Source organism: Lupinus angustifolius, chromosome LG03 (genome assembly GCF_001865875.1).
Source record: "Lupinus angustifolius cultivar Tanjil chromosome LG03, LupAngTanjil_v1.0, whole genome shotgun sequence".
NCBI lineage: Eukaryota > Viridiplantae > Streptophyta > Magnoliopsida > Fabales > Fabaceae > Lupinus > Lupinus angustifolius.
The window spans coordinates 1,961,288-2,032,243 of NC_032011.1; the positions used below are offsets into that span (position 1 = coordinate 1,961,288).

Here is a 70,956-nt window from a genome sequence, read left to right on the forward strand (position 1 = left end):
AATAGCTATCCGGATGTGTTGGCCTGTCGGGCCAAGTCCATATTGCTACCCCTATGTAAAAGTGAGTTTTTAGCTTGATAAATAAGTTAGACAAATTTACTTATAATAGGATATAGCTTAAAAACCTTAGAGTCTGTTTAATGAGTAAGACTTTTTTCCATTACTAGAAAGGGGAATGATGACAAAAACAAAGAAAATGTCATACATAATTATACTTGTATCCTTTTGTTTATTATAATAAGATAAATTTATTCTTAAAACTAAAGGAAATTTTTTACTCACTTCTCTATTAATGAAAATGAGTCTAACCTCTATTTAATTGTCAAGATAAGATAACAACTAGATATTTTAGGATAGAAAGCAGCATAAGAGCATGTTAGGATGTGGGGTAAGCTCTTATCCTATCCATTGTCACCAAATAACAAAAAGTATTATGATAGGATAATTAAAATTGATTACCTATCATAGCTTATCAAACTCTGAATCATAATCTGGAAATGACAAATTATTCTATCATTTCTTTTTTATTTTATCCGTCAAATAACTTTTTACTAAACACATTTTATAAAGGGTTGAAATCATTCAGAAAATAATGTGTTCCAGGGTATATAAATGTCTGGTTACAATGGAAGAGGTAGAAAATGAGATAAAAGATAAAAAAAACAAAATTTGATAAAAATAAGGGTTAAATATTTAATGGGAAATTCAAGACCGAAAGACTTGATTTACCTTTATAACTCTAGATACTCTCAATATATCACTTAATTAAAAAAATTCTAAAAATAAAAATTGATAATTTTATATTACTTAGAAAAAATTGATTAGGTATATATCTATATATATGAGGACATAGTCATTTTGATACACATTACCCATATTCTATACATGCCCTAAGCCACAATGTATGCAATAGTTCATGAATTGCATAATGGACCTAATCATACCTAAAAACATCCTAATGACTAATCCCTTCAAAAGCCCCATGGGCTAAAGCCTGCACTGAATTAATTTACTTTTAAACATTTTTAATGTGTCTCCTAAGATATATGTTAATGATATCTAAAATAGTAAATTTTCATGTAAAAAATTTAAAAAAATATATCTCAATGTACTAATTAAACCATTTCCTCATGTAAAGCTACTTTTCTAAGTATTATTGGCATAAGGCACATATTAAATGAATTATAATAAGAGTTTAAAATCTATCCATAGTTATATTGTCAACATATTATTCATCATTAATTTATATTATTTTTGTTAGAGAGCAAATGGTAGTTAACAAATTAATGATTGATAATTTGCTGATAATGTAAAAAACACTTACAATGTTAGTATACATATTAAATCCTTATAATAATGTGTTTAGTTCATATTATTAAATTATCTGAACAATTTGATTGTTGTACCATTAAAATGTCAAAAATTAAACTTAAAAGAAGTTATGCTTCCCTTAACCCAAAAAATAGTTCTAGGATTATGATTATACTTTTCCCATTCACAGAATTATGCTTATTTTAACATCCACTATATTTTTTAACACAATTAATCTCATATACTCTAACTCATCTTTCAAAAAGCTCAAACAACCAGTGGGAACATGCCACCAATTGGGTAAGCCACAATGTATGCAATAGCTCAAAGAATGAACAACATGGTCCCAATGGGTTTTAGAGGCAGAAGATAGGAAGGGACCACCATGGAAACTAGAAATAAAATGTTGCCTCATGATGAATGAATGATTGTGATTGTGGATATGTCTTTTATTTACCTTTTATGCTATACCTAGAATCCTTATATCCATGCACCAAGAATGAATAATCATGGTGTATATTCACTTGAAACAAAATAAAAAAAGTATATAGAGTATTTAATATGTTATGTTGTTAACAATGATAAAAAAATATTTATAAGATAGGTAATGAATATTATTTCATATTTTTATTAATGATAAATAGTTAAAATTCAGAATAAAAATTATAATGTACATTAGCTTGTTATTTTGTACATCATATTATTTATGTGTTAATAGTTATTTTAATCAACTAGGAGAAGGAATGAATGTGAAAGATAATTGTTTATCTTGATTAAAGAGGAAGAAAAGAGAAAATATTTTTTATATTTCTTCTTGTTTCTTTGGACATAAGGAAATTTTAATTAATATTAATTTTCATGCTTCCTCAAAACTATTAAAAAACTTAACTTAAAAATATTAAAAAACTCAACCATACCTTTTTTCCTAAAAAAACATACAATGATATTATTTTTTGTATAAGAACTCGTAACAAATGTCACTATTAGAAATCGAATATTTGATATTTTGTTTTTCTCTGAATTTAATATGATTTTATATTACTAGAACAATATCTTTTGGTATTAATTTTTTTATTTACAATACTTATATTTTTTAAACTTTTGAAAAGGAATGATGCAAAAATAATGAAGCTATGTGTTGTGGGAAACGTGAGAGAAGTTGATAGAGAAGAAGCAAGAAGGAAAAAGGTGTGACCTTTATACACATGCTCATTCACCATCTATCCTTTTCACTTTTTTTAACCCCCAACAACAATTAGCCACGCTTACTTTATACATTACCTACCATTTTTTTTGCCACAATTTCTCACATTTTAAAAAAAAATATCTTTATTATCTATCCTCCATTGATTTTCAACTTCAAACTCATTTATTGTCATAGGATTTGTGGTTTAGCCACATCTCCAAATTCCTTTTCTCCTAATAATTGAGATTGGGTTGTCACACACTTATTGCAAATAGGAATTCCATTACATTACACTCTTGCTATTTTGAACAAGTAGCATAGGTTCATGACATTTTTGGCATCTGGGTCTTATCCAAGTTCAAATTTTTCGTAATGGGTTGTATCTATTCTAAGGTTTGCATAGGTGATACTTGTAGAGATTCTAGCATCAATGGTGATGCTATTACTAGACATGCTGCACTTTCTGAATCATCTTCTGATGTTCAGCAAGGTGAAATCAGGGACCAATTGAATCGATTGAGCTTAACTAGAGACCCTGAAGCTGGAATTAGAAGACTAGCTAGGGTTTCAGCACAGTTTCTTCCACCAGATGGGTCAAGAACTGTTAAGGTAGCTTCAAATGGGTATGAATTAAGGTATTCGTATTTGTCGCAGCGAGGTTATTACCCTGATGATTTGGATAAGGCTAATCAGGACAGTTTCTGCGTCCACACGCCGTTTGGAACGAGTCCTGATGACCATTTCTTTGGAGTTTTCGATGGTCATGGTGAATTTGGAGCGCAGTGTTCGCAGTTTGTGAAGCGTAAGCTGTGTGAGAATTTACTCAGGAATAGTAAGTTTCATGTGGATGCTGTAGAGGCTTGTCATGCGGCATTCTTGGCTACTAATTCACAGTTGCATGCTGATATTTTGGATGATAGCATGAGTGGCACGACTGCGATCACGGTGTTGGTTAGGGGAAGGACAATATATGTGGCGAATTCAGGTGATTCGAGGGCAGTGATTGGAGAGAGGAGAGGGAAGGATTTAGTGGCAGTTGATTTGTCGAGTGATCAGACGCCTTTTAGGCCTGATGAGCTTGAGAGGGTGAAGTTTTGTGGAGCTCGGGTTCTTACTTTGGATCAGATTGAAGGGCTTAAGAATCCTGATATTCAGTGCTGGGGCACCGAAGAAGCTGATGATGGTGACCCTCCTAGGCTATGGGTGCCCAATGGAATGTACCCTGGTACTGCTTTTACACGGAGCCTAGGTGATTCTATTGCCGAGTCTATTGGTGTCGTTGCTAATCCTGAGATTCTTGTATTTGAGCTCACAAGAGATCACCCTTTCTTTGTGCTCGCTAGTGATGGGGTGTTTGAGTTTCTGTCTAGCCAAAACGTGGTCGAAATGGTATAGTTTCTTTTTGCTATTCCTTTTCTCTTTACTTTTTAAATCAGCTTTGCTATGTTGCAAGAGAAAAATGTGCTTGTCTTTTACTCTTTCTATTGTTGAAAACTTGACATTTGCTTTTGGTTTTGCTCTAAATATATTGCTGGAACGTTATTATCACATTTCAATAGCAATCATGAGCTGGCATAATTGATATTAGCTACGGTTTTCTCGTATTAGGAATTAGAAATTCCCTATTATAATTCGGAAGAGCACTTATACAAGAAGTGGTTTTTTGTAACTGCGTCCTTCTAATCTCTAAATCAGTTTTGAAAAGAATGTCTAAGTACTTCCTTTTCCCGCCTCTCTTTCCTGTTTTTCTAGAATAGAATTAGGGCTCATTTTAGCTAGAGAGTACCCTAAGATTACTGAATAACTATCACAAAACCCAAATACTGAATAACATTACTATTTCTATTCTTGATATTTGCTTTTGGCTAAAAACTCACTCACGAGCATAAACCCTCAAGGAAGCTAAGGGAAAAAGATTGTGTCATAAAAGATGTGGAGAAAAAAGTTTGCTTCTAAACGTTCTGCAATATTCTCTAGCGAATACAGTAATTTGAGCATTAACAACACAATGCTTTATATTATCCCTTTTACTCTGAAAATCTTTAATGAGTTAAGCTGTTTATGGCCGAGTATTATTAGGAATAGTCACTCTTTGGTGATATTTACCAAAATGGATGATGGGAAACTTTTGATATTTTACTAGATGAGAGGGGTAATTAGGTCATCTCATCACTAAATCTGCTTCTTTGTTTTAAGCAGGATCGGCGTTTGCACAAAAGTGTGCATTCTATCCAAAGGTATTTTAGTTCACCATTGAATGGCTGAAATTGATCTTGGGTAATAAGTGAAACATGTGATAATTAATTAGTAAATTGTGTGATGCTTTTGGTAATTCAGTGCTATATTAGGTTATTTTTATCTGGTACCTCTTCCTCATGCAGGATAAATAAGGATATCCAAAACAGTTGATTTTTTGGGTGTGATGTTATTCTTTTTTTCTAGTGAGATGGTTTGTTAAAATTGTCTCACACTGTCTAGCTGATATGACAATATGCTAGAGAATGTCTTGTCTGTTAAGAAATTCTTAAGTAAGGACTCGGATGGAGTCATCAATGACCTTTCAGCCAATGTTTCCAAATTGCAATTTAAATCACGAGCTAATCGTTATGGTTCGCAGATAAGGTACACAGATAACCGTGAACATGTGGCTGTATAACTAAGTTCTGTTAATTTAAAAGTTAAAACATTTTTTAACCTAGACAAAGTATATCATCTATTTAAGTTAAATGTTTTGTCTCTTAATTTGCCGTCATGCTACAGGTTGCCAAATTCAAAGATCCTCGTGATGCTTGCGCTGCAATAGTGGCTGAATCTTATCGACTCTGGCTACAGTGTGAAACTCGTACAGATGATATTACAGTCATTATTGTGCATATCAATGGGCTAACTGAAGTATGCTGCTTTTCTTTTTTCCTGCTTCTATTAATGTATATTGTTTCCCATATATCCATCGATTCATTTCCCCTTGTTTGTTGTTAGTAACTGATCTATTCTTTCGAATCAGCCTGCTGTTGGTCAGTCAGCAAGTTATGGTGATGTTCTACCAACCCGAGTGCCTCACGCTGTAGAGGTGACAGGTTCAGAATCTCCAACCACCTTTGGCTTGAACTCTGGGAATCATCGTGTAAGGCATGACTTGTCAAGGGCACGCCTCCGAGCAATTGAAAACTCCCTAGAGAACGGGCAAGCTTGGGTTCCTCCATCTTCAGCCCACAGGAAGACATGGGAAGAAGAAGTAAATCCAATTTATCTTTTACTTTTGCATTCGTGTTAAACTCCTCTATTTTACTTTTTTATTTGCATTAGTAACAATGGTGTGCTAGTATAAATTCAGAGACTTATTTGCTCTGATTGGCAAGTTCAAAATGCAAATTTTGATGGTGCGTCATCTTCATATGCCGCAGGCACACATAGAGCAGGCGTTGCAGGATCATTTCCTCTTCAGAAAACTGACTGATTCTCAACGTCATGTTTTATTGGATTGCATGCAAAGAGTTGAGGTTGAAGCTGGGGATATTATAGTCCAGCAGGTCAGTTTTCTAGTTCAAAATTCTTGAGTATCATTGTTCTACAGATTTTATAGATTTCACTGGCTGAAAATAAATTTAACTATTCTTGAATGGAACTTGCATCAGATTTTATTAGAAGTCTTTTTATTTTGGCTTGGTTTCTATTTTATAACTGCAGAAGTGTGACAAAAGCTTTACTTTGCAGGGTGGTGAAGGTGACTGTTTTTATGTTGTTGGTAGTGGAGAATTTGAGGTTTTGGCAACTCAGGTTTATAATCTTCGCCATTTGGCTTCATAACCATTCTTCTTTGAAAATATTGAATACACTATTATGTAACATAATGCAATTCAGCCATGCAATTCTTGAAAGTTATCCTAACCAGAAGCAAAGGCAAGGGCCATGCACTTGCATACCTCCAAAACTTCTACTATTTCTCAGCTTCCCAAGCCATCAAATTTTCATTCATGATAAAGTTGCCCCCCAAGACGTAACCTCTTTTGAAAATCACCATTGTGTTATTTTCCCACTCCTGCTCTTATAAATTGGCTTTGCCCTTGGTGTGGTACAGATGAAATCATGTTCCCATGGTCTAGTTGCCATTTCTTGAATGTCGCTTCTATCACGTTTTTTATAAAAGTTTGAGATGTGTTACAATTCTTGTTAACATTTATCGTAATGGCAGGAAGAAAAAGATGGGGAAGTACCTAGGGTTTTGCAGCGCTATACAGCTGAAAAACTATCATGCTTTGGAGAACTTGCTCTAATGTGAGTCACTCAACCATTTTTCTCTTCTTATGGCCCTTTTACTAAATTGAAGTAGTTGCTTTTGATGGGAAAATGTCTGGCTATAATATTCCTTTCAAGCTTCCTCTGGTTTTGGTACTAATTTTGTTGACGACTGTTATTCAGACAGGCATATAAAGTTCTACTGTACTTGCAACACTCTAGCATATGGGCAATTTTTTTAATTTTTTTATATAATTTGTCCAACATTTTTAAGAAGGGGTATGATGTTTTTGCAATTTTCTTCTCTTTTTTATTGGTTTTCTGAAATCATGTGCTATTGCTCGAATCCGCAGTCAATCCTATTTCCGATAGGAGCAGTTGACAATTGAATCCCATTTTTCTCATTATTTTCGTATCCGTAATATGAGGATGCTCTTACTATATTAGTTTTTTCGCCTGGCAAATGTTTAACACTCTCACTCCCCTGGGGATGTGGTATTACAGGTACAATAAACCACTCCAGGCCTCTGTACGTGCTGTAACAAATGGAACTCTCTGGGCATTAAAACGAGAAGATTTTCGAGGGATTTTAATGTCGGAGTTCTCCAATTTATCATCCTTGAAGTTGCTTCGGTCCGTAGATCTCCTCTCTAGGCTAACAATTTTGCAACTGAGTCAGATTTCAGACTCCCTTTCTGAAGTTTCCTTCTCAAGTGGGCAGACAATAATTGATAAAGTACGCTTTTGCTTGGTTATTTTTCTTCACTTATTCCCTGTTATTCTTTTCTTATTCCTTTTATTCTATGTTCTTTTCTTAAAGTTCTTCACTATGTCTTTGCAGGATGAAGCCCTTGCATTGTACATTATCCAAAAGGGACAAGTGAAAATCACTTTTAATTCTGATATATTGACTAGTCCAATTGCCTGCAGCCTCAAGCCTGACATTGAAAATGAGGATGATAATGCACGGAACAGAAGAGAACTATCAATAGAGAAGCCTGAGGGAAGCTATTTTGGCGAATGGGCCCTTCTTGGTGAACATATTGGTTCCTTAAGTGCTGTAGCTGTCGGTGATGTTGTGTGTGCTGTACTAACAAAGGAGAAATTTGAATCAGTTATTGGCCCCTTGCAAAAGCTTTCACATGAAGATCTCAAGTATGTTTTAATATGTTCAATTATTAGAGAACAGCTTTTTGGTTTCTGTTTATATTAATGCTTATGTGCTGCACTTAAAATCAAAGCTCCGTATCATTAGCACCATTTATTTGACCATAGGTTGAGGGATAATTCCAAGCAGTTGAGTGGAAACTTTGACTTTTCATCCCTTGATAAAGTCCGGCTCTCAGATTTGGTAAGAGTTTTCTGTTGCTCTCCTATGCATTGGGCTTGAGATCCTCAAATTAGCTTATACTTTATGGACCCTTTAAATTGTAGGAGTGGAGAAAGACACTATATTCCACTGACTGCTCTGAGATTGGGCTTGCAAATTTAAGAGACTCAGGTGGATAAATCTTTCTCCAATTCTTTTTATATTTTTCTATCAGTCTCCAAATTTGACTCAATCAACTACTTTTGTGAAGTAAATTGACGTAAACTTAAATCTTTGGAGGGTTATGTTCCTTCTTAATTGAGTTAATTTTGAAGAATTATATATTCAGGGAATGTGAAATATCTTTGGAGTACTAAATGGATGTAAACCTGATCTTTATAGTGGCCAAAATATCAATTATATACCCAATATTTATTCGACTTCTTTTTTGGCACTTTGGTTAGCATTCGCTACATCAACTAATAGCATTAATACAGTCTATAATGATATTTGATAAAACTTTAGATTTTGTTTTTGCTACTGCAATTTGCTGCCTAAATACATATTGCTTGCAGAAAATTTGGTGACATTGAAGAGATTTTCTAAGCCAAAGGTGAAAAGGCTAGGAAAAGAAGCACAAGTCTTGAAAGAGAAAGACTTGATTAAGGGTATGAGCTCTTCAGCTTGTATACCGCAGGTTTTCTGCACTTCTGCTGACCGCATATATGCTGGAATACTGCTAAATACATGCCTCGCTTGCACTTTGTCTTCCATACTTTCAAGTCCTTTTGGTGAATCAGCGGCACGGTTCTGTGCTGCTTCTGTTGTTACTGCTTTAGAAGATTTGCACAAGGTCTTATTCTAAAATAAATTCTTCTGTTTTGTTTTTTTCCTACTTTGGTTAGTGGCTTGCATTTCTCATTTGATATTTGAATTTCAGAATGGTGTTCTCTATAGAGGTGTATCACCTGATATTTTGATGTTGAACCAAACAGGACAAATACAGGTTTGAAAATAGATAATTTCATCCTATGCATGTTTATTTGACTTATCTCACTATTGACCGATACTTTTTTTTGCCCGACAAAATACCTGTTGAGAAGGGATATCTATATCCAACTATTCATTTTTAGCACAATGTTATCAATTTACTCGAATATGTTTTACTTGTAGCTGGTGGACTTCAGATTTGGTAAGAGGCTATCTGATGAGAGAACATTCACAATTTGTGGGATGGCAGATTCGCTAGCTCCGGAGATTGTTTTGGGAAAAGGCCATGGCTTCCCTGCTGACTGGTAATATACATAAAACTTTGTGAAACCACTGATTTTCTGTAAACCACACAATCCCTCGTGTCAGTTATTCACTTTTGTTCTTTCCTGAAAAACATAAAGATAACCTAAACTAATATCCATTTTCTGCATGTAATTGTAAATTGGTTTGAACTATAATCAATATATTGAATTACACCTGACATGCAATAATTAAGTCCTAGAATATTTTAGGCCTGATTACATTTTATCTCTGGTGTTGCTGAAGTTTTTTTCTTTGATTCCCGTAATTTTAAATTTAGAATGTAAACCATTTATGATTATGGTCCTTTGTTTCTTGAAGTGGTTTGTGGATGCCAAACTGAAAATTTTCCGGTAATGATTTTGCAGGTGGGCGCTAGGAGTTTTAATATATTTCATGTTACAGGGTGAGATGCCATTTGGATCATGGAGAGAAAATGAACTTGATACAGTTGCCAAAATTGCAAAACGGAAGCTATATCTTCCCGAGACTTTCAGCCCTGAAGCCGTTGATCTCATCTCTAAGGTATGGCAAGAACTATGGATCTCTTAAATGCATGCTCTAGGAAGATCTTTACCATTAATTTTAAGTAGTCACATAAATTCAATATTTCCATAACAGATGAATTTCAGCTTTTCTTTTTCATATAAACTTCTGTGGTAAGAAGGTGAGCCTTGACGCAACAATAAGATTGTTGCTTTATGACGTGGTTACATGATGGTCCTATATTCAAAGTTTGTAAAGCTCAACCAATCATATAAATGTTAGAAGTGATTTAATTTTCTTAGTCTCAAAAAGTCAAAATACATATGGTTGCATGCATTTGAAAATATCTATGCATACTTATTCTCTTTACTTGACCAATTTGTTCAGTTACTTGACGCCGAAGAAAACACTAGACTTGGTAGCCAAGGTCCTGATTCTGTCAAAAGTCACCCATGGTTTAATGGTATTGACTGGGAAGGGATTAGACACCATACATGCCCTGTTCCTGAGGAAATTATTTCTCGTCTAGTGCCATACTTGGAATTTCATTCTGAGGATTGTACTGGTTCTCTAGGTTCCCCATCACAGGAAGTAGATGAACTTAATGTACCTGAATGGCTTGAAGACTGGTAAAGGAATGAGCATTTGTTAACTTTTTAAAGTTTGACTCTGCACCATTATTTACATTCGCGAGTAACCCATCGTTCAGTCCTCGAAAGATTATGATGTCATCAAGTAAGTCCCGAAAAGTTTATCATCGATTAAATCTTTAAAAGATTCAAGGTGTCACCATATAGTCGTGACACTTTGAATCTTTCAAGAATATATAGATGACATAATCTTGAGTACAACTACATTTGCTTATTTGGACAATTGCAGTCTAAGAATGCAGAGAGGAAGGATCTAGAATATTCCACCTAGTTCAGTAGTTCAGTTTTGTGACATGGTTGCATTGGAAAACAAGATATTCTAGTTGCTTTCCATGCTGCCTATATTTATTGAAGTAGCTGAACTTGTAGGTAGGTTTGATATGTTATTTTAATCTTCACCTCTTTCATTTTCTTATTTTTTGTGGGAATTACTCTCAACTGTAAATATTATATATATGTACATGACTGAGTTTATTCACATTTTCAATTGAAATTAAGCAGTTTAGAATATTTGTCATGGACAAATGTTTTCTTATTCACACAAGAACAATACTTTATTTATTTGGGGTAAATGTTAAAGAATATATAGATATAAACTTCTACCTTTTATCATTTTAAAGAAATCATAGTTACTTAGTTCATCTATCAAAAACCTTCTCCTTACCCTCCCAACCAAAATATTTTAATATGCTAAGATAAGAGGTACCTACCCCTTAATAAAAAAAATTAATTAGCATAAAACAGAAACAATAAGATGTTGGTTTAATGATGTATGGTCATGTTAGATCCCTAGAAAGACTAAAATATTAAGGGTTTAATTTTTGAGAATGACACTTATTGGGTTGAGAAATCACGTTCTCCGAAAGAGATTAGTTCTTTTTCTATAAGGTGAGGGAATACCCTTACTAGTACAAAAAAAACTATAATGACAGCCAAATAATCCTCCTCCTTGAATTTAAAAATTAGAGCTCCTAAAATAAAATTTTGGGGTTATGGAAGAGTACTTTGTCTTACTAGTAAGTGGTGCCTAACTATGTAATTATAATATTAAAATAATATTAAACTACTATTAACATTTATAGAGCAGTTTTGAAGGTCACACTTTAGGGAAGGAATCCAACATTTTTCAATTAAGACAATAGGATAGGGCCTATCTCTCAATTAAGTCATATTTTATTGCATCTCTTGCTCCATCAATTAATGCTTACTTCAGACAAAAGAAATTGACAAATTCCACCACTTTGTTTATAAAGCATGATGTGCTTATACATGTATTATAATTATTCAACCAACATAATTAAATTATAAAATTTGTTCTATTTGATCAAGAAAATTTTACTAGGGAATATTTAATGGTAATGTTTTTAAAACCAGATCATGTTAAATCATAAATTGGTTGAACTTTTTATATGATAGTTCGTTATTGTGTTGTTCGATTTGAGTCTAGTTGGACTATTAATTTAACATATTGAACTAATTGAATCATTATTAAAATCATTTGCATGTTGGAACTTGTGGGTTTGTTTCTATAACATTGGCTAGAAGTTCTAGGATTAGTTTATACAGAAATTAAAATGCTTAATCAGATATTCACATTTTAGCTTCTACAAGTTGGTTGTACTTTTGGGATTGAACCATTTTATAAATGCTGTAACATGATAAATAATAATAATAATGTGAAAAAAAGTTAAGCAATAGAGGGAATAAAAAAACATGCTGATTTATGGAACCAAGGTGGCATTCAACTACTTGTTCCCTAAGTTCAGTTGTTAATAATACAGATTTATTATGTTAAGCAAAAGAGAATGTAAGGCATAAAGTATGACCAAGATTATTATATTTGAATTGAATTGCTGGCACTAATATAGATAATGTTGTAAATCAACACAAATTTGGTTATAAAATGAACTAATAAAAAAAATCCAATTTTAAGTCTTTAAGCATTTCTTTTTTCTGCTCACTAGAGATTTTTCATTCTCTAGAAAGATTAACAAACTTTTTATGCAGATCATAAGAATTAATATCTGAAATAAAACAAGAAAGTATTACTATACACTTTTTTCCTAAAATCTGAATGAAACTGTTATTGAAAACAAACATGTTTACCTCAGTAAGGTGATTATTGAACTATACATCTAATGACTTTTGTTTATTCTGAGATTGCTGAGACTTTGTTTCTCTATTCACAAACCATTGAACTGTTCTTCTTGCAATTGGAAACCAAAGTTGTCTTGTTCTTTCCCTTTTAAGGTTGTTTTCAAACAAAGAAGAATCTCTAAACACCTTATTTTTCATGCTTGAACCTCCAAATCTAGAGACACCAGTGATTTCTGACATTGATCTTTTCTCACCTTGGTTCATATACTTTGGTGCATGGCTTGAATTTCCTACAGAAGAATATGATGATGCAAAAAGAGGGTCCTCATCTGAAATTGAAACTGATTTATCCTTGTTCATGTTCATAATTTCCTCATTTTCAACCACCCTTGTGGCCATAAATTCAGAACTTGATTCCAAGTCATTGAATCTATTGCTTGAATTAGCATTAAGCATCTCAGTATTCAAAAACATAAGGTCTGAAGAACTAACATTGCTCCACCTATGGTTAAACACAATATCAGATATAGTAATCTTATGGTTATGCTTATGATAACCCTTTTCACTATCTTCTTCTATTTCCTTTTGGATAAACAACTCTTCTTCCTTAATATCCATTCCAATTATTTTCCTGAAGCTGCTTCCAATACTAAACCTTGATGAACCATGTTGTTGTTGTTGTTGTTGTTGTTGTTCCTCTCTTTGAACAAAAAGCTCTATGTTACTAGAATCTTCACCAAGTCCTGAAGGATTTGCTTGCAACCTTGAACTATTTGAATATGTTAAGATTGTTTGGTCCTCAGGATTAACCTTGTGTCTACAAATAGGACAACTTGAGTGTTTCTCAAGCCAATGATCTATGCAATCAGTATGAAAAGCATGCTTACACTTTGGTAACAGCCTCAGAATTTCAACATCTTCAAACTTTGATAAACACACTGCACATTCAAGACCTTCTTTTGACCCTTTGAGAGAAGAAAATCTAAAGAATGGAAGTGATTCTATGACTGTTTTGTCTATTCCTGAGAATCTAGACCTTGATCTTACAAGTGTTGGTTGGTTTTCAGGGTCTAAGACAGGAACTGAAGTATTTCTTTGACAGAATTTGGCATACATAAGAAGAATGAATGTCAGTGAAAACATGAGACCAAGGACTGCTATAACAACAGCAAGACTTGGTTGGAAATTAGAGACAGCATCATCTGTAGTGTTTTGTGCTGTAACATGATGGAAGAATAAGACACAGAGAGACAAAAGGGTTATACTAAGTTCATTCATGGTTCTCTTCAAGCATTATGCACCAAAAATGCTAGTTGGTGAGTTCTGACTTGAAAACCTTATAAATTTATATAGTAAACTTTTTGATTCAATCATGGGAATAATATATATGTTGCAAGTTAAATACTTCACCCAATTAAGTCTTTAAATATTTTTAGGAAAAGTTCAGAACCTCGTTTTTTTTTTGTAAGTAGTCACTTTGAATTATTTTTTTGTCTTAGATACTCATTAAATTTTATCAATTGTTGAAATTAGTCAATATATGAAGATGTTAAATCACTAATAGGATACAATTAGATTCACAACAGTTAAAGTGCAACAATACAGGTTAACTAGAAGAACCGCCATCAAATTTTAGGGTATTTATATAGACTTTTCTGAATTTTTTAAGATTGTTAAATAAATCCCTAAAATATTTAGGGTTGTGTTTTAAATTTTCTAAGGACTTAACTACTGAAAAATGAAGTAATTATTTAGTGATAGATATATGTCTATAAAATGAGAGTTTACTTAAAGTTTATAATATGATTGTTTGTGATGGGGTAGTTGTGCATGAAACAATATTATATGATTCTACCCCAAATAACAACCTTACCTTATGTCAGTTTTCTTGGTTTCTTCTAAGGCTGCATTATGCGTCACAATTTGATTCTTCCTTTTAAAATATTTCATTAAATATAATAAGAATTGAGTAGTGATAACTAGGTGGGGTGGCTTACATTTTTTGTATTTGTATTCATCTCTAGTTGTTGACTTAGTATACATTATATGACATCCCCCTATTTACTACATTAATCCTCACGCCATCTATGTGTTCATAAAATATGGAACTTTAGAATTAATGAATCTCCTTTTAGATAGTGTTTGATAGATGTAAAATAAGATATTATTGGAATTATGTTTTGTATTTGTAGCATTTTATTAATAGATTATAACACTGCAAATCAACATTTTGGTTTTTAATTATCATTAACAACTTAATACAAATGAAAATGAATAATGAATAATATACTTGCTCTCAGTTAGAGATGGCAAAATAGGCATTGCCCGCGGGCGCGCCCGCATAGCTTGTATCATTTTGCGGGCAGGGCATGCACATTTTGTCCATTTGCCCGTTTCGCCCTGCCTATTTTGTCCACTAAGCCACGGACATTTCCATTGGGCAATGTGGGCGACCCGCGGGCGGCCCACAAACAATATTTAAGGAAAATTTAAGAAAATTTCAAATAAGTTATTATGTAATGTGATTTTTAATTCCTAAAAAATTGTAATATAATGTAATTTGATCAACTTCATATAAAATATCAAAGTTTTTGTTAATTTTTTATCTTAAACTACTTTATTTTATTTATTATATGAATTTTTTAATTATTCAATAATGTCTGTGGGCCGCCCGCAAACCCTTTAGCCCGTTTTAAAACGGGCAGGGCAATGAATTTTGTCCGTTAAGCCAATACGGACATGCCCGGCTCGCTTAAATTGTTGTGGGCGTTTGCGGGCACGGACTAAACAGGCTAGGCGGCCCATTTTGTCATGTCTACTCTCAACTATTAATAAGGAGTTGATTTAGTAGTGGAAGACTTTGATAGATATCCAATATGACCAAAAGGTCAAAAGTTCGATTCCTAAAGGCAACATTTATTAGAAGGAGTTGTCGCACACCTCAAAAGAGATTAGTTCCTTATCCATAAAATAAAAAATGTCATTAGTATTATATACAAAAATATACTCACTCTCAGCTAGACATAAATATTACATTCTTTCATAAAAGAGGGAAGAGAACATAATGTTGTAATTTTGGTGAATTTGATAACTATGATGACTTTTGAAGAAAAGGGATTTTCACTTGCAATTAATTAAAAAAAGTAGTTGGGATAACACATCCCAAAGGTCAATGAGTTGGGTTAAGTCTACCTTTGCAGCTTAGACAAACTATCTAGATGGATCCTGACTCAACTAAAATGCAACACGTTTGTTTTCTATGGTCACCTCACCAAAACTGATATGGTAGAGCTTCAAAACATGATATGTTAGTGCTCAGATTCAAACTCTAAAAAAGTGCTTCTATTATGATGGAGCATGATCAGAGCATCATGAACCCTTTAGTATCCTTCCTAGGATGAGTATAAGTCGGGTTGAGACAGGTTAAGATTTGTCCTTACCCAACTCTAAATGTTGGTTAAGTTACTTTTTTGAACTTGGAATGAAACTTAAACTCGAAGTTAACCTGATCCTAAATATCAACTACATCGGCTTTTGAACCCAAACTCGGCCCTAAACTCGATTAAATATAATACATACTTGATAAAGTCTTTTCAATATTATTTATTATTATGAATATGTAATTTGACATATAAAATGATATATCTATGTATATTATTAATCACGTATATATGATGCAAAAATTAGAGAACCAGTGATTCTTTCGACTAAAAATGTGTTAGTACTTTGTATACATTTGAATAGAGACTCATACTAACCTGACGAGTGAGTGACCATGAGACGGGTTGGGCTGAGTCATGCTTGGTCCGTACCCAATCTTAAATATTGACCGGGTCTAATTTTTGAACTTGGACCTGACCTTAGACCTGGTGAGACCCAACTCTATTTAGACCCGATCATGATTGGATCATACTAGGTGAGCGAGTAGGGTCAGGACCTACTCAACCCTAGAACCTGCTATATTCCTAATATTTTTTGAATTTTTACCGGAAAGGGGCAAGTTAATTACTTGAATTAGTTTTATTCACCTTGCTCATATTTTTTATTCATATTGTACAACATTTTATATTGAATGTCGACTGTTTAATATATTTTTTATCTTTTTGCTGACCTTGCCAAAGAAGAAATTTCAAAAATAAGATGTGAAAAAATGATGTTATTAATATAGAAATTGCAAGTTGATTTTGTCAATTATAATAAGCCAATAATAAGGGGCGTGCTTGTCTAGCTGTTGAATAATGAAGCTGTGATGTTTCAAGACTTTGTAACAAACAAGTAGTAGAAGGTTATCTAACACGTTTGGTCAAACTATAATATTGTTTTGCCCCCTTACTTGTATGGTTAGGCTAAGTTGTGAAGAAAATAACAGAACATTATTCATTAGGACCACACAAACCAAGTTAACATATCACAATTCATAATACTTTGTTTCATTGTATAATGCATATGCTATGAGGATTGGTAAAAAAATTGTAATACAACAAATTATTAATTAAATTTATTTCCTTTGGATCGATACTTATACTTTGACATATAAAGTGATAAATTATTAATTATTTCATGATACGTGTTAAACACAAAATTGTCATGAACATATATTATCTAGTGACATCTATTATGTTTAAATTAGATGATTCCAAAAATTAAAAAAATTAATTTAATTATCACTCTGAATTATGTGAACGGACCAAACATCAAAAAAGATAAAAAAAAAGAGTTTTATGGTAATAGTGAATTAAATTATTTGCACACCATATGTTATACCCAAGACTTACGTTTGTTATTATCATGTCTTAGGAACGGATGGGGATCTGATATCCCCAACCATGTCCCCAACCACATCTCTGACCAATCACAATGAAACAAAATTAATAAAGTTATGAATATTTAATTTTTTTAACTGGCGTGATATAATAGAATTGGTCTGGGACAGAGTTTGGAATCAAGAACCTAAGTATTATCAAAGCTATTGGAAATTGTTGAGCAAGGTCATTAAATTCCCTTTAGGTCTATAAGTGATTTTTGCCCATACCCCTTTTTTTATGGCCTTGGCACGTTCTTCAAACTAGACGTGTGATGATTGAAGATGTAAATGGGAACATTACAAATCATTCTTCAAAAGGAACCATGAAATTTATTGTTGGAAAATGAACATTACAAGCCATTTTCACACTTTTTTATATCATTCTTGTTTAGAAGGGGAATAAAGACATATAGAAAAAACGTGTGAAGAAGTGTGTTTCTCTTGTTTTAATTATTATGTAATTGCATTTAATTTTAATGATTTTTTAGTGTTACTCGCTTTAAAGATGGATGCTTTGGAGTATAGAATTAGCATAAAATGAAATTGAAGCTTCAAATTGGAATCTAACCATATAATTTTAATTTCCATGCTTTGAAATTAATCAAAAATTAGAATCATAAGTCATCATATGGCAATATAATTAACCAAAGACTCTCTCATAACCAAATCAAGTAAGCACCTTTAAAACACTGTAAAATACATCACAAATTTACACCAAATCCACTATAATAATTAATAAAATGAACAAGCCAGGTCTAATTATAGAGAAGCCACCCTAATAAATAAATAAATAGGTATAAATGATATTATCCTCAATCATATGTCTAGGTTTTTGAGGTTTTTCTTTTGATCCTATTTACAAAACTATTTTTAAAGTTATATGTACAATAAATTAATCTATTACCAAAATAGCCTTAGTTATTTAAACAATTTGAGTTAAAAGAAAAAAATGATATATTTTCATTAGTGAATGATAGCTTTGATAAATTTGATACAATTATTATAAGTTTAATAATATTTCCACATTTATTAATCTGCCTCAAACTACACAAAAAAGTATTATAAAAAGGATGGAGGATAGTATTGGATAAAGTTTGGTATTATGGGGTCATGTTGTTATACCCAAATTCTTAACACAAATTTAGCAATGAGAAACACTGTCATTTTAAGGGTAATGATTTGGATTATTGATCAGATTCATACTTCATAAAATAACAACATTTCCAATTATAGGACCAATTTGCTCTACTATTTAGGATGATATGAATGAGTCTCTACTCTCTACAATATGTGCTCTAAATCTGAATAATCTCATTATATAAAACATCAATATTGTTGAATTTCTATAGTATCATTTATCAATAATGTTATGTTTCAGCCAAATAGCAACTATAACTAAAAAAACATACAAACAGACTTAATATGTGAAAAATATTCACCAATTAATAAATATATGTATAAGTTTTATACATTATCAATGTATATAATATTAATTAATTAATGGTGGATAATATTATGACTAAGATATTAAGGAAAGGGTATATTGTTTTTCACAATCATATAGATTTGGAACCAAATTTTTCACAAAAATAAATTGAGAATCAAAATCAAAGAAGTATGAAAGGATAAAAACCATGCAATATCTTTGAGGAGGGTGTTCTATTACTTATTCCACATTCATATATAAGAGAAAATTACACTATACTGTGATCTCCAATGGCTTCTTCAATTCTTCCCTTTACGTTACCTTCTCTCTCTTCCTTCAACCCTTCTCAAAGGCCCTATCTTTTTCATCTTCGTAGTGGTACGCTATTCTCACGTTCACCCTTTTGCATGTACTCCTCAAATTTTCAATCTTTTCACGTACCCTTTTTTATCACATTGCTTTCATTGTCTCAACTTTTACACATAAACAAAAAACGTAGCTTTTTCATTGAAAAAATGCCACTTTTATGTAGTATTTATTTGCAATCATATTGACGTATATTTTTAACATGAAGCAATTGTATGCATTGCATGTTGAGTCTGTTAAATTTCATGTTTACGTGTTTATATGTTTATTTGTTTATTTGTTGATGTTTATGTGAGAAATGAATATGTTTATGTGTTGTTATTCAGCTGTTCCACAGTCCCAAAATTTTGGCTTGAAAGCATCTAGGTTGTTGAGACAAGATGATAACTGCATCAATGTGATGGCATCTGGGAACTTGTCCTATGCTGTTACACAGGAACATGTACTAAATTGGGTCAAACAAGACAACCGAAGAATGCTTCATGTTGTGTATCGTGTTGGCGACTTAGACAGGACTATCAGGTTTTAAATTACAGTTGTGATTGTGTTTATTAAAATTATGGACAAAATGCGGCCAATGCAGCCGGAATTGCGGCTGTATTGCGGTTGCTAAGACAACCAAGACTACAATATTGCGCCTCAATTGTGATTGTAGATTGCAATATAAAACCCTGCATATTACTATCATCACTCTCATGATAAAACAAAGTTGTTGATGATTTCAGATTTTATGCTGAGTGCCTGGGAATGAAGGTGCTTAGAAGGCGCGACATGCCGGAGCAGAAATATACTAATGTCTTTCTTGGATATGGGCAGGAACATGCACACTTTGTTATTGAACTGACATACAGTAAGAGTCTCACTAAGTTGTTGACATTCCTCATAACAATTACTGAATTTTGCACTTCATGAAGACAGTTTTACATGCCTGAGTAGTGAAAATTGGAAACCCTTTTAGTCAATATTCACTTTCTTTTAACAACTTTTCAGATTATGGGATTGACAGTTATGGAATTGGAAATGGGTTTGGCCATTTTGGTCTTGCTGTTGATGATGTAAGTTTGCCAAACTTTTATGCCTACTAGTATCAATTGTAAACACCTTTGATGATATAATTGTTATGAACCACTCCAATTGTATGTTCTTCACATTCTCTCGAGTTTTGGTTGCTTAAGATTTCCTCTGTATTTATACTTTTGATCAATGTATAAGATGGAAAACTTTGTTTATGATCATTTACTAGGTTTCAAGAACAGTGGATATTGTAAGAGTGAAGGGTGGCAAAATAACTAGGGAGCCTGGTCCTGTAAGGGGAAGGAGTTCAGTAAGTGCATTAATTGAAGATCCTGATGGTTATACATTTGAACTTTTGGAAAGGCCTCCTTCTCCTGAGCCTTTGTGCCAAGTAATGCTTCGAGTCGGCGATCTTAATCGTTCCATAAAATTTTATGAAAAGGTGAGGCTCAATGCAATTTTATGTTAGTTTACAGTCTTCTTACTTTCTTCATACGCCATTGATTTGTTTTCGTGATTGCTTCCCACTTAGGCTTGTGGTATGGATCTACTTTATATGCGAGATAACCCCGAATCCAAGGTACCACACATCCTTTCTCTCATAACTAATATGCCTAGTGCAGATAATTAGAATTCAGGGAAAGAGATAGTTTACTTTTCTAGCAATCCTCGAAAGTGTGATAAGCGACGATTTCTTGTCTTGAGGATATGTCTTATGCATTCAAGTGCACCATTATTTTGAGGTATTTGTGAAGATTATTCACTTTTTTGTGTGTGCAAAGATTCTGCATCTTCAACTGGCTTATGCTGATATGTACTTCTGATTTGTTTCTTTCGACATATTTGTATCATCAACTCTGCTTTTGAATCATAAGCCATTGTTACAATTATCAGGCTTAATATTGCCTGCATTCTTGGCACAGAATTTGTTTGCCATAATTTTATTTGATACTTTGTGCATGTGATTACCTTTGTTAAACCTGTGATTTTTCGATGACTTTCCTCGGTTTTTTGTAGTCTACTATAGCAATGATGGGTTATGGTCCAGAAGACAAAAATACTGTTCTGGAATTGACTTACAACTATGGAGTTACAGAATATGATATTGGAGATGCTTATGCTCAGGTTGACACACAATTCTCCTTTATGATTCTTCATATCATATGAATTTTCTTAACATGTTTCATTGCTGCTGTTATGATCTTAGGCTTTGCATTCTGCATTAAAGAAATTGATGGAGCTTTTATATGATGCTTATATTCTTCTCAATTTATGTATAAACAGTTTCTTACCTTTCAACTAAGATCTTATTGGTTCTGTTTCATATTTTACAGATTGCAATAGGCACAAATGATGTATACAGAACTGCAGAAGCAATTAAACTTGCAGGAGGAAAGGTTACTCGGGAACCTGGACCGGTACCTGGTATCAATACAAAGATTACAGCATGCGTCGATCCCGATGGTTGGAAAACGGTATGGTTACTAAGAATGCTGGTATTGGTATTGGTACAAGTACACAGTTCATCAATTTTTATATTATTATTACAAACTTTCTTTAAGGTAAACCTGTTACACGATATATGCAGAACTGCGAATTTGACATTCGATACATAAGATTAATGAGAGAACTTAGTAACTATGATGATAATGGATCCTTATATGATAAAGTTGTTCGTATCTTACGTGACACTCATGTTACATGAGAGGATCCTTTCCCTTATTTTTCTGTCATGATCCTTTATTTCTGGTATGTTGTTCATTCATATCTTGTAACAAAGCATTATTTGTGACTAACTTGTTTTCCCACCTCTTATGTACAGGTTTTTGTAGATAATGTTGATTTTCTCAGGGATTGTGGTAATTTATAACTTTGATTTCTAATGACAAAGAAATTGTTTTCTTTGTTGAAGCTGGTTGCATTAGAGAATATCATATTGAAATCCATTTTTGAGTAGATGAAGTAATAATGACCTTAGCAATGACCCTTATTTACTGCATTTGTCTTTAGCTTCATACAATAATACTCTGATTTTAACAATAATATGGAGTTTCTTGTTATCCACATTGCATCATGGCACAAGATTCATGTCCTTGTTGCTACCTTAAGCAATGTTTGCATTTTTCAAAAAATTATTACAAGTGCCAATGTCAAATATTATTTCTGTCTTTGCCACCTTAGGCTAAATATTGTTCTACTCTTCATTTGACTATGCTAAATATGTGACAGAAGTGCCAATTTCTTCACCGCATTATTGGCTGTGTATTACATATAATAGTACTAAATAAAAATAATAATTCGATTGTACCTAGAAAAACACCTTAAAAAGTCTTATAATAACATCTTCAAGTAGGTTAATAAAGCAAACAATGTCTAAAATTGAGGACGCATCCATATCAGACTGCAACATAACTACGTAACTACATCAGACTGCATTTGGGTTGGGTCATAACACATTCACATCGGTTCACACCAGACCGCATCCATATCCAAAATATGTTTTTATTTACAAAATAATTCACACCACAATGACCGTAATTATCACAATCACAATAATAGTAATCTTAACCACAAAGAAATTTGTTACTAGAGATAAAAGAATGATTATAACTAAGAATGTATTAGTCTCCAACTTTTAGTAAACGACAACCTTAATGCACAACAAAAAAAATTCATCGATTTTTGAAATTTCACCCGGACACTTTTAATAAAAATAATAATATGAAAAAGCTCAAATGAATAATCAAAATTTTCAAATGACAATTAAATTCGTTTTTGAAGAACAAATTTTAATGATAAGTCCTATTAAGAAACTTCATTCTTCGTGGACCAAAAGTGACCCATGTATTTTTTGTGAAATACATTGATAAAATTATGAAACTTTGGATTTTATATGCAAAACAGAGAAATATAACTGAATAACTAACTTAACAACTTCATGTTTATATATAGTGTAGCATAGCACAAGAATGAGAAAATAGAGAAAGAAGAAGGAATTGAAGTGATGGAGAATAATGCAGCACAGGAAGAGAATCAGAACGTGGAACAACAACAACAAGAAGAAATTGAAGTAGATTTGCCACAAGTATATAACTTTTTTCTCCATCTATTTATGTTTATGTGTTCTTTCTGTTCTTATTTACCATAATAATGCATGCTTCAAACTTTCTTTTCAGGATCCTCGTTTGAAACTCCTTAACAAAGCATGGATTGAAGGCTTGGATTGCCTTCATATTGGTTGCAATGATGGGAAAATCACCATCCAAATTGGTACTTCAAAGATTCAACCTTTACTCATTTCGAACTTAATGAAAAAGCTAGAATTGACAAATGTTTGAACTTGTTTATTTCATATGAAAGTTTCCATTAATTTCTAAATGCTTAAGCTTTTCATTCAATCCTTATTTACATTCTTGCTTTACATAAGAATTGAGTTTACCCAAGAATAAAAGTAGGACAGTCCAATGCACGAGACTGCTAACTATTAAAGTCGGTTGACGATAGATGTTTTTCGAGATTTGAAACCATAACCTCTAGGCCGCAAGGCAAACAAGTTATTGTTAATCTAAATGTTTATCGTTTTTACCTCACAGCAAAGGAGTTCCGATGCTGGAGCATTCATGGAATTGACATTCTTCCAAGTAAAATTTAGTTGTGTTCTGCATATGTTTCTAATACCTGTGACTAAACATATATTTCTATGATAATGTGTATGCTAAAAATGAGACATTGAATTTGCAGACATTAGAACTTCTTTGTAGTACTGCATAATAAAAAACTTGTTCAACAAGTAACTGATCTTGTAACCAATCTGCTAGGTCGAATTTCGGAGGCGAATTTGAATCTAAGCAGAACTGTTGATCCAATATCTGTTGAAGCATATTGGGAATTGGATACTTCTTCATCTTCAGGTTTATATTCAGATGATGAGATTCCAATGGAACAAATTGAAGAGCTTCCACAGAATCAGGAACAAATTGAAGAGCTTCTACAGAATCAGGAAATAATTGAAGAGTTTCAAGGGAATGAAGAACATAATGTTGGTCCTTTCCTAAGAAACCCATCTGATATAATTTCATTCAAGATTGAAAATATTTACAGAAATGAAATTCGTTTGATGATTAACGAGTATGACATGATTCTATGGTAAGTTTCTGCCTATACTGTTTTGGAGTAAACTAAAAATTATTTTTTAAGTTGTTCTATGAAATTGTATTTTTATGAATAAGAGTAGTTAAGATTATTTACCCAAATACACTAGTTAAGATTATAATTATATGTTTTATAAATACCATCACCTATAGAATTATGCTTATTTTGTTGGTGCTAATTGGTAATATTAATCTCAACCAAAGATACTTGTATTGTAAATAATTACTTTACATTTGATAATAATGTTCAATGTAGTTTGAGTACAACACACTGGACAGAAATGAATCTGGAGGGTCATAACTTAGTTACCCTTTTCAGAAGGCTTTGGTATAATCTCCGATCAGTAAGTATCATCTATCATAATAGTGTATGATAAGTTATTCTTTCACTCCATTAAAAATATGACATATGTTTTATTTGTTTTTCATCAAATATTATATCTCTTCTTTCATTAAAATATTATTAACATGTCAGCCTATTATAAGTGTACAAAATCAACTTAACTCATTATACTAATAGATATTTCATCCTTTTCATCAATATATTTATGTTAAATCATAGTTATAATGTATATACATGTTTTGTTAAACATAAATAAATGTGTTTGTGTATATTATACATATAATTTCTTGTATATGTAACTATACACCTGTTTTATTCTTATGATCAGAAAGGACGTATTGTGTTGGAACCTAAGTCATTGAAACCATATGGAAGCAATTTTTATGACTCTGAGGCTGAGGTAATAATTAGCTTAATTAATTATGTTGAACCTATTCATTCATGATAACACATTTCTTTGGTAATATATGTTTATATTATTTTGCATTAAGCAGAGGAGAGCTATGGGTCTGGACCCAAACGTGACTTATACTAGGTCACACGTAGATGTTAATATTCTTGCACAAGAGTTTTGGACACAATTGATAAATGCGGATGTGGTTCGTATTTAATATTTCTTTGGATTTAGAATACTGCTTTCCATATTTGAAGTTTCTTCAATTTTTAACATTCTTAATTTGTAATAATTGTAGGAACCTAAGTATAGGAAAGTATATCAAATAAACTCAAATGGCGAGTGCATTGTGGTTTTCAAGAAATGAGCCATGCAGAAAGGCTCATTTTCAGATTTACTGCTGCTTGTAGATAGTAAGTAGTAACTAACTAACAAATTAGCATGACCTCCTTTTTTCATTTTTTAAGTTAAATTATTGTTTTAATGAGTATTTTTAGTTCTTCACTTCAATTTTGTAAATAAATTGATTGTTGCAAAAATTATTTTAGGTTCATTAATGGAGTTAGTGATGCCAGAAACAGAATCCTTTTTCAAGAGGAAAGAGAGGATAAATGAAATCAATATAGTACACCAAATTTTGAATTCAGAGAGTGCTAAACGGCCAATATGATCATTAAACCCCAATAGATTGTGTCAAAAGTAGTCCTTATTAATCACCTTCACTTCAATATTCTTGAAGATCAAGGTTGGTATACTAGATGTTTCAGCAAAGGCCTTATTAGATCTTTAACTTTAACCCCTATGTTTCCACGACCATTCATGCATTTGACAATTTATATTGGTATCATTTGGAACATTATTTGTTCATACACTGACTGCTTCATTCTTCATTTCTTCCAGAAATGCAATCACGAGAGTGCAAATCATTGTTGCTGCTGTCCTGTATTTCAATGTTCAAACACATTTTCCATATACGGGCATTTAATACTTCAATGATTTGAAATACCAACATGATGGAATGTAATAAGATGCCATGGAATCCAAAATCTTCAATCTCCATCTCATTTATATTTTCACATGATTTGTATCTCATTCATACCAAACCTGGAGAACTTAATTTGGAATACTTGATAATGAGTAACTACTATAAATAGTAATCAATACTAGTGTACGAAATACCTCCCCAGATGGTACAATTTTGTTGCTTCAGTCCACCAAAATCAATGCATTCCATCTGTGCTATGGTCTGCAAATAATTCATGTACCACTGTTAAGACGAAATCTTGTTCAAGATAGGAAAGTTAGCGGCCTTCAAACGTGGCTCTTCGTTCAAGACAGGCCACTAACACTTTCAGATGCCTGGCTTGTTCACATCTATCAGCTGAAGAATAAATTAGTAACCCTTTAACAAAAAGGTGGTTGCATAGAGTCATAGAAATGAGAGACTGATCTTCAGAAGATCTGTCAACAAAAATCCATATCAAAAGTTTTGGTTTCGAGCTCGTCACTAAACAGACGCGGTCCCAAAGTATTATTGCAGGCAATCCAATCTGTACAGAGAGGTATGTCCTGATTGATAGTGGCGTCAATATAAATGCCAATTGTCTATATCATATTTCATCCTCCAGACAATACTTGAAAGAATCCTGCAAAAAGAAAAGGCGTAAACAGATAATTGAGCTGCTTATTTGCAATCAGTTTTTACTACAATAAACTTCCAATTTGCATTTTGAGTGATGTTAGTTCACCATGAATCCTCCATGTAACAGCATATCCATCATTCAACGTATAAATTTTTTAAATCTGTGTAATGAAGTCACAGCTAGATATGCTGCCACCTGTAGGGTCCGTTGTGGATGCCTCATTCAAAGAAATTACATTTATGGATGGCAGCGCGCAATATCTAATTTTGAAAGGAAAAATAACAAAAGTCTAAAATGTATGAGCAACAAAGGCCGAAGACTGAGATAAAATATATCTTAACTAGTAAAACTGAAAATACACCTGCAATTCATAGTGATGTAAATCAAATTAGAAACCACACTGTCCCCTGTTATCATATGGCACAAAGATAATTATCATCAAGTAACAAAAAGGGAACAGGGCTACATCACACATTAATTGTACATAAAAACATGAATAAACAAGATTGCTGTGTCATTTTTGAAATTTATATACAGCAAAGGGGCCAACCCTGGGTAGTCTGTATTTTATACCAAACAATCGTCACCTGAGGAAAAAAAGCAACACAAGCTGGTCACAGATGAGCTATGAAATTTATCAACCTTGCAGCACATTTGCAGTCTCCATATCAGTTGAAATTTCTTGACCATAAACATATAAAAAAGGTGCAAGCAATCCATCATGAATTTGAAGTCTTCTCAATCTGATCCATAGTTGGAAATACAGCATAATATAACTGGTCAAGGATAGGAGTGCTGCAAATAGCCAATAATTCATTGCAGGCAAATACAGTCTGAACAAGAAAAGTGCCATATAGGAAATTCGTTAGGCAGATAATTGGCGCTGCAGAGATGGAATCGAGCTACTTGAAGGGACTTCCTTGCCCATGTACATGGTTGGCAGCTTCAGTTGGCATGGCGGGCTTCAAGGAATTCCTTCTTGAGGTACCAGCAAGAGAAAATGAAGTAGAGGGTACATTCGCTTCACCAAAAATCTAAAAAAGAAAAAGAAAATTTGATAAATAAATATTAAAACATAACATTGTGTGACCTAAGAATTTTCAGTGTTGCATAAGTCATAGCAAGAAAAGATAAATTTTAGCTCCAAGTAAGATGACTTACATTCTTGCCAAGAGGATTTTCAGGACCCAAATTTTTACCCACAGATGACTTAAACTGAATTTTAACACCAGAACCAGTAGCATTGCTAGACCTAATGCGCCCTGAGATGTCCCCTGAATAAGAATTAACATCAGCCAATTAGATACTGATGAACAAATCATCTGTTTATGCAAAAGAACAATTGGCATTGCACCAACCCTGATGGTTGTCAAGATCCATTGGCATTGCACGATTGTTGCTAGCTCCAGGGACAGGCTGTAATCGGACAAAATTTAGTATTCTGAGAAGCATTAGAAGACTGAAGTAATACACGCTCCTGAAAAGCAATATACTTACAGATATGCGTTGCTGGACTCTATTCTTTTGTGACTGCTGATACTTTAAGATAGTCCAATCAAATACATAATCAAATTCATAACCTGTCATACACCAATAAGGAAAGAACAGAGAGAGAAGTTACAATAAAGTGTAGACTGTAGAGAGGAAAACAAAGACAATGCTACTTTCACCATAACGGAACATAATTTGGCATAATGAAAAAATTACTTTCATCACAATGGAACATAATTTTACAATAAAGTGTAACTGTAGAGAGGAAAACAAAGACATTGCTCCTTTTCTTATGTTTTTAGGTCATTTTGCCCATCCCTTCTACCTGTACAGCTGCACCCAATCCAGCAAATTCACATGTTGAAACAGAAAAACAGAGCCCAAGCCTAAAACATGGGTGTTTACAGGCGATTTCTGGCACTTTCCAGCCACACCACCTTGCTGTGCTTCTTTCCCTCACTTCTACATAGCCACTCATGTCAACCTTGCTTCAAGAATCTGTCCTTAGTCTGGTGCATTTTGGTTTATTTTAGTATTTTTTAGCAATTATATGTGTAGGGTAAAATTATTTATATTTCTTCCCTTTATCTGTAGCGGTCATCCCGCTATCCGCTATCCCATTACAACCTTTTTGGGGTCAACTGCCATCCGCGATTGACTACCGAAATCAACATAATTCTGCAATTTATTTTATTCAAATTAACTAAAAAATGAACAAATAATAACCTTCACGAGTAAATAGGTCACGGAATAGGCGCTTCAAGAATCCATAATCAGGACGCTGATCAAAGATCAGAGAGTGACAGTAATGAAAGTATGAAGCAAACTCTACAGGGTGAGATTTGCATAACACCTATGAAAAATAACAAACAGATAAGAATCGTGATAAAAAAAAGCTTGATAACAGAAAAATGTCCCAACATTTATTTACCTCAATAGGAGTTGATACTTTCTTCTCGCATATTTTATCATACTTTTGCTTCTTTGTTGCAGCCTTCAGACCTTGCCAAGGAAGGCTAAATGCAAACATTTATTATTAAGTCAAGTTAGCATATTTAATTATGTTTCTCTTAATAGATAAATGGGGAAAATGCTTGTAGGAGAACAGCAGCTCGAAGCAGATGGTGTACCTTCCTCTGAGGAAGTATAAAAGCACATATCCTAATGACTCCAAATCATCCCGTCGGCTTTGCTCTACAGATGAAATAGAAATTGAAAAGGAATGCATTTTATTTAGAGTGAAGGTGATAAGTAACTTCTTCTCACTTACCAATCCCAAGATGAGTATTGCAACTTGCATAACGTGCAGTCCCTGTTAAGTTTTTGTTCTCCCTGTGCAGTAAAATTTGTTAATATTAGTTTTAGCATATTTTCAGGGGATTAGTAGAGAAAGATAGAGGAAGGAAGAAAACTTCACAAAAATATTAAAGGATATTCTTATAAATTGATAAAAAAAATTAATTGGAATATGAAAAGGTTCTGAATGAAATGAATGAAAATTTAACTATTACAAGCTACCAACATCAGACTCTAAAATAAAAGAGGCACTAAAAAGATAAGCGAATGAACAAGGTCAATGGAATACAAAGCTGGAAACCTGTAGGGAATGTGACGATTGGTTGAGGAGTCCCGGTATCGTTTTGCAAGCCCAAAGTCAATGATATAAACCTGACATGTAGAGCACAATTACAAATATATTGAACCTTAATCGTTAATACCAACAGAGTTGAAGGAATGATAAAGTCAGTCAAATGTAAATAAAGATAAACAGCAATAACAGAACAGAATAGTTACCACTTACCAGGTTTGCCTTCCGACCAAGTCCCATGAGAAAGTTATCAGGTTTTATATCTCTGTGTAGGAATCCTTTTGAGTGCACATATTCTATTCTGTTCATCTGCAACAATAAAAATCGAGTTAATATCATAAAACTATGACAGTTATCACAAATTTGAAGGCAACATGGTAACTCTGCTTCTAAACAGATTAGAAAAGTGACGCAAGCATACCATTTGATCAGCCAGCATCAACACGGTCTTCAATGAGAACTTTCTTCCACAGTAAACGAAAAGATCCTCAAGGCTGGGCCCGAGTAAATCGATAACCAGCGCATTGTCCTCTGCATCGACACCAAACCATTTTATGCTTGGAATGCCACCTGCATTCAATAATCCAAAAACTTTCAAACCTCACCATATTCCAAAAAAAATGCTTTTCTGACATGTTTGATAGAGCTTTATTCAATAAATGTTTAGAACAAAATCTCCATGAAGAACCACTTCCTTTGAGAAACTTAAACAAAGTGAGCCAAATTCATCACTGACTCGATTACAGATTCAACCGACCAAAATAATATTTCTGAGAAAAAGGGAAAGAAAATTGATAAATAATTAAAAAGAACGTACTTCCTCCTTGAAGAATATTGTAGAGCTTGGCCTCATAAAGCAATTGTGGATGCTTCGTTTTACCGTTCTCCTGAAACAACAAACCAAACACTTGTAATAATAATAATAATGATGATAAAAATTTATAAAAAACACAAATCGAGAAGGATGAAAAATTAAAATTGAATAACTCAGTAATCTAAATTAGCATAAAAGCATATGAATAAACAATAAACAAGACATATCTCGAAGAGTAAATCAAGGTGAAACTAAAATATTAGAAATATGCAAGAAAATAGGAAATCGGAGAGTATTCTTACGATCTTAATAGCTACAATCTCGAAGGTATCAATATGAGTGGCTGCAGAATATGAATAATGAGTATATGTGAAAAATAAGAATAAAAAATGTTGTGATTCTTGTTGAGAGAGAGAGATATATATATACCGAGGTAGATTTCGCCGAAGGATCCGCTTCCGATCTTGCGGCCGAGTTTGTACTTGGCGCCGATGATGCGTTCCATTTGATACCTAACCTATCTGTGTAAAACAGTTTTGAGTTTTGAGTTTTGAGATTTGAGAAAGGAGATAGGGGTACTCTTGCCTTTTCACTTCATTCTATTGGGCCTGCTTCATCACCTACTTACCACTACAGAGACAACATTCAACTCATCACAATCATAATTTAATTATAATGTTCAATTTGGAGTCTATAGCTATATAAGTTTTATACACTGTCATTGTATGATCATCGATTTTTTATTATTTTATTATTGTTGACTTTTCAGAAAAGGTAATCCAAATCAGCGGTGGATGATAAAATGCATGTATATAAATTTTACACTGTCAATGTATACATTTTACACTATTTCTTAATTGAAAGTAAGGTAAGTATGAATTGAGTAAGACTTAACTCTTATCTAATCTTAAATATTGATTGAATTATTTGTAGAATATGGATCTGGTATCAGATCTAAGTTAATCTGACATTAAATATTTACCGAGTTATTCTTTTAAATATTATTTTATTATTATATATATATATTAGTTTGAAATATGAAATGATATATATATTTATTTATTTTGTTAATCATGTGTATACAATGAAAACATTAGAAAATCAATTTTTTGATTAAAGAGATGACATTATTATGTATATAATTCAATTGAGACATATACAAACAAACATAAAGAGTGAGTAACCATGAGGTCGAGTCATGTTTATCCCTAACTGACCATAAATATTAACTGCATCTAATTTTTAAACCTAACTTAGACTCAATCATATTCGGGCTTGATCATGATCAAGTCAAGCCGGACGAGTGAGTATAGTCATCTCCTCCTCACCCCCTAGTAATGTTATGCATTGAGTGTATGTAAAAAATTATACATAGTTAGTAATTAACTATAAATGATGTAGCAAGAATGGAAAAATATTTTATTATATTATTAGCGTAGAAAATTATAAACCAATTAGTAATCAACTATGAATAGATGATGTATTGACAATAAAAAAATATTTTATTACATTGTTTATGTGAAAATTTATATATCCTTAGTTTGTCAATTAATAATGGTGTATATGATACACTAAATCTTTTATTAGTACATATTTTTTTCCTCTCTACAATCAATCAACCACCTTTACATCATCAAAATAATTTAGACATAGTTTTTTAAGTTAATATTTTGATAAAGTGGGCAACAAAGTAATAATAGATTTTAGTCCCTCAAAAAATTTACATATAGTAAATTTATCTCAAAAAATTGAAAAACTCAAAATGTCTCTAAAAATATCAAACTTATTAAAACTAGTCCTTTTACTCATATTCACAGTTATTAAACTTAGTAAAAACTAGTATCACATTTTGAAGGAGTTGCTTAATTAAGTGATTTTTTGGGACATAGTTGGCAAAATGGGCATTGCCCGCGGGCACGTCTACATAGCCCGCATTTTTTGTGGGTAGGGTATACAAAATTTGCCTATTTTCCCATTTCGTCTGACCCGTTTTATCCGCCAAGTTTGTGGACATTTCCGTAAGGCATGCGAGCGAACCATAAACATAATTTAAGGAAAAAACAAGAAAATTTTAAATAAGTTAATGATGTAATGTGATTTTTAATACCTAAAAAAATTGTAATCTAATGTGATTTGTTAAACTTCATATAAAATATCAAAAATTTTGTTAATTTTTTTTATCTTCAACTAGTTTATTTAATTTCATTTCATTTATTATATGAATTTTTTATTTTTTTAATTATTCAACAATGTCTGCGGGTCACCTGCTAGCCCGTTTTAAAACGGACAAGACAATAAATTTTGTCCGTTAACCAATGCGGGCATGCCTGTGCCCGATAAAAATTTTGTGGATATTTACGGGCGCAGGCTAAACAGGCCGGATAGTCCGTTTTTCCATCTCTAGTCCTTAAAGGTTAGTAACTAGTAAGTATGGATGTAGTACTTAAAGGTTATCTAATGATGACTAATGAGAGAGGTTGGAGGATTTACTAAATCATTATAAATGATTCTTTACTCACTTAATGTTATACTATAACATTTAATTCATGGAAGACACTCCAAAAATCAAATTTACAAATATATTATATGTGCTAGCACACTCAATATAATCCGGAAAATTCTTGATTGTGTATAAAAAAATACTGTGATTGTGTAGGTTAAACTCACTTCCATAATATTTAGAGTAAATACTCATTTTAGTCCTCATGTTTTTTTATCTTATCAGTTTAGTCATTCAAAAAAATACTTAAAATGGTACCCAAATTTTTTAAATGTGGATCGAATTAATCATTTTGGGTCAAATTAATCTCTATTAAATGTTGTAAAACATGCTAAAAAGATTAATTTGATCTACGTTTGAAATTTTTGGGACAATTTTAGGTATTTTTTTTTTTCAAATGACTAAAGTGATAAAGTCGAAAAATATGAAGACTAAAATTGATATTTACTCTAATATCTAATAATCAACTTTGATTAAAGCCATAGTACAATATTCTTATAAGAAGTACTCCTACTTTCAGTACCATTTGTCATATAATTACCTCTTAGCAGATTATACTAAAGAAGATAAATTATTGAGTTGGTGAAAAATGTGCATTATAACAAAAATAAGAACTAGATGAAAACAATATATATATATATATATATATATATATATAACTTCATAACTTCTCTCTTCTTTGAGAATTTACGTTGAAGCTAAGGAGAAAGATTGCCTTGTTTTTTTATGCAGAGCTAGTCAGTCTATCTTCCATTGCACAAGGGTACATTAACTAGAACATACTTCATTGTTCTTTTTCTATTCTAAATTGTATATAAAAGCATTACACAATTGCTAAAATAACCACACTTTCTATAGTATTATATTATTCACAGATCAAAGTGACAATCTTAGCTCCAAATCTGGTTCTTGAGTGTCACTTGTTTCAGAGTTCTGATTGCTTGAGCCCACGGAACCACCACTTCTATGTTTCTTGGTATCTACGTGTTGGTGTGAGTCCTAATTACAGAAGCAAATTAAACACAGATAATTATATTATTTTGAGTTTATTATACATATAATACTATCATTTTATGAATGTAATATCAAGTGATATATATATATATATATATATATATATATATATCATTTTATGAATGTAATATATATATATATATATATTCCTTACATGTAGGATAAGTAAGGGTCTAGTGCTGGGTTGAGCAGATGATTGGGTCTCCAAGATGGCATGTTCCCTTCTGGTTTGAGATAAAGAATTTCACATGTCATGAAGAAAATCATCTAGACAAATATATGTAGAATAACAAAAACAAACATGCTTGCATAAACAAGTTACATATATAATGCAGTATCTATAAACAAAAATATCCGGTTATTGGTGAAAAATCAATATACATCTAAAGTTCAATCCAGATTAACTATGACACAAAAATAAAGCATCGGGTCCAACTCTTCTTCATGTCAAGGTGATAGATATGAATAGTCATATTACTTTTATTAGTCAACGAAACAACAAAAAAGGATCTAAGATATAGGTCTTAGAAGATTTTTACCTTGTTGTATTAGTTGGATGAGAATCTCCATATCTCATGTTTGCTCTTTCATGTTCTGATAGACCCATCTGCATCATCAAAGGATGTTGTTTAAAATTCAGGATCATCCAAATCTTGCCTTAAACTAATATGATTTTGATTTTTCATCTTGCAGAATACACAATTCATTTCTCATGATTATCTAGGGCTACTACTAGCCTTGCACTTTCAAATTCAATCGAGCATAGACAAAAATTAGTTCAAATTCAAAAAATAAGTTTTCTAGGGTTATGGTATAAAGTATAAACTTTACAAAAATTCTAGAGATAAATATCATGTCAAATCGTTACAACAGAAATATTACAAGGCTTAGAAAAACAGCAACTTTGATTGCTTTAGGGTACAATTACAGCTCATTGCAGAGATAGATTTTGCAGTAATAGTTAATAAGTCAGGATCATATGATAATTTTGAAAATATATGTGGGGAACATGTTCACTCATCACAGTAGAATGAAATCGAATAAGTTAAACAAATATAGTACAAGTAAAAAAGAAAATAGTACAGTAAAAGTGTAAACCAATTTGAATAAAAAAGAAAAGCCAAAATTTCACATACCACAAAGTTTGATTGGAATCCATATGAAGCTGAATAGGATGTAGATGATGATGAGAAAGAAAATGATGTTGGTATTGATGAATATGGTGTTTGCACTATTGGATCTTCCTGCATATTATTAATTCATGAAGAGACAGATTAACTCCATTAGTTCCACATGCCAAGTTTTTTTTTTAAAAAAAATTGCTATAAAGACATGTTTGAATTAGATTATTCTTGAAGATATAATGATTATTTATTGTTAGAAGTTCAATCATTATTTTTTAAAAAGCCAGAGAAATATATTCAAGGCAAACAGAAAGAAATAAAGCCATCCGGAAGAAGCTTGTATGATAACTTTTTTTTACTACTAAGGTCAGGATATCTCTCTCCCCTTATTGTAAGGAACTAATCACTTTTGGGGTATGTGATTGTTCATTCTAACAAATGTCGCTTCCAGTAATCAAATATTTGATATTCTGGTCATCCTCAAGATCTAACGGAGCCTCACACTACTAGACCAACGACTTATTGGTGCTATGATAGGTTTGTTTTGACTTTTGATTAACCCTTATAAGTTGTTTTTGATCAAAATGATAGATAGGTGAAGATCCTTACATTGTTAAAATTAGAAGGAAAAGGGCCATGTTGATGAAGATGATAGCTAGTGGCCATTTGATCATGTATCCTGATTTTCTCCAATTGTGCAACACCTAGTCCTCTTTGCGGTTGCTTTGGCTTATCTTGAATGTTCTTCTTCCCTTTCCTTGAAGATGATGATGAAGAAGAAGAAGAACCACTTCCTCTTTCATTTCTCATGTTTGATCCTCCAAAATAATTGTTATCCATGTATGCTAGCTTCTTCTCCTTTTCTTTTTCTGTGTGTTGTGTAGTGAAAGAGATGGAGAAATAGTTGGTGGCTTTTGCAAAACCTTGAAATAATAAACTGCTTAATTTATTGTTCATATAATAGTACATACATTGATTTTTTTTGTAGTTTTATATAAGTGTTTGTCTAAACCTTCTTTCCATTAAAATTTTGAATAGTTTATGATGAGGTTGGCAATGGTAACTATCAGATTCCGATCAGAATATTTAGTCTTACAAAGTGATAGATAAGTAATTTATTAATTCCTTTGATTCTTTTCTATCTAATGGATTTTTTAAGGTTCTTTTATATGAGATTTTTTATTACAATGACGTAAGTAGATAACCAAGCTTTGTGTACCTGAAATATTAAAAAAATAAAAAAATATATCAAAACCTTAAGTAGGGTTCCATTTTGTATGTGGCTTCCTAGTTATCAATCAATTTGACCAGAGATATGAAGACAAAATTTTATTGAGACAAAAGATAATTGTTCCACCTGAAAAGCCTCATATTAAAGTTAAATATTCCAGCAAAGTAACTTATTAAGAAATAGGAAAAATAAATTAAATTCAGTAGTCGTTAGGGGTGAGCAGGACCCGACCATATCCTTCACTCGGTACGGCTCGAGTATGATCTAGCTTGAATAGGATTGGCTCTCATTGAGTCTAGGCTGAGTTTCGTTCAAAGAATATACTCAATCAATATTTAGGGTCGGATATGGAACAAACATGACCACGTCTCATGGTCACTCACTTATCATGTTTATATGTGTTTCTATTCAAATGTTACAAAGTAATATCACATTTTTTATCGAAAGTATCAGTGATTCTCTAATTTTTCATTATATATACATATATCATTATATATGTCAAATTACATATTCATAATAATAAATAATATTGATAATATTTTATCTTAAATGAACATGCATTATATTTAATCATGTATAGATGTATAAGGTTGGATTCGAGTTTAAAGATTGACCCGATCGATATTTTGGATTGGATTAACTTTGGAAATATGATTAGGTTCGAGTTCAAAAAATGATCTGACTAACATTTACTATCGGATAAGAACAATCATAATCCATCCCAACCTGACTCATGCTTAGCAGCTAATACCAAGCGTTAAAAGTATTGAAAAAGATTGGAAAACTTTCATTTTGTCCTTTTAGCATACATTAGGATATTAATCTCTTATTTATTAGTCTATAAGAAAATACTCTAGAAACGAAATAATATTTATGTGAGATCAAATTACATATGTTCTCTACTATTTTAGTAAATATATCTTATTTTTAGTTTTGTACTTATTTAATGATGATATGAGATATGATTAGTAATACATAATGTTTAAATTTATACATTATGTCAATGTTTTAGGTTGAAATTATTTCACTCCAAACATTATTTAATCAAAATTTAATTGACTATATCAATAGGGTATTGTGAACGGTTCCTTAGGAGTTTGGAATGAAAAGCTAAATATATTAGTTTTGAAACTATTAAATTTACTATTATGCAAGCAAAACATTTCATGTGTACTATCTTAAAGAATACCTAAGAACATTATTTAACACTCTCATACCAAGATTACAACCCACAAATTATTATGTCTCCAAATATAAAATATATAATAATTTGATAAAACTTATGTTAACATTCTTGTAATATCTGTACTGCTGTCTTGAAACAAAAAATAAAACTTGTTCGAACTTTTAGCTAGCTCATCATATTATTTTTTGTATGTTTTCAAAAGATGATATTTGCAATAGAACCTTGCTATAAGTAACAAAGATGCTAATGTTGCCTAATTAATAAGGAGGGTTGACCTGACCTAAATATTATATTACTATAATTCCAGCAATATAATGCATACACATGTATAATGTGTATATATTATATGATTATTATATGATAATGATAGTTATAATTAATTGTTAGAGATATATACCAAATCTATTTGAGCTGTTTCACGCATGGTTTGTGGGTCATATTTTTATGAGTTGTGTGTGAAGGAAAGTGGGAATATAATATCCTTTAATTTGTTAGCCAAACATGTGACTATGTGAGCTTATGAAAATCACAAGAAACCCCACCAAAACTATGTCATTTGTGATAGATTATTCGTTACTATTTCACCCTGTAGGTAATGAATTAATCATTTAAGATTAATGACTGAATATTCTAATAAGTGTGATTGTGAAAAATCAAATCTTTAATATTTTGATCTTTTTAAAAATCTAGCAAAATCTTATATTACTATATCAATGCCTCGTTAATTCTCCATTTTCTTTCTAAACTTTGGACATTAGGGTTGGAGTGATGGAATTGCTGACCTAAAAGACACTATTATTTTTGTTTCACTTTTCCACTGCTGCATCCACTTTTAACTAACACTTTAATTTTGATGTATTTAAATATAAGAAATTTAGTGATTTTTAACCTCCGGCTAAAAAGATAAAAATATACTAAAATATTTTTACCAACAAAATATATTATAATATTGATGTATAGGCTCTAAAACTTTATCTTCGGGTGGAGACTATGAGACACTTTTACTGTATACTAAAAATACATTATAAGTATAAAGATTTCACATAGTATAATTTGTACATCATTTATAATTAATTTGTATCACTTTTTAAAAGTCGATATGAATAATAGATGATATAATGATATTATGTAAAGTTTTTATTGTAAGTATATACATTTTTTTTCTATACGTAATTATTTGATAATAGAGAAAACCTTCAGTTAAATCCTTTAACTAATCAATCACTGACTTGAATGCATAAATCATGATTAATATCTCTTCTCACTGGGATTAGTAATCTATTGTGCGCAAAAAGCATTAATTGAGGTAGAAGCTTAGTCTACTCAGCTATGATTAATTAACACAAATGGATCGGATCTATTGTTTTACTCTATGACAAAGTTTTGTAATTATCCAAAATATTAAAATATACTAAATTATAATATTTTTTCCAATCACATGTCTTTAATATATGAGTAAGTAACACAAAGTATAAGACACAATATTTTATACAAGTTCTTCGCTCATTTTATTATTAAACACATTACTAAAAGCATGATATTCTCCCTCTTCCTTAGTTATTTATAATTTCAAGTTGGAAAAACTATAGTCAAATCTTAAATTTCACTGGGTAAAGTTACTTATGTGGATTAAATGATATCGTAATATTATACCATAAATCATTTTTTTTACAAATGATTAATAATTACAGATTTTTAACATTTTTCATCCTAGTTATGTGGATTAAATGATATCGTAATATTATACCATAAATCATTTTTTTTACAAATGATTAATAATTACAGAATGTTTAACATTTTTCATCCTATTTTTGTATTTTTAAAAGTTTATACATGAAATAGTGAAAAATTATAAAACAAACAGAATGTTATTTTTACCATTTAACCTACAAATACTTCAAAACAGTAAAATAATAAAAGATATCTCATAATTTGAAGGCTTTAGCCGAACTTAGAATACAAATCATGTGGGCTTAATGTTTATAAAGTGAATGTGGTTAACAAATTTAAAAGGTTATAAAGTGATTTGATGCTTTAAACATTTGTAGATACCATACTTGGAATAGTTGAATGAAATGAAAATAACCAATTATTTTGTAGGAGTGAATAAACCATTTTACAGAAAACTATATCATTATGAAGATTATTGATTTATGTCATGTAGAGTGAGTTCATTGTTCATCTTTGTGATAATAAAGTTCATACAGTTTTTCATGGAGCCATAAGAGCTGCATTGTAGTCTGTATGAGTATTTTATGCTATATGTGCTTGTGCAGCAGATACTGATGCTGATATATGGGGCATGTTTACGTAATTTTATTCATTTATTTGTAAAACTTGATTCTTGAACCAATTATGTGATTTATATCCAAGATTGCCATTATTTATGGTGGCTATAACTTGTTACCTAAGGAAGGGTATCAAAGAGGCTTGGGGAGATTGCACTTCTAGAAAAACCTTTTATTAAGGATGATAGTCTTTTAGTGAAGGACTTGGTGAAGCAAAGTGTAGCTGCTATAGGAGAGAACATTGAAGTGAGGCGTTTTGTAAAGTTCACTCTAGGAGAGATTGCTGAAAGTTAATAGAAGTAGCAGCATAGGTTGAAAACAATATGATACTTCATAATAACCAAAGGTGCATTTGGCATGAACACATTTTACTAGTCTGTATCCATTGAGATACATGAGAACAATAGTTTTTTGTTAATTTTCTGCAGTTTGTATGTTGAAAATTAGTGGATGCATTTTTTTTAATTACCAGTTTCATTGAGTTTTTTTATTACTAGTTTCATTAATTCTTGAACCATTACATCTGATTTAAACTATCAGTATTTTTATAACTCTGAACTAACTCTTTGCATATGGTACATGGGTATAATTAAAGTAATTCATTGGTGTGTTGATGTTATTCTTCCTGAAAATTCTAATTTTAAGGACCCCTGGTTCATGTTTATAACTTATAAGCATGCCTGCAAGAAAAATTAGACCAAAATCAGACCTTTAGCTTAAAAAAAAGCATGATTTCCAAATCATGTTTCTGTGTTTTGATACAGGTTCATTCTTAGTTGAAGAGATTTGTCCTGTAATTCCATCAATGGAGGAGACCTCAATGGATATTGTGCACAATAAAATTTAGAGCTTCCACTCACAATTATTATTATGTCATGACCACTTGGTCAAGCAATACCCATGTTTGATATATTCAACCACTTTTACTGCTTTTTATCAAGAAGACATACTTAGAGTTTTAGTTTTTTTATAACCTTTTTCTTCAGTTTATGATAACAGGAACCTGTGTAAAAACATGAGTGTTTCATAATAATAATCATACAACCTATTATAACCAACTTCAGGAAGATGCCATGTTACATACAAGTTGAAAGAACATGCATTGTCAATTGCTCAACTCTTAGAATTCACACAACTACAAAAGTGGCATCACTCAAGTTTAACATGCAGGAGCATACACATTCTCTGTCTTGTATATTCAAATACACTTCATCCTTCTCTGCACTAATAGCTCAGCTTTGATGCCTTCCCGGTACAAAACGCCAGAGGTCAACAGCGACATCTACCTCCTTTTTCTTGTGAAATTTGTATAGTTTTGGCACATCAAATCGAAGCTGTTGAATCAAGAGAACAAAATAAGATTTCAACAAGATACAAGGAAATAAATAGAATATGTATTTTGTTTAATGCAAAAACAAGGTAGCAAAACCCTTATAATTATAGTACACAAGAACATCAAATATGCAATAAAGTTAACTTACCTCACATAGAACTTCAGCGCTTTTAGCATTGAACTCCCTTAAGGCTGTGCGTTTCACATGCTGGAGTCAGATAAAATTCAACACATGGTTCGGTCACATAAGGGCAAAATCCTCTCATATTGTGGAGAAGTCATTAGAATTATATATAAAAACTTCATTACATGTTCCGGAAAGTAGAACTTAAGATACAAATGACTTACATCTCTTGTTGAAGTCTTATGCAATGAATATACAGCTTGAGAAGCAACCTGATGAAGCGATATATGAAACAAAGGTAAATTAGGATTCCCATCAATTGTATGTTTATAATCTGCATCTTTGCTATTGCTTACCTTCAAAGCAACAGAGAGAAAATCCAAATCTGCACCCTTTGTCCGAGTTCCAAATGGAGGATTCATTATAACTGTATCAACAAATTGACCTGGACAAAATACCAAGATAACCATATAAATTTGCCACAGAAGAAACTTTCAGCAACAGATAAAATCAGTTAGAATTGATTTGCAGCAACATTTCCCCTAAAAAATTTGTATCACATCACAAGTCAGCTACACGTTGAATACTTGTCAATAGCATGCAGCGTTTGGAAATAATTATAAAAATATCCTTAAGAAATATACAAGTTACAATAAGAATTAAAAACTCAATTCTGAAACACAGTTTGATCTATTACACTCTTAATTGGGAAATCCTGGCTATATAATTAAAAGCCATTTTGCACATCCACTTATGATCAAGTCAGGGAAAGTCATAAGGAAAAAGAAAAGTCAACAGATTTCATCTGACAACAAGCCTTCATTTCAAATTGTTGCTCCAAAAAGAGAATAGTAATTATTAAAAAAAGTGTTGAGATCAACATGATCCTGGAAATAGCCTCTTTCTTGTGAGGGTAAGGCTGCTGCAAACATCTAATCTCCCCAAACCCTTCTAGGTGGGAAGCTCATGCAGCTGGGTCGCCCTTTTTTATCAACATGATCCGACTCATTTTAAGTCCATAAAATTCAACAATGAATTATGAATACAACATAATTCCAGGTAGGTGGGTGAAACTTCAATAATCCAAACTTCTAAGGCATACCAATTTCCTATAAAGAAAACAACCTATCACCTTATACGAAGAAAACAGATCAACTATTGCCAAATGGAACTCGTGCTCATAAACATGTTTAGATCCAATTCTCCAATATTTCTATTATAACGTTATGCTCCAATACAGAAACTCATAATGTTATGGTATTATAGGACGAAGATGATGTAAAAGCTACATACCTCTCCATCCCAAGTCCTTGATACTAGAATGAATAAAATCTATGTCAACCTGCAGTTTTAGAAGAGTAACAAAGGAATGGTGCATCAGTTAGTAGTAGCCAATTTCAACATAACTATTGCTTTCTATTAAAAAAATTATATGTTTATCTATTTAATAATTAAATAAAACTATTCATCGCAACTACAACATTCTAGCAATCACTTTCCATCTCCTTATTCCATTAGAACACCAAAACATTGACCTAGTTTTTCTCATTCAATATACTTCACTTCTTAGCATACTTGGATATCATGAAACAAATGCACTCATTTACCATAATAATAAGCAGAAAGGCAATACCTCAAGCTCTTCAGCATTAAGAGATGCTATTTCAAGAGATTCTGGATCAATGTCAATGCCGAGAACATGTCTGAACAAATGCTAACACGAAAAAAGAAATATTAAATCTAGTAATACTAAAACATATTACTTGATAGAAAGAGGGAAAACAACTATCAGGTAAACTCTTACTAAATGTGAATTTCATAATTTAGGATTTGATTACAAAAGGAGGATCTCTAGTAATAAATTCATTCAAGACTTCCTGCAGATTCTATACAATAGTAGTTCAAAACTACAGTGATAAAAAATGCAACTCTAATGTTGAATCAGATATAGGTAGCATAAAATCATGAAGGGAATAAGAATCGAAAAGAAGAGAATCTAGTAAAAGATGCCACTCACTCTGCACCTAAAAGAGCAGCAGCAACACCTAATGTACCACAACCACATCCAAAATCAGCCACTACTTTGTTGGTAACATCCCCAAAAGAATTCTCTGCCTGATTCAAGTTAACCACAAAAAAAATATAACTTTAACAATGTTGAATCACAATGAACATTCCTAAACCCAAAAAAAGAAGAAAAAAACTACATACATTTATAAACTTATGAGATAAGTTAAACATAATACAACTTTAGCATAAATTAAACAATACCCATTAACGAGCACCACAATATAAATATGGGATAAGTGAAAAGAATAAATTTTATCATCTATGATAAGTAAAGTATGAAACTTTGAAAGCACAAGAGACATGAAGAAAGTGATAAGAAAAGAGAAAAACAAAGTGAAAGATGAATAAAGGGAATACAGTGAAAAGCATTCGAGAAGCAATATGGGATCCCGTAGGGTACTGTTCAAGTTCAATCTGCAACAACAACAACAACAGAAGAAGAAAGAGAACGTGTGTGTGATTCAGTAGATGAAAGAGAGAATGAGAAGTTAGAAAAAGAGAGAAAGAGAGAGAAACCTTAGGGTTAGAGAATTGATCAAGACCACCGATGAGGCCTTCCAATTGCTTCAGCTTCATGGTTTTCCGGCGACGGCGGTGATGGAAATATCACGTTTCTTTCACTTCACTTTTCTGTTCTGTTCTGTTCTTCCCCATTTTCTATCACTTAAGGTTTTGCGCCATGTTAACTAAGATGGGCCGAACTGTTTAACCCGGCCCAAATTCTGAGACCCGGTTTTTTTAAATAAATTTGGGACTTAATCACGCCATTATACTAAGAAATGCATGGTCGATACATATGCATGATTGATCCTTAACCAACCTACTTGTAGCATTGGAAAATTGGGCAAAACATAAAAAATATATCTATCCATCCTAAAATGTCTCCTTAACAAGTTGTTTTTACCTATAATCATTTTAAATAGGCAATATGAATAGCCGATAAACATTATTATAAATAGTATTAAATATCAAATATGCAAATGTATATATATTTTTTTGAATGTGTGAACCTATGTTCCATTTGTAAATAAGCATGTTTGTATCAAATGTGTCATTTTCTTATTATATATATATATATGAATATATTTTATATACAAATTATTATTATACATATTTTATATTATATATGTGTGCATTTATATTTTGAATGTACTGTTCTATTTGTACATATTTTTTATTATGACAACTGATAAATATATTTGTATATTTGTATGCAAACTATATCTTATTTATTTTGTATGTCCAATGTATATATATTTGTAAACTTATATTTTCTAATTTTATTTAGAGAAGTTTATAAGTTTGTCTTGTCTATATTTAAAATGTGCATAACATTATATTATTTCAAGTTCGATTTAAATATGGGTATACTCATGCTCGTCTTAATTTAAGTAGTAATTGCACAAGCACATGCCTAGTGTCAGATGATCTTAATTGCCAACACTATCTATTTGCAACAAGTAAAGGGCTAATCATGACATGTTATAGGCATTGTGTAAAAATGAGTTTTATTATCTATTGTGAATAAAATAGGTGATATTTGAGCTTACTAAAAGTTCAAACCAAATCTTCACTTTGTTTATAAAATATAATTCTATCTCTAAATCATTTGAAAGATAATGGAATTTCATTTCTATATACCTAATTTATGAATTTGGATAATAATTAAAAATTGGTAAATCAAAAGATAACAATTATAATCGACCTTATTAAGTGTGTCATTAATTATGGAGAGACTCCCCAGCCGTACATTCTGAATGAAAATATATTTTTAAAGAAAATTACATAGGTCTTAATTTCCTTATTGTACATAAGAATATACATAAGCAATATAAATTTTTTTGAGACAAAAAAAATATGAAATATATTTTTTGTCCATTGTAATTAAATAAATGATAAAACAGAATAAACAAATAAGATTAGATATAAATTAGTCTATATTATTAGCATGATACCATTTTAATACAAGCCGTTGAGATACTAATAGCTTTCTCTGCCAGTAACATACTCACGATCTTAGAACTCTAATTGGAGGATCAACACATTTTAAAATTGAGAATTTTCTAATTTACATAGTTATAACACTAAATCATTTAGAAGAGGATAAAATTTTCTTTCAATCTACCGAAGTTGTGCAATTGATAATAATTAAAAAAATTCTCCAATGAATAGTAATGAGTACCAAATGAAATAAATATGACTATTTTGTTCTAAATTCAAACTTAAAATCCTTAAATAACAATTACATTAACAATGAAAGAAGAGCTGTTATGATTCACTTATTTTCCCCAATTCTTCATTTGAACGACGGTGACATGTTCATGATGTTCTTTAAAACAATTAAAATACCTTAAACTAATAAATAGGATCAAGATTTACTCTCGTTATACATAAAAAATAAGAAATATATTTTGTCCTATATAAATAAATGATTAAAATTAATAAAAAAAAGTTTAGAAATAAATTATTCAATGCAATTAGCTCAAACCATTAATTTATTATAGATGAACTAAATGTTAGTATATTCTGAGGGAAATTCTTGTGCGAATAAACTAGCAACCTTCATAGTTACATCAAGAACCACCTCTTGGTGGAATTTAGTTCCACCTTTTCTTGCCATTGAATTTAATAGGAATGGGAATCTATTGCCTAATTATAGGTTTAAAAATATGTAATGAATTACTCTACATTGCTCTTCTTGTTGGAAATATATCATTGGATGCTTTGACACCCTTGCCTTAAAAAATATATTAGAAACATTTGTGATGAACTTTGAGTATTTATTTTGAAAATCATGCAATAAATAAGAAATATTAAACATACTTGATGACATCTATACTATATATAAAGCCAAAACTTGAAATAACTTTCCTCATGGTGTAATTTTCACTTCCTGTTTTGCCCTTAACATTATTTAATTTTTACAAAAAATCATATAATCCTAAGCAACCACCACTAACACATTAATTAACCACATATCTCACCTTAAATTAAATATTATCATAAACACATAAAAAATATAATATAAATTACACCGAAACAACAAATACATTCTAATTCTAAAAAATGAAATATATAAAAATTGAATATATAATATCATGCAATATTCATCAACAGACACGAAGTGTCTGTACACACTAGTAATAATAATGAACATAAATTGTCATTTCAGCTGTTATACATAAAATATATGATACTCATAACAAAAAAATAATTGGTCATTTTTTGAGAAAATGAGTTAAGAGAAGAGAGAAAAGTTTGAGAACAAAAATAAAGGGCATTACAGTCATTTGAATAAAAATCTTTCTTATCCTTCTCTTTTCCCCCACACATTTGGGGTGAATTTTTTTTAGCATGGAGTCCATTTTTTTTCTCTCTTCCTCTTTTCCTTTGTCAACCAAACAAGGGAAAAGTATTTTTTTTCCTTATTTTTTTTCTTCATCCCCTTTTCTTTCATCCCATTTTTAGCAAAACCAAACATAACCTAAGTGACACACAAGCGATCTAAGATTGACTCACTTCTGATGTTGAGTCCAGAGGAGACATATGTGCAGGCATGTCGCAAGAGGGTGGGACATATGTGCAGACATTTGAAATGGACAATGTGGACGGTCCACGGACATTTATGTAAGAAAAAAGAAGAAAAATTATAATGAATCATGATGTAAAATAATTTAATGTTTAAAAAAAAAGTGTTGTAATATTGATTTAGTCTACTTTATATAGAATATCAGTTTTTTTTTTTAAATTTTGTTATCTTTTAACTATTTTATTTAGATTCTTTTTATTCTATTATGTTAATTTTTAATTTTTAAATTATTTATCAATACTAAAACAAAAGATCCTGTTAACCACGATTAAAACGGTAAAAGAGCTCAACCACTGTGGCAAAGTCCCTTAGCCACGGTTCATGCTGAAGTAGCAAACAAAGGCGTTGCAAAATATTAGCTATGATCCTTTTACATTATAGCCACACTTGTCTGAAGTGTGGTAACATTAACATTATTTTCCTTTGACATTATTCTCATACATCTTTCTCTCTGGATGCACAACCTTTATATTTAATAATATAATGATTAATTTGTAAATGAAATAAAAGAAAATAATCACAATGAAAGGGTTGTTAGATGTTTTTTTTTTTATATTATTGTGTGTTCTACATGGGTTGAGAAAGATAGAAGATATAAATAAGAAAATGTGTCAAAAATAATGATATATTAATATAAAAATGAAAACAATATTTAGAAGTTTATAATAGTTATTAATAATACAAATGATAAATTTGGAATATAAAAATTATATCATGATGGTGATTACTAATTCCATTTTCTTTATTAATAGTATATAGAAGTATAAATAGTATTTCACGTGGATGTTGAAAAATTAATGGGAGATTTATTAAAGATGAATGTTGTTATAATAATGTATCTAACAACATTCACTAGATCGGTTATTCATGTCAAATCATTAACCCCTTCTCCAATATAAAGTTGTGGTCCTTTTATTTACTTTTTTATGGGAGTTGTGATCATAACTTAAAACAATAGTAGTAAATCTATAAACTAAATAAATAGCAAAATAATAGGTCAATATATCATTAATTTATGAATTTGGATAATAATTAAAAATTGGTAAGTAAAAAAGATAACAATTTATCATTAGTATAAAAAATTATAATTGACCTTATTAAGTGTGTTATTAATTATGGAGAGACTCCTCAACCGTACATTTTGAATGAAAATATATTTTTAAAGAAAACTACATAGGTCTGAATTTCCTTATTGAACAAAAAAAAATATGAAATATATTTTTTGTCCATTGTAATTAAATAAATGATAAAAATAAATAAATAAATATGATTAGATATAAATTAGTCTATGCTATTAGCATGGTACCATTTTAATACAAGCGGTCAAGGTGCTAATAGCTTTCTCTGCCGGTAACATACTCACGATCTTAGAACTCTAGTTGGAGGATCAACACATTTTAAAATTGAGAATTTTCTACATTTTTTTTTGGTAAAACGTAGTTATAACACTAAATCATTTAGAAGAGGATAAAATTTTCTTTCCATCTACCTAAGTTGTGCAATTGATAATAATTAAAAAAAAATCTCCAGTGAATAGTAATGAGTACCAAATGAAATAAATATACTATTTTTTTCTAATTTCAAACTTAAAATCCTTAAATAACAATTACATTAACAATGAAAGAAGAGCTGTTATGATTCACTTCTTTTCCTCAATTCTTCATTTGAATGAGGGTGACATGTCCATGATGTTCTTTAAAAGAATTAAAATACCTTAAACTAATAAATAGGGTCAAGGACTACATTATCTTAATTTCACTATTGTAACTATGGATAAATAGGGCCAAGATTAACTCTCGTTAGACATAAAAAAAAAATAAGAAATATATTTTGTCCTATATAAATAAATGATTAAAATTAATAAAAAAAGTTTAGAAATAAATGATTCAATGCAATTAGCTCAAACTATTAATTTATTATAGACGAACTAGATGTTAAAATATTCTCTGATCCATAATAGACTCTTGAGCTTAGAATTCTAGTTTAAAAACAAACACATTTTGAAATTATACATAAAATATATTTTCTACGTTTTGTCTACCAAAACATAATTGTGAGTGCAAATCATTTGTAAAATATTGAAATTTCATTTCACTCTACCTAACTCATGAATTTGGATAATAATTATAAATTGGGTCAAGTCAAAATATAACAATTTACCATATATATATATATATATATATGACTCCCCAACATTATATATTGAAGCAAATATGAAGAGTGTGTATATATATACATAGCTTTTTTTTGTCGCAATTACAAAAAGATGACAAGATCTAACTCCTTGGCTCTTATATTCGTCCTTGAAGCAATGTTTTTGATCATTTCAATAGAAGCAAGACACTCCATAACCTTCCCTCAAAAACTATCTAATACTGGCATGATAATAGATATTTGCAATGATGCACCATATAACTTTGACCATTGTCTTTCGGTTCTCTTACAAAGTAACCCTTCTGCGGATATATGGGGTCTTGTTGTTTTCTTTGTGGATGATATGGAGGAAAAAGCAAAGGATGCATTAGCTAAAATCAATGCACTTCAAAGAGCCAGAAGTGGATATAATGCAGCCTTGGATTCTTGTCGTAAGAATTATAATACAATATTGGTAGCTGATATTCCAAAAGCCCGAGAAGCATTGAAGAAAAGGGACACCAAGATTTCAGAAGGTCCTTTAAATGATGCTTTTAATAAGGTTCAAAAATGTGAAACTGATTTCCCTAGACAACTCACCCCACAGAATAATCTTATGCGTGATGATGTAGGCGATACAATATATATGTTTAAATTAACGCATGGGCATGCTTAGTTACTCATATTATTATTCACCTATGCATCTATAATTGAGCATAATAAGTTGTTGTTTCTCCAACTTGAATAACAAAATTGGGTGCCTACTATTTTACATATTTTGAATATGTAACATTTAGCATCACATTAATAAATTAAATGCAATTATTGAAATTTTATTTAGAAACCAAATCTTGATCGATTCTCTTGCGTTTTCCGAAACAGCTGAATTCTATAGAAACAGTCTTAAAACAGATATTGTCATATTGATCTTTAGCATCTAATAATTTCATATAAACGTGGATTGTTTTTCTACAATAACATCAAATATTCATCATATTATTGACCCTTATTGACAACATATATAATCTAATAACATAGTATTTCAAAGAGTTTTTGGAAAATTAATGGGACATTTACTCAAAGATGGATATATTATTAATTAATGGCACGGTTGCTAACGATTGAAAAGAGGATGACTTGTCTCAAAACCCGAGACTCATTTAGCTTAGGTCTTCTCACTTTTCCTTCCTTTCTCTCATTCTTGCATTTTCTTTCTAGCTTTTCACCTGTTTTTAATTTGTTTGTCTTTTTTTGATTTTTTATCTATTATTTATACAAATATTTTGCAATGTCTGTATTAATTGATTAGTTAATATAATAATTAATAATAATTAACTGGCTATAAATAATAATAATTATAATATAATAATTAATAATAGTCATGTTAATATAAAATCATTAATAGATTTTTATTAATAAATAATTAGTAAAAATATAATTAATGTATTATTGTTGTAGACTTTTAGGAAAGACTTTTTAATATTAAATATTAAGTGAGGATTTATAAATTATAAAATTGTTATTTTTATCATACTGGATTAAAGACTATTATTTTTCAATTAGTAGTTATTTGATACATGTTAGTAATTAAGAGAATATTGTTGGTTTTGAGAACATCCTATCAAATAAGAGATAAAACAATTATTTTTAGGATATATGAAACTTCATGAGTATTAGCTTATTTTCTTCATACTATATAGCGTGAGTACTTTTTGTGTGGTATTGACAATAATCAATATATTAATTCGAGTTATTAAAGAGAATAAGCATAACATCTTTTAGATAGCATTTTTCTAAGTTGATACATTACTCTTTTTATGTATACGCATACATATGGTTGGAGCTTTGCTAGGGTTTGTTCCAAGCTTCTTGGAGATCTAGAAGTAATCTAGACATGAGTTCTTTCATCCCTTGGAGCTTTCTGGGAGAGCTAGACAATGCCCTTGCAAAAGTAGCTCCTTCAAATCCTTCCTCCGCGAGGAAATCATTTGCACAGGTTCTACAAAATTCATGTGATATTATTGTGATTTTGTAGTTGCCTCAGCCTTGCATCAAAGGGGATGCAATAGCAATAAAAATTCCGAAAGATGACTACCAAGCAGGGCTGCAGAGGTGTAAAAAATCACTTTCATGGCAAACTCATCTTAGCAAAGGGAGATAATCCCATCAAATTTCTAGATCTGAAAGGCAAACTCTCATCTTTGTGGTCAACGATAGGGAACTAGAATATGGTATCTTTGGAGAAAGGATATTATGATTTTTCTTTCTCCATGATGGAAGACATGAGAAGCGTATGCTCAGTTGGAGCATGAAGCCTGAAACCTGGATTCCTTAGGATGTTTCAATGGACCCAATATTTTAATTCAAACCACCAAAGACAAACTCATTCTCAATGCTGGGTCAAAATTCTTGAGGCCTTCCTCAGGAACATTGGAGCCAGATAATATTACTAGGATTCCCCCTAGATTGCCTTTAGATGAATTCAAGGCGTTCTGTGATTGCACTAATTTAATCCATTTAGTTACTAGAGGCAACCTTTTCACTTGGTCCAACAAGAGAAGATGTCAAGCTCTTAGTGAAAAGAGACTTGATAAGAGTATTGTAATGAAAAGTGGCTTAATTATTGGAATCAAATCACTTGTTGCACTCTGACAAAAATTTCCTCAGATCACCATCCTATAATTCTTTGTTCTACTGCAACAAATAAGCTTACAGCTATCCTTTTTAGATTTCATAAAATGTGAATTGATTTTATAGGGACCATTTTCATAAGATTAGTCTAAACTGTCCAAAATACATTGTAACTATCGTTTCAGTTCATCAAATTGAAAAGTTCCCAACAGAGACTATCCTTGAAATAGTTGCAGTATTTCACATGTGATTCTTTCAGATTTTCCATTGTGTTTTACTAATTTTAAGGTCATTATCAAAGTAAAAATATCATACTTTAAAGAGAGCAAAATACACTATAGATATCTAAAATACACTTCAAAACGAAAAGTCCAGAAAATAAACTCATATTTAATTTTCGTAAACATTCATATCCATAAAATATCACAAAGATATTATGTTTCCGATTTAGTATGATTTTGTGGTGATTTTCCACGAAAATGAAAGAATAAAGAAGGAAATACAAAAAATAAACCTTTTTTTATAGACATACTATCATATTTTTAGGATACTGAAACTCTTAAGTCTAAAGTTCCAGAACCTGAATAGCTTCTTTCATTTTTCTGAAAATCTATTGCCCAATAAAAGCATAAAAAACACATCAAAATCACTTCTACTTGCTTCCCTATTTAGATCCAACTTTCTCACCACCAAAAGTGAGTTCTTTTTCCAGAACTAAAAATCATGAGGAAAACTTAACATTTATCTTAACTACTAAATCATTTTAAGGTGATTTTTGAAACTTTTAAGTATTAAATATAAGTTCTTAAGCTTCCAAAAGCCACTTAAGCTTGTCCCCATGTTCCACTCTCTTTGTCAACATCAAAAGGTGACTTATAGAAGGATTACAACCATGAGGTTTTCATAAGTATTTCACCTTTTAAAACAAAGGATGTGTTCTTGGATCATAAATCATAAAATTTGAGAAATATACATAAAACAAATATTAAAAGGGATGAATAAGAAATAAAATGAGTTAAAAGTCCCAAATAAGTAGTTACCTAGTGCAAGAGCAAGACTTTGAAGAGTTTTTGTATAGGTTGGAGTTGCAAAACTCCTTCCCTCACTACTCCAAGGGCCACACGGTTTTGGGATGAAGAAGAGAGGGATGAAAACTTTTTTCACCTCTTTAGTTTAGTGTGTGTATGTGGAAAAATGAGAATAGTTGTGTTTTATATAACATGTCATGGACGGGGATCACCTGTCCCCATTCCCGTCCCATTCAGTGTCTCCGTCCAATTAAAAAATTTAACTTAAATAAAAATATATATTATAATAGTATAAATTAATATTTTTACATTATTCTATGTAATTTCATCATAAAGAGGAGACAAAATGATAGCTAATTCTTACTTCATTAAATGAATGACAAATCCACATGCCTTCATTAAATTTAACATGCAGTTTCTTACTTCATAAAAATGAATTTTGAGAATAAATACTGATACACAAATTAATCATGTGCCAGGAACGGTGACATGAGGATTTTTAGTCCTCTGCTCTACTAGCTGAGCTATCCCGACCATTTTTGGCGCAACATCTCCATTTTAAGAGATTACTTGAATATATGTTAACTAAATAAAAAATATTTTTGTATTTTTAAATTTAATTTAACTTTTTTTCTAGTAATACTAATCATTTTGTATTATTAATCATTAATATTGGTGGTGCAAGAAACAGATGAAAATTTATCTTTTAATACAAAAATATGTCAACTTCCATGGTGCCACGACTACTGATAATATTAACAACAAAACTTAGTTACCGATCTTTAGGTATTGTGGTGCTGTTCTCCGATAAAAACATACATGTCAGTTTATCAATAAAAATATAACATGAGTAATAACTTTTTACACATGTAAGACGTTTTTATTAAAGAATAGTACCACAAATTAGGGATGTTCACGGTCCATTTGGATCGGTTTTTAGGCAAAAAACGATCCAATCCAAACATGTAATTAACATGCGGTCTGGATCAGTCTGGTCTGTTTATATTAAGATGTCCGATCCAATCCGATCCAAATATAATATGTGGTTTCACTTAGGTTTGAATCGGTTTTTTTTTTATAAAATATTAAAATTGCACTTATATTCAAAACTCATAAAAATGACTAAATATTAAGCATAAAACAACAATAAAAATAGTGTTCAACAACATTAAAATGTGTACAACAATAGTATAAGTAAACAACGTCATAAAGTAGTAATAAACAATAAGACAATAATCATAAAAGTATAAAATAGTAACAACAACAACAACAAGATATCAATAATAACAAGACAACAAAATATCAATAATAATAATATGAGAATCGGTAACGTAACTTTAATAGTTACAATATTCCACCGATGATTAATAATAATAATACTTTCACAACAATAATACTTGAATCCTCTTTATTTGGTTATGAGATTGGTTTAAGTTCTAAAAAAGTGTATCAAATATAATCAATATGATTTAAAACATAGCAACATATATATAAGTGTGTTATATAATATAACAAATAAAATATAGGTACAATTTTGGAGTTGAGACTTAAGATTAAGTTTGGAAGACACTTAAAAGTATTACACACTTAAACTTTATATACAATTTCAGTCCGGTCTGGATCGGTCTGGATCCAAGAGGTGAAACCAAAATCCGGACTGGACCAATCGGTCTTTAAAAAATAAGTCCAATACGGTCCAAATGCATTCGGTTTTTGCAGTTTCGGTCTATTTTGGATCGGTTTTCGGTTTTATTATTGGACCGGACTGGATTTGAACACCCCTACCACAAATACATAAGCAACAATGCCTAAGTTTTATGTGTAAACTATTGTTTATATAGCACTACATATTTACATGAGCTATTTATGGAATTGAGGATCTATAGCTTCAAATGTTTCTTGCACTAAGATTACACTAAATAGAACTTCATTGTTTATTTCACCTTAGAATATGTTATGAAAAAATAATGGAAATGTATATCATCTCATTTCTATACCATTAGATTCATCATATAGCCTTATTCAAATAACAGAGATATTATAATCTATGCTTTCTTTTATATCTTGATCTTGAATTGAGAAAACTCATCAACCATCACATATACAAATTGGAAAACAGAATCCTAGATTGATAAAACTGAATACCTAGTCCAATTGCTTCAGAACTCTTCATTATCCTCAATCTCTTGCAAGAGTTAGTGAACATCCTAATAAAGCAAATAAAGAAATGACCATTTCAGAATCAAATACTCATCAAAGAAATCAAATTAGAAAATGCAGAACACTATTTGACATATTAAAATGCACTTACCCCCATGGAACATCTCCAACTAGCATCCAATCACCATCCTTGTCTTCATAGGTGAGCACATATTCCGAACCGTGGAGGAGATCCATCAATCGGATTTCACTCATCTTATGAGAGCCACATTGACCTGCACTTGCCATTAACATAAACATCAGAAACTATGTTAAAGTTGTTTCGCCGCGAATTTCATTACATGGTAAAGATGGGCTTGTGTGCATTGTCTAGGCTTAAACTTTCGGGAGAGATCGCTTATGGCCATCTCTGTAACACTAAGTATGTTCTATTTCTAAGGAACTAATAGACTCATTCATAGCACTACTATAAGTTTCCTCAGCTGATGGAAACAACTAACCCGAGGCTGTGATACTCGAAGACTTCGGATCTTGATTTAATGATCGCGTGGATTTAAAAGGGTGCTTGATCTGATCAGGATGATTCTCTATATTTGTCTGATCAGAATTACTTATTGCAATTTTGTAAGTAGAAAAGGAACTTACTGATTGTAAAACAACTAAACATTTTTTCCAGTGCTGAAGATAGTTCTCTGTAAGTGCCAAAGTTTTTGAGATCTACTTTCCTCAAATAAGGAGCACCATCCATGCTGACTTTTACATAAAGGCAACCAGACATGGTTTCGGCATCATCATCATCATTCTTTCGAGGCTGAATAGCCATTGAGTTCTTCCTGAAAGAACGGATTGGTGGCCATCCTACAACTTGTTCTCTGATTCACATAAGAAGGCACAATTAACAATATATAGGGAATTTTATAGGAACCAAATTGAGATATAAAAACAAAAGGTGTCAAACTAATACAGGCTCTTGTCCTGGTGTCTAGAAGAGTCAAGAGAAAAAGATAGCAGCAGGGAGAACAAAAAAAAGGGCATTCACCATGGAAATTGAGTTTTTACAATAGGATACTAAGTACTTGAAGGAGTTCGATCCGAAATCATATAAAAATGAATACATAGACAACCGATATGGAGAAGAAAATTTAAGGAACAACCAAAGCAACCATTAGATAATGATCAATATTCTCAAGATTACATAAATTAGAGTTAACAACAGCTTCTCTAACATGAGATATAATTAGCAAAAGAAGAGTTAGAGACTTAGACAACTCAACTTCACCTGGAATGATTCTCTTCACTCTTTATTTCAGATTCATTCAAGTTTTCAACCAAGTAAAAGTATTTAAGGGATAAAAAATTTCCACTTTCTTTGAATCATCACATCCCCAATTTCTCAACAACATCATTTTTTAATTGATTCCATGAATTTGTTAACATGTACACACAGGAATCAGAAAACTATAAACCGGGACAGGACAAAACAAAAAAAAAATCACATAACTTAAGAACCAATATCAACAACACAAATGGACAAATAGTTTGTCAGGGGAAACATAATATAATTAATATTTAACACAACAATTTTATTTTGAATTTTTAGTTGCCATCAATTTGTTAACATGCACACACATAAATGAGAAAACTAAAATGGGTGACAACAACAAAAGTAGACAAATATTTGACAAGTAAAACATAGTATAGCAACAAAAAAATTAACACTACAAACAAGAACAGAAGACTGATAAGGATAAAGCAAGAAGATACTACATTGCAACAGTAGCAGATATCTGAGGCTTCTTCTCATTCAATATCTTTGATGAGTGAGGAACTTTATCTTTCACACCAGCTACTTTTTGTTGATTAGTACACTCAGCTCCAACAAGAGCCTTAGCAGCAATAACACCCTTAGGAGAGAACAAGTTACCATCTTTACCCAAACCCACCTCAGAATCACCATTTCCAGAGAGAATCCACTTGCCAGAACCACCATCAATGGCATCTGAGAAACCCCTTTTGGCACCAGAGACCAAACACTTGTTGTGCAGACTTAAAGGGTACATAACATTATTCTCATCTTTTCTCTCTGGTGACTCAGAACCAGGTAAGCCTAATCTTAGTTCAGTAGCCTTAAGGTTTAAGCCACTGCTGCTAGTGATTTTAATTCTCTGAGAGAACTTTTCAGAGGTTTTTTCCATTGCAGGAACTTCTACATAGCCTAGCTCTAATGGTACAGAGATTAAACTTCACCACCTAACACTGAGTACTGTTACACTGTTACTTATTATTCTCAAATATGGAAAGAAAGAGAAGAACAAGGGAGAGAATCAGAATTTAACAGCGGAGGAAAAAGGTGAGTTGATGAAGTAAAGAGACGATTCTGTAAGGTTTTGAGTTGTGTTTGTTCTGTTTCTATATAAACTGATAAACTCGCTCTCTGCATTTTCTGTTTAACTGAGTATAACATTATGAAATTGCATTAGTTTTATCGAATGTCACTGCATCATTTATCATTTCTACCTGATTATTATTGACTCTTTGAACAACTAATAATCCTAATGAATGGTTAAATATACAATGATTGTGTATAAATCTTAATATATAGAATGCATAGATGTTACAATATAATAACATTGTAATGAGTGGGTTAAGAAAAATAAAAGGAAAATATGGGAAAGTTATTTAAACTGAGAAAAATAAAAGCAGAGAGGTTCTTGTGATTTGCAAAAAGAGAATATGGGATTGTGTTTTGCTTTATTCTTTAGTTTTTTTTATTAAAAATATTAAATTCTTTTGAAGATTGTGTTTCTTCAGAATTTAGAAATGGTGTGAATCTTTTCTTTTTTGTGGGCAACCACTGAGACAAACAACAGAAAGTCCCTGCCAAACTTTACTCATTTTATCCTTTGTTTTTTTTCTTTTTGGGATGAAGAATATTACATCCTTTTCAATGAGTTGTTTTTGTTTATTTTATAGCTTAATTTTGAATAGCTTACCTTACATAAAACAATTAGTAGTGTTTAGATTTATGATATCTCTAGTTAAAATTTAAGTTTAAGAGTGATTGTTCTATCCTGAGATTAGGGCATGGTTCTGAACTCATAGGACTGGTGTGAAACATAACTCTTTGCTCGTTAGAGTGATGAAATAATGGAATATATAATAATAACTTGAAAACATGGCTTTATGAATGAATCTATTTTGAGACAAGAGAAAATGATTAAGGAGATTAATGATCATTATTTTATTTGTCTGATCACCCTTTACCTATTAAATGCAGCTGCATATCTTAAAGAGTTTAAGTTTTTATGTTTAAATTTCAAAGTCAAAATGAATCAAAATATAACCAAAAATAACAGTCAGAAATGATAAGAGTAAGACCTAGCAACACCAAAAAAGTAAGTGAAAAATGAATTACAGCTACAAACAGGGACTTTAATAATGTCTAACTTTGAAATGGTTGTCATAATCAGATTTAAAACGGATGAGGATCACATGTCTCTGTGTCTCATTACTTATTCCAAGTTTATCACATCCACTAAAAAATGGTATTGATCTAATGATATAATGCTTTATTGGATTCTAGATAGACCAAAATATTTAATATTTAATTTCTGAAAGTAATATTTGTTGATAGAGACAATTATATATTTTAGAAGGGATTGTTCATTACTCATAAAAGGATGAGTGAATATTCTTGGTTATACCTGAAAACAAAACAAAAAATTATGGTAGGGGAAAGTGTAGGAGACAACATGAATCTTCAAAACAACACACCCTTGACCCCATCTAAGATTTGATTACACATCAAATGTATTCCAACCACTTTTCTTATTTTTATTTTTTAAAATTTTATAGACCTAAATGGACTATCATAGTCCTATATGAATAATACCACAGTCTGCAAATCTAACACACTTGGTCAGAGAAACATGGACCTAATATTTCACTTCCTTGCACAAGTAAAAAAATCATACATAGATATTTATATATATGTATATATATATCGATGGATTAGGATTTGGTTCAATAAAAAAATGTTGAAATTTAGTCACCATAGCATTTATTTACCACACCAAATCCATTTGTCATTTAGTTGCTACATGAAATACAATATAATAGTAATCCAGCTTAATAGAGTAAACCCTATTTCTATTTTCAATTTTTTTATTTGTCTAATTTTTATCGATCTGGGGGAGAGGTGTGCTGAATCAGATATCATAATCTTAGCTTACTTAAAATAATTGATACCGTTAAAAGAATGGTACTAATGTAAAGAGAATGTTGTAGAAATGTGCAGTGAAGTGTTGATATGACTGCATAAATATATATATAAGCAAGTGGAATTCCATATAAAGACTACTATAAAATCAACAGCCACAATTCTCAAACCATTTTGCAGAACTAGATGAAATTAAACCATATAACATTGCATGGTTACTACAAAAGGGTACTAGGACCAAATACTGTTACAAAGAAGCCCATTTATGGTTTGGTATGGAGTATGGACAAGTATTTTAGCAATGAACCTTAGTTTTTTAGAAATATGAGGAAATCAGCAAGACTAAAACTTAAACATGTATTGGCACCAAAAATCACTTTTTGGAGCAGAAATAAAGGTCTTGATTTAATTTTTTAAATCATTGTTTCAAGACAAGGGAGATTGTAAGTTAAAAATTTCTGGTGCAGTCCAAGCACACCACTACACAATGGAATGCATATTCATACTTTTTTTTTCCAACAGAAGAGAGTCTTATGAAAGGTTTCATAAGGCAAGGGTTGAAGCTTTGTCATGAAACAAAGTTACTATTAGTGCAAAAAGCCTGCAAGTAATTTGAATGCATCCAAGTTGCAACTTGCATTGCAACTATTGAGGGGGGCTGCATTAAACATGGATTATTGACACTCAAAGGGGCCTGCACCTCACCCCCATGTACCATGATTTAACTTGAAACTTAGAGTTCATTTGCGAGTTGAGTTTTGGAGGGAAAGAAAGGGAAAATGAATATTTCAAGTCATCTCATAAGTATATATATTTCATGACTCCCAAACCTTTATCTTCTTTTTGTTACGCTCCAAAAACCAACTCGCAAACTTCATGTCATAGATGTATTTCATGGCTCTGAACCCTTCTATTTCCCTCATTCCCCTCCAAAATCTATCTCGCAAACCCAAAGTATCACCACAATTCTATTGTAGTAAATAACCAAAGGGTGATTATTTTATAGTGCTACTGCAATGCAACCCTTTTACACCTGGACCCCTATACCTTTTTTTCTTTACAGTAACAGTGACTTATATGCCACTATAATTGTTTGGCTGTTAGAAAATTCCCTTCATAATTTTAGAACTTGTATCAATTCATGGTACTTCACAAAATAAAGAAAGTCTTGTAATTATATGAAAAAAATGGTGTACCGATACTGCATATGCACCCGAATAAGTGACACATATTTAGTAACTAATTAAGCTTAGGAAATAAGGAACATGAGAAAAGGGGAATATGTGGCTCCTTTGAGAAGTTAAAAGTATGCAATTCTGTCTTATTTGTATCATGAAATGAACAAGAATCCTCTACTTTGTACTGTTGTACGCAGAAAGTAACATGGTCCTTACTCTAACAATTATATGGCCCTTACTAGCTTGATTGGTAGGATAGCTTAGAAGATAGGTCTATATCTTGTGCAATATTCATTGAGTTTTTTGAACCTTGAGTTTGTTTGAAAATACTTTTTAATTTGTGTTATTATTTCCTTCAATTTTCATTATTAACAGGCTAGTGTAGTGTGCATTGATTCACTTTAGCATTGGCTTTTCCAGAAAGAGAACTTTTATTACAAAAAAGTTACCTAAACTTGTATCTTATACCAAGAGAACAATTCTATTTTTTTGCAGCTCAATGTATTATGATCTGACACATTACTATTTGACAAGATTATTTTGTCTTTTGGTGATTGAAGTCATGATACAATTAAAGTTACAAAGTAACTCACAAATGAAAAGTGTATTTATTTACTATCATGATAGTAACATCTTTAAGAAAAGATGAATATCGAATAAAATGAAAATGGGCTTGTGAGTAGCTAAATTTTATCATTGAATAATTGAGTCTTAATTTAAAGGAATATACACATAATAAGAGTAGAATTTACAATGAGACAAAGTGTTAACATCAAACGATTTGATTGAATTACTGTTCACTGTAAATTCTTGAAAGCTAAGGTATTTCAGTTGCAAACACGTACAAGTAGAAAAAGTACGTGTGAATAACACTAACATCAATGTGAATCTTCAACCATTGTCAAAACAAAAGAATAACCTTTGTAATAGTCACTAGAACTAGATGAAATTTTTTTAGCATGAAATTAAAGTTTGTTATTTCTGCATGAATGCAGCAAACATGTGAGACAATACAATTTGGGGGAAGTGTAGCCATGTCCTAAAGTAATGTGACATTATAATTCATTGCACTTTATGGCACATCACTTATTATTTTTTCGATAAGAAAAATTGTATTAAATAGAGCATAAGAAGTGTCGGCACAATACAAGAAAGATCAAGAATAACACATCACTTATTAGAGATAAAATCTACATTAATGGGTACCATATGAAATCCCCATACAGATTTTTAATTAAGATTTCCAAGGAGAATTTCAAAGGAGATCAATGCATCAAAAGTACAAAGCCATCTTCTATTTACAACTTAATGGCAGAGTCAATTTTATGCAACTTCAACATGGCTATTTATTATGGAGTGAGTGAAAGAGGTTTGGTCACTAATCATACGGATATAAATGTTATATGATCAATACACTTGTAAGTTGAATTCGAAGTATTCATTTTTCTTCAAAATATAATTCAGAAACAAACCCTAATTACATGCCTTTAACATGTAGGTATAAGTTTTTCTTCTCTAAACCTTAGAAACATTTTTTTATTTTCTAATTCTCATTCACCAAATTTAATATATTTCCAAAATAAATAAATAAAACAAGTAACCAAAAGATAGAGCACATGCTACTTGTGTAATATGCTATTGTAAATGTGATAAATGTTATTCACACAAGGTGAACAAGTAGCCTTACATATGCTTAAGATGAAAACATAAGTTTTTCTTAAAAAATAAATCAAAAGAAAATGTGATGTCATGTTTGATGTATTGATGGTGTAATAATTACATATTTTATAAACAAAAATAAACCAAGTTTATGAATAAAAAATGGAACAAGTGTGAGAAATAATTAGAATGTGGGCCAATTGTTGATTATAGGGAGAGAGAGAGAGAGAAAGAGAGGGGTCAGTGTCCTTTGTACTTTATAGGTAGGGGGCAAAGTGGGCCAAAAATGGGGCCACCCCACTAACATGAGGGTCATAGAGTCCAAAAAGTTTAGCCACTCTTAACACTTGGAAAACTCAAATAGAAAAGAGTTTCTGTTTGTGGTGGGAGAGAAAAGGAAAGGAGTTCTGTTTTTTTATAGAACTCTTATGACCCACAAAACCTCATCTCTTACCTCTTTCTTTCTTAGACACTTTTTTAGTTATATTTAGAAGTCACATTATCAAATCTTTTACTTTGGTTAGTGGTCAGAATAAGAATAAGACAAGATGGTTTAACATATCCTTTTAAAGTCCTTTGTAGTTTAGGGTTAAAAAATATTTCTATACATTGGCCTCATAGTTAATATTTTTTACACCCATAATTATTAAAAAAGATATATATATTTTGGGTTATTCATAGCAACTTATAACTCATGGATTCACCATTGATAATCAAATACGTTTATCTTATCTCATACTCATATATTTTTATTCTATTTGAGGAGCTAGATTAAAATTAAGTAAAATACGAAACACCTTTTACCCAACCCTCTTTGTCAGAAATTGATACAATAACCACAACCATGATCATGTGATGAATTTTGAGGGTGTAATAAATGACACATGTATAGGTATTTACCACAATCAATCAATTTTTAAGATGATTAAGGGTGTTGCTATCTTTTTAAATTATAATTTTTTATAAGGGAAGAATAACTTTATCAATGGAGGAGTAAAAAGAGTATCCCTAAACAAACAATTGATACAAGAATATAAGAGTAATGAAAGCCTTTCATCCTAGCCTTTATCCATATACATGAGTTTACTTGTATATAATCAATAACCTTGATAAAATTGAATTCTTCCCTATTGAACATTATTTTGTTTCTAGCAAGCCAAATTTCACATTGAGGTAAACCATATTGTTTATTTTCCTAGGTGGGATGAAGTCTACAAAGTTCACTCTATAAGTGATTGTGTTCCATTTATATGATCATCTTTCATCATAAATATCCTAATATCTCTTGTTTTGTCTTGATTGTGATATACAATTACATGCAATGATATTTTTTATACCAAATAATAAAAAATGAAACAAAATGGGGTATAGTTTTTTGTCAATTAGTGTCAAATAAACTGTCTTTTTCCATCACTTTTGTCAATTAATGTCAAAATCTTCCTCTAATTTCTACTACATCGGCAATTTAAATTTATAATTCTAATTATTTCGCTCCCGACAATGAATTGACAAATTAATTATACTTGCAAGACTTTACTTGTTTTTTAATAAAAAGGAGTTTGGATTCTACTTGTAAGACTTATTACCAAATTGCAAGTTTAATTTACTCTTGGCCATGAAAACAATCATGACAAAGGAATAAAATTTCCATGCATACAATTTCATAACCCAAAAAATAATTGGACCCCTCCCTTAACTCGTTTAGAATTGAAATGTAACTTATAACTTAATACAAAAAATACTCGTATCAATTTTGCATAGTTTAGATTTTATAGTTCTCCAAGAATATTTTTATTTTTATCTGGGTCTCATAACTTAATTTTTTTTATATTTTATAATAATAAATGATTTCCTACCATTCTTTTATCTTTGGGCCCACATTTTCTAAAAAGAATAAGCGTAAATAAGAATCTTACCACAAGAAATAACATTCTTGTAGTAGTTGCATTACAATTAATACCTACATTTTCCAAAACTTTCCATACGAATGGTGCTCCTTAGGATGGGGACGCAATTACAAGACTCAAACATGTGAACCTCTCATAGTGCTTTCATCGTACTTTCATAGTTAAGCTAAGGTATGGTGGTAAAATTAAACGATTATATTAGTGCCACAAAAGATTAGTTCGAATGAACTTTTTTCATTAATTTTATTACCATTTTATTTCACTTCTCTTTAAACACAATCACTTTTGACGCATGAGGCTATAGAAAAAGCCGGTGAGAAAATAAGCACCCTTCAAATATTTTAATCACATTAAGAAAAATGTAGCCTCACGGGTTGCAATCAAAAAAGAGAAAGTGGGCATTATTTTCTAGATGATATATTAGAGGACAAAACAACTAGAGATTATATACTACAAAAAAGAAGGTATGTGTATACCAAACAAAAATTAAGAGAGAATATGGATTAATATTAGAGAATAATATACATATACTCATTATATCATCCACTATTTATTTGTATTATATTTTTTGAAGAGTCTATAATAATTAAAAATGAACGATGAATGATAGACTGACAGTATATAAAACTCTTATACTAGTAGTACATGTATAATATGAATGAAGAAAAATATTGGAAATGTAACTATCATTGTCCTAATGAGATTGATTGAAGGTTTTGTTTATAATTCAGTGAGATATTGCCATATTCTATGTCTGCCAATGTTATTCCTTTTTCATATTCTTTAGGTTACTATAAAAATTTAGTAATCTGGTTTTGGCAATCAATTACGTTGATCTCATCAATCTTCACACGCAATACATTTATTGTTGTCATTATCAATACGAATTTGTTCAATAAAGTCATAGTTATTAGTGCTACATAATTTTTTTCTATAAGGTGTTGTTATAGATGAGAGAGATACTATAGCGAAAATTCTTTACTATAATATACTTTTTTTCTCATACACATTATTTAGAGATCAAACACAAGATCTTATACTTAAGACATACATCATACTAAAGAAATTAAAAAAGAAAAGAAAATGTGGATGGATAATTGGTTAATCACATGCTATATATATCGTATGTTTTTTCTGTAACCTGCATTTAAAAAAAAATGTAACTTGAAAGTGTTACTAGTGTTGCCACGTGATTTACTGAAATGATTTTCATGTTGTTACTCTGAAATCTGTATATCTATTGGCCTTCTTGAAAGAAAAAAAATGAGGTAAATCTTTTGATGCATATTTGTGAATAGGTATAACAAAAAGATCATTGTGTCTATATAAAAAATTAAATAAGGGAAAGAATAACCAAAATTATGTGGGTATATATGATAAATTTAATTGGAAAAAGTAACAGTAATTTAAGTATGACATTGATATAGTAGTGTAATGTTCAGCTAGATCTCGGAAAGATCAAAATATTAAAGGTTCAATTATTGCAAGTAACATTGTGTAATCCAATAAATCTAATGAATTTTGAATTAGGATAATCCTTTTTTTCTTAAGCAAAATGCATTAAAATCAGCGCAAGAGGTGCTAACCAAATACAAGGGAAATATCAAAAGATGATCTTTTTAGAAAAAACCAAAATGCAAGATCTTGGATCATTACACTAATTAGCAAAAACTAATGATGTAGGAACTACTTTTGCCAAAACTAGGTTCAAGATCTAGCTTGAATCAAATTCATAATATGAACATAGTTCATAGTCTTATTTAAAAAAATAAAATCATTCCGTATAATCCAAATAGACCAAATAACAGTGAACCAAATCAACCTCTAGAAAGAAAATATAGGTAGTGGAACTCATTTGGATTATCACAATATCATAATTTGAACCATACGTGCTTGTCCTTTTCTACTTAGCTAAGAAGATAACCAATTTGTTTCCTCTCCCTTTTGCTTTCCTTTTGATGCCCCTTGAAAGGGGAAGTGATGCTTCTAGGGTTACCCATTAAATTAAGGAAAAAGTTGGAATGGGGCTACCTAGCTTTTGTTGATATCATGAAAAGCTAAAAGCTAATTTAGTTGTTGAATAATTAAGTCCGTCTTGGGATTAACAAATATATTAATAATGAGCTTAATCTTTAAATTTATTTTATTATCCGTGTCATTAGAGGAATCCAATGTGGAAAATGTTCTTTTGATGCAAATTTTAAATAGGCACTCTCTTTTATATCTTAGTGTTTGAGGTTCATGCAAAGGACATTTCTAGTTTCAATCTTGTTGTTTGAACGTGTAGTATATTTTCTATAGTATAATATATATGTAATGTCTCTGTAAAGATTTATACACAGACATTATATTATTTATTATTCATTTATATTATATTTTTTGGAGAGTTAATGATAATTATATGTGAATGATATATGAAACAGTGACAGTATTAGTGTATATTTTTTTTTTCTTATTTTAATTTTTATATAAATATTTACACTCAAAATTATGTATTTATATTTTATAGCAACTAATATAACAACAAGCAAACCAAATCTTAAAGTGGTGGAATCAACTATATGGATTGAACCATAAAAGGTTTAAGTATGGTAAAGATACGTCAAACTAAAAAAATAAAAAATAAAAAAAATACGTCAAACTATAATTTATTATATATACAAAAATTGTTATAAACAATAAAATAATAACAACCAAACAATAAGTAACAAGATTAACATAAACTATAAATAAATTCAAATAAAATGAAACTAAATAAATCTTAGATGAGATAATGATCTACTAATCCAAATATATCTTAATATGAATGTTATATATATCTATGATAACCAATGTTAGATCTAACAAGAACAACAACATAATGTTATATCTATGATAACTAGTTCAAAATCAAATTTAAAGTAGCTTCCTAAAATTGTGAGGGAAAACATGAGATCATGAAAGGAATGAATTTTATTAATTTCATCGTACATGTACATCAATTAATGATCTAATTGCAAGTTGAAATTAATTAAAAATGTCTAACCAAAAGCCTTGTACAATATGATTCTTCACTATTATCAGTTTGTACTTTGTAGACACACTTAATTCATTGAGAAAGAAAAAAAATAGACCAAGATAACAAACAAGAGTGGGAATGAAATTATGGGAGGAATATATGTGAAAGAAGGTAAAGACAAGAAGGAAGTGTTGTTCCCAATTGTTTGTGTCTCGTGAAGACATGGAGGAAAACCAAAATAAAGTAAAGTAAAATAAAATAAGAGAAGCATGGCTGAGAAATGTGGGTGTGTGTTGTAGAAAAGACATATACCTACGACAAAGATATGGCATTATGGCCAAGACAAACCCATTCTTAGCTCTTGTAGCTTCCTTCTATGACTAGTTTATAAATTAACTGGGTTTTCTCTTTAGTATTGAACTCTATAGTACCGAGAATATGAAGTGAGGTTTTCTTAAATTATTTAATTTTAAAATACAAAAATTTGTACTATTGAAAATCTATCTTTATGATGTGTCTTAATTTTAACTATATACTAATCTCTCTGATAATAAAAAGGAGATAAAGTGTTTATAAATTGGCCTTACCCAACAAATTTTGGATATGGAGAAAGCTATAATCTATAAAAATTTCATCATGGTTTATGGTCAGGGTAGTCTATATTGTTAGCTTTAGATTTAAGGGTATTTTTGTTTGTAAGTAACATCAAAATGCGGCTTAAGGGAATGTTTCCCTGTGGAATTAATTGAACTAAATAATAATATTAATTTAATTGATTTTGTTGACTTTGTCTAGCCAAAGGAATAACTCCAACTTTGGTTTTTGTTCTTTTCTTTAGTGTATTTGATTGGGAATGTTTATAGAAATAAGAAATTGCACTCATGTGTTTGTGATCTGTCTAGGGTTTAATTGCTTCTATAGGGTTAGTTATTGAGAGGACAAATATAACTCCAGTACAAACAAACTTATGGCAGAAAATATCTAATTATTCATGTGATTGGACTTTCTAGTTGGTTCTCTGAATACCCCATATATAGAGCTTGATATAGGCCTTTCATTTTTTTTGGTTAAATTTTCATCCCATAACTAAAACAATATTTTATGAAATTGAATATTATACTATAAAATATCAACAAAAAAAATAAATTTAATTTAACATATGCAGATAAGAATATTGTATTTGATGAGTGGATACACTGGATAAGATTATAAATGAATACAATACAGAGAAAATTAGAATAACTCATATTATAGAAAATGATATAATCTCACTTTATTTAGTTTGAGTATGTGTAGATGAGTCCTATAGAAGACTCATTAAGAAGAGCACATCAAATAAAAATTAATCTAACTCATAGAGTTAGAAGGAAACCAAGAAAATCAAAACCGAAACAATTATTATTTTTTTCAAAATCAACTTTTGTAAATGTGCAAGTTTATTGTAAAATATTATAGCATTGTTTGATTAATATATCCGACCTCATTTAATAAGATTAAGACTTAATTTCTTAAAATATGTTGACCCATGGACTATTCATCAACTTTATAATCTCCTTTTGGTTGTTGATATTTTGTGAGGTACTGTAGATATTTATAGACAAATAAATTGTGGATGAAGGCTAAGGAATCTAATGTTTTTTGGCGGGTCACCCTTACTTCTAAAGTAGAGAAGTTATTTTTAAAATTACAACCTTATAATTATTAAGCAACAATTTTATCGTTGTTTCAAATTCACCCATCAAATCTAATACCCCTTGCAAGTTATTTAGTCATCAACCCACACATATTTCCTCTCTCTTCTTTTTCTCCTGTTCCGCCAAGTTAGGGTGATAAAACCATTGTCCAACCTTTCACTGTTCCCATCATTCCAATATCATTTTTTAATTTATAAGTTAAATGCAATATAAAAAAGGACAAGGAGTGCTTAAACTCACATATAGTAGTAAATGTTTTTTTAGCAAAAATAAATATACATGTAATAAAAATTATATATAATGCAGTAATGTGTCATAAGTTGTGTGAGTAATTATTCTTTGAGTTTAAAATCTATACATTGATAGTGTAAAGTTTTTTACATTGTCAGCATATTATCCAGCATTGATTTGTATTACTTTTGTTTGAAAATCAATGGAGATTAACAAATCAACCATGAATGATTTGCTGACAGTATAAAAAATTGACATTGTTTATATATACATATTAAATCCTTATTCTTTTAAGAAAATTCTAATAATATTATTAACACAAAAATAATAGTGAAATACAAGATATTGTTTCATATTATCCAAAAGAAAAAATCAGGTGTTGATTTAGTGGTGTGAGGTTTTCCTATATCTCATAAAGATCAAAATGTCAAATGTTCGATTCTGTGAGCAACATTTGTGGGAAGAGACAATTACACACCCTGAAAAAGATTAATTCCTTACTTCTAAGGTAAGAGATATATTTGGTAGTACAAAAAAATATTATCCAAAAAAAGAGGAGGGTTAGACGCAAGAGAAAGTTGTGATATTAAATAGTTGGAATAACGTTTTCCTGAAGCTATCAAATTTCCTTCACATATAATTCTCCTTCCTTTTCCACATTCTTTTGATTGCATGTATAATACGTTGCAAAAATCATATATACACAAGTCAATGAAATCAATTGGTTAACGATTCTATCATTGACCAATGAAACACAAATTATGCTGTCAACGACCACACTCGTGTATGCATTGTGTCAATCTCTGTTATTAGTTGAAGGCTTCAAGTTTTGTATTTGAATGTTTGATGCATGTATAGTGGTAGTTGTAGTATGATTGGATACAGCTATACTATTTTACTTTGATCGGGGAGTCTCTGACCATCATGCCATCACGGATTTATGTTATTAACGGGAGAATAATGAAGATTTAGACCTACCCATAAATACGTATTATATTTTAATCAAAACCTTAAGATGATGATTTATAGATCTCTTTCATTTACAAATTCTTGTCAATCCAATAGTTTTAATGTTACTTGTTCGGTTTGTGTTCGGGGAGCCTGCAATCACTCGGATGTCCCGTTGTTATTAGACCATAGAAAAAGTGAAAAGGTATCTACAAGTGAGACATCATGTATTTAACCAAATATTTAAGAAATGATTTCATTGGTCTTTTTCACCTCTAACATATTCCATTAATATATTAAAACATGATATTTATGTTTTTAACGGTTAAAACATTACAAAATTTGCACCCTTTCTAAAAAATATTGGCCTCATCCCTTGTATGTTAGATGAACTTCATTCAAATGATTTTGATTATGTAAGGCAAAATAAATATCGATTTATTCATACTATAATTAATCAACATAATTGAAAAGTGTCATTTTCTCAAATATAGAATATTCTTTTAAAACAAAGGAGTCATGATGAAATAAGCTAGGTATGTCAATTCATAATAATTAGCTACATGTAGCTTTAACCCCTTTCATATATATTCAAATATACTACGCTAAGCCATTGACAACCACTTAATTGCAATGAGTGATTAATGTTGAGTCAATCATGTATATAAGAAGATGTTAATGGTTAACTTGGATAAGTCAATTTTCCTAAACATTTAAACATTCTTCTTTAAGTGCCTTCGTAATGTACTAATATTGAAGGCTTCGTAGTGCACCACGTGTGGATAGATATGAAAGAAAAATCATACCCTCTAGGCTGAGTTATATATTTTTGGTGAGATGCATTGGTTTTCTTAATTATGGGAATTGCTACCACCTTTTCTGTCCCACTTTAAGATAAAGCAAAAGCAAGGTGAGGGAAATAGAAAAGCAAAGTAAGAAAAGAAATAACAAGAAAGTAAGAAAGAAAATAAAAGCAATGCAATAAAGAAAGGGTGGAAAAGAGATATAAAAAATAAACAATGACAAAGGTTCTCAAAATTTTCCATTATTATTCAAATTCTTTTAAAAATAGGTCCATAAGCAATGGTACTCTCCCTACTTAATCAACC

At 30.9% G+C, this 70,956-nt stretch overlaps 9 protein-coding genes and 1 long non-coding RNA gene across 16 annotated transcripts in view; 5 read left to right on the forward strand and 5 right to left on the reverse strand.

Annotated features, from left to right (window-relative positions):
• Positions 2,655–10,981, forward strand: LOC109342975 (protein phosphatase 2C and cyclic nucleotide-binding/kinase domain-containing protein-like). Of its 2 annotated transcripts, XM_019581069.1 has the most exons (16): positions 2,655–3,886; positions 5,258–5,389; positions 5,502–5,732; positions 5,902–6,027; positions 6,212–6,274; positions 6,690–6,772; positions 7,238–7,469; positions 7,575–7,888; positions 8,009–8,084; positions 8,168–8,234; positions 8,618–8,895; positions 8,983–9,048; positions 9,216–9,337; positions 9,704–9,860; positions 10,209–10,464; positions 10,532–10,981. In XM_019581069.1, the coding sequence occupies exons 1-15, from the start codon at positions 2,870–2,872 to the stop codon at positions 10,452–10,454; spliced, it is 3,210 nt and encodes a 1,069-aa protein (XP_019436614.1). In that variant the 5' UTR covers positions 2,655–2,869; the 3' UTR covers positions 10,455–10,464; positions 10,532–10,981. The 2 variants fall into 2 exon arrangements, with proteins under 2 accessions (XP_019436614.1, XP_019436612.1); XM_019581067.1 differs by having other exon boundaries at positions 10,209–10,981.
• LOC109342977 (E3 ubiquitin-protein ligase ATL42) lies at positions 12,426–13,907 on the reverse strand. The gene is made up of 2 exons (XM_019581070.1): positions 12,578–13,907; positions 12,426–12,495 (listed from the first exon to the last, which is right to left on the reverse strand). The coding sequence occupies exon 1, from the start codon at positions 13,844–13,846 to the stop codon at positions 12,599–12,601; it is 1,248 nt and encodes a 415-aa protein (XP_019436615.1). The 5' UTR covers positions 13,847–13,907; the 3' UTR covers positions 12,426–12,495; positions 12,578–12,598.
• LOC109342978 (probable lactoylglutathione lyase, chloroplastic) lies at positions 18,977–22,240 on the forward strand. Its single transcript, XM_019581071.1, has 9 exons — positions 18,977–19,176; positions 19,491–19,686; positions 19,890–20,014; positions 20,155–20,219; positions 20,408–20,620; positions 20,711–20,758; positions 21,196–21,303; positions 21,513–21,653; positions 22,001–22,240. Exons 1-9 carry the CDS (start codon positions 19,089–19,091, stop codon positions 22,046–22,048), a joined length of 1,032 nt encoding a protein of 343 aa, XP_019436616.1. The 5' UTR covers positions 18,977–19,088; the 3' UTR covers positions 22,049–22,240.
• LOC109342980 (probable RNA methyltransferase At5g51130) lies at positions 23,157–26,146 on the forward strand. Its single transcript, XM_019581073.1, has 8 exons — positions 23,157–23,263; positions 23,355–23,448; positions 23,772–23,819; positions 23,997–24,324; positions 24,586–24,673; positions 25,001–25,072; positions 25,365–25,446; positions 25,967–26,146. The coding sequence occupies exons 1-7, from the start codon at positions 23,183–23,185 to the stop codon at positions 25,431–25,433; spliced, it is 780 nt and encodes a 259-aa protein (XP_019436618.1). The 5' UTR covers positions 23,157–23,182; the 3' UTR covers positions 25,434–25,446; positions 25,967–26,146.
• Positions 26,476–31,162, reverse strand: LOC109342979 (casein kinase 1-like protein 3). Of its 3 annotated transcripts, none has more exons than XR_002107142.1 (15): positions 31,032–31,162; positions 30,905–30,945; positions 30,606–30,675; positions 30,210–30,358; positions 30,002–30,097; positions 29,798–29,868; positions 29,471–29,532; positions 29,331–29,394; positions 29,132–29,216; positions 28,927–29,053; positions 28,207–28,289; positions 28,068–28,125; positions 27,871–27,983; positions 27,352–27,743; positions 26,476–26,712 (listed from the first exon to the last, which is right to left on the reverse strand). XR_002107142.1 is itself a non-coding variant. In XM_019581072.1 (14 exons), exons 1-14 carry the CDS (start codon positions 31,105–31,107, stop codon positions 27,612–27,614), a joined length of 1,227 nt encoding a protein of 408 aa, XP_019436617.1. In that variant the 5' UTR covers positions 31,108–31,162; the 3' UTR covers positions 27,098–27,611. The 3 variants fall into 3 exon arrangements, 1 of the variants encoding a protein (XP_019436617.1); XR_002107141.1 differs by having other exon boundaries at positions 27,297–27,743; XM_019581072.1 differs by lacking the exon at positions 26,476–26,712 and having other exon boundaries at positions 27,098–27,743.
• LOC109342984 lies at positions 30,986–40,258 on the forward strand. Its single transcript, XR_002107143.1, has 3 exons — positions 30,986–30,996; positions 37,923–37,926; positions 40,070–40,258. It is a non-coding gene; the product is annotated as an uncharacterized LOC109342984 (long non-coding RNA).
• LOC109342983 (protein SPEAR1-like) lies at positions 33,851–36,149 on the reverse strand. Its single transcript, XM_019581075.1, has 5 exons — positions 35,850–36,149; positions 35,253–35,360; positions 34,656–34,723; positions 34,271–34,340; positions 33,851–34,101 (listed from the first exon to the last, which is right to left on the reverse strand). The coding sequence occupies exons 1-5, from the start codon at positions 36,078–36,080 to the stop codon at positions 33,979–33,981; spliced, it is 600 nt and encodes a 199-aa protein (XP_019436620.1). The 5' UTR covers positions 36,081–36,149; the 3' UTR covers positions 33,851–33,978.
• Positions 40,950–44,135, reverse strand: LOC109342981 (methyltransferase-like protein 5). Its single transcript, XM_019581074.1, has 9 exons — positions 43,989–44,135; positions 43,830–43,886; positions 43,420–43,517; positions 43,036–43,105; positions 42,696–42,744; positions 41,759–41,847; positions 41,627–41,674; positions 41,427–41,486; positions 40,950–41,279 (listed from the first exon to the last, which is right to left on the reverse strand). Exons 1-9 carry the CDS (start codon positions 44,046–44,048, stop codon positions 41,178–41,180), a joined length of 633 nt encoding a protein of 210 aa, XP_019436619.1. The 5' UTR covers positions 44,049–44,135; the 3' UTR covers positions 40,950–41,177.
• On the reverse strand, positions 54,861–57,477 carry LOC109342985 (auxin-responsive protein IAA27-like). Of its 4 annotated transcripts, XM_019581077.1 has the most exons (5): positions 57,280–57,472; positions 56,781–57,246; positions 55,659–55,885; positions 55,165–55,288; positions 54,865–55,060 (listed from the first exon to the last, which is right to left on the reverse strand). In XM_019581077.1, the coding sequence occupies exons 2-5, from the start codon at positions 57,206–57,208 to the stop codon at positions 54,949–54,951; spliced, it is 891 nt and encodes a 296-aa protein (XP_019436622.1). In that variant the 5' UTR covers positions 57,209–57,246; positions 57,280–57,472; the 3' UTR covers positions 54,865–54,948. The 4 variants fall into 4 exon arrangements, with proteins under 4 accessions (XP_019436623.1, XP_019436622.1, XP_019436621.1 ...); XM_019581078.1 differs by having other exon boundaries at positions 54,861–55,060; positions 55,659–55,884; positions 56,825–57,473; XM_019581076.1 differs by having other exon boundaries at positions 54,866–55,060; positions 56,781–57,472.
• Positions 70,929–70,956, forward strand: part of LOC109342986 (transcription factor bHLH68-like) — a 5,001-nt gene continuing 4,973 nt past the window's right edge. The window contains exon 1 of the mRNA XM_019581080.1: positions 70,929–70,956. This exon is cut by the window's right edge and continues 353 nt beyond it. The gene's annotated coding sequence lies outside the window, so the exon portion shown is untranslated.

Bases quoted from the DNA above. Each gene is read 5' to 3' on its own strand.
- LOC109342979 (XM_019581072.1), bottom strand. From the start codon at position 31,107: ATGGAACGCATCATCGGCGCCAAGTACAAACTCGGCCGCAAGATCGGA. The intron at 30,359-30,605 runs GTACGTTCTTTT...TATTGAATGCAG, and splicing joins CAATATTCTTCAAGGAGGAA to GTGGCATTCCAAGCATAAAA. The intron at 27,984-28,067 runs GTTGGTGCAATG...ATTCTTATTCAG, and splicing joins GGATCTTGACAACCATCAGG to GGGACATCTCAGGGCGCATT.
- LOC109342985 (XM_019581077.1), bottom strand. From the start codon at position 57,208: ATGGAAAAAACCTCTGAAAAGTTCTCTCAGAGAATTAAAATCACTAGC. The intron at 55,886-56,780 runs GTAGTATCTTCT...TATGTGAATCAG, and splicing joins ATATCTGCTACTGTTGCAAT to AGAACAAGTTGTAGGATGGC. The intron at 55,289-55,658 runs GTAAGTTCCTTT...TGGCAAGTGCAG, and splicing joins GTTTAGTTGTTTTACAATCA to GTCAATGTGGCTCTCATAAG.
- LOC109342977 (XM_019581070.1), bottom strand. From the start codon at position 13,846: ATGAATGAACTTAGTATAACCCTTTTGTCTCTCTGTGTCTTATTCTTC.
- LOC109342983 (XM_019581075.1), bottom strand. From the start codon at position 36,080: ATGGATAACAATTATTTTGGAGGATCAAACATGAGAAATGAAAGAGGA. The intron at 34,724-35,252 runs GTATGTGAAATT...TTGATGATGCAG, and splicing joins GATTCCAATCAAACTTTGTG to ATGGGTCTATCAGAACATGA. The intron at 34,102-34,270 runs GTAAGGAATATA...TTCTGTAATTAG, and splicing joins GACCCTTACTTATCCTACAT to GACTCACACCAACACGTAGA.
- LOC109342978 (XM_019581071.1), top strand. From the start codon at position 19,089: ATGGCTTCTTCAATTCTTCCCTTTACGTTACCTTCTCTCTCTTCCTTC. The intron at 20,220-20,407 runs GTAAGTTTGCCA...ATCATTTACTAG, and splicing joins TTGGTCTTGCTGTTGATGAT to GTTTCAAGAACAGTGGATAT. The intron at 21,654-22,000 runs GTATGGTTACTA...TCTTATGTACAG, and splicing joins ATCCCGATGGTTGGAAAACG to GTTTTTGTAGATAATGTTGA.
- LOC109342980 (XM_019581073.1), top strand. From the start codon at position 23,183: ATGGAGAATAATGCAGCACAGGAAGAGAATCAGAACGTGGAACAACAA. The intron at 24,674-25,000 runs GTAAGTATCATC...TCTTATGATCAG, and splicing joins TTTGGTATAATCTCCGATCA to AAAGGACGTATTGTGTTGGA. The intron at 25,073-25,364 runs GTAATAATTAGC...TAATAATTGTAG, and splicing joins TTTATGACTCTGAGGCTGAG to GAACCTAAGTATAGGAAAGT.
- LOC109342975 (XM_019581067.1), top strand. From the start codon at position 2,870: ATGGGTTGTATCTATTCTAAGGTTTGCATAGGTGATACTTGTAGAGAT. The intron at 6,773-7,237 runs GTGAGTCACTCA...GTGGTATTACAG, and splicing joins TTTGGAGAACTTGCTCTAAT to GTACAATAAACCACTCCAGG. The intron at 8,235-8,617 runs GTGGATAAATCT...TATTGCTTGCAG, and splicing joins TGCAAATTTAAGAGACTCAG to AAAATTTGGTGACATTGAAG.
- LOC109342981 (XM_019581074.1), bottom strand. From the start codon at position 44,048: ATGAAGCTGAAGCAATTGGAAGGCCTCATCGGTGGTCTTGATCAATTC. The intron at 43,887-43,988 runs GTTTCTCTCTCT...TTGTTGTTGCAG, and splicing joins ATCAATTCTCTAACCCTAAG to ATTGAACTTGAACAGTACCC. The intron at 43,518-43,829 runs GTATTCCCTTTA...AACTTGAATCAG, and splicing joins CTTCTCGAATGCTTTTCACT to GCAGAGAATTCTTTTGGGGA.